Source organism: Phocoena sinus, chromosome 1 (genome assembly GCF_008692025.1).
Source record: "Phocoena sinus isolate mPhoSin1 chromosome 1, mPhoSin1.pri, whole genome shotgun sequence".
NCBI lineage: Eukaryota > Metazoa > Chordata > Mammalia > Artiodactyla > Phocoenidae > Phocoena > Phocoena sinus.
This window is the reverse complement of record NC_045763.1, coordinates 19,889,012-19,950,117: the sequence shown is the minus strand read 5'-3', so window position 1 is coordinate 19,950,117 and position 61,106 is coordinate 19,889,012. Positions and strand designations below refer to the sequence as shown.

Sequence of the window (61,106 nt, the reverse complement as noted above, 5' to 3'; positions counted from 1 at the left end):
GAACAGAAACAGTTTAGAAATAGCCCAGCTATCCCACAAAGGGAGCTGGTCAAACAAATGATCACACATCCTTACTGTGGAAATCAGTGTGCCATGGAGAATGATGACACATAGCACTTACTATGTGCAGGCACTCCTCTAAGTCTCATATGCATTTTGATCTAATCCTCACAACAGTCCTGTGACAAAGAGATTACTACTGGTGCCATATTACAGATGAGAAAACTGTGACACACACAACTACTGAGCCTGAGCTCTAGAGCCCGCAAGCCACAACTACTGAGCCCACGTGCCACAGCTACTGAAGTCTGTGCGCCTAGAGCCCGTGCTCCGCAACAAGAGAAGCCACGACATTGAGGAGCCCACACACCGCAATGAGGAGTGGCCCCCGCTCACCGCAACTAGAGAAAGCCCACGCACAGCAACGAAGACCCAACACAGCCAAAAATAAATAAATATATTTTTAAAAAAAAAGAAAAGAAAACTATGGCACAGAGAAGTTAAGTCATTTGCCTAAGGTCACACAGTAAGTGATAGAGCTAGGATTCAAACCTAGGCAGTCTGGTGTCAGAGCCTGGGCTCTTATCCACCATGATAGTGTTATAGAAAGATTTTTTCCTGGCTTGGAAACTGCTTGTGATATTCTGTTCATGAAAGAAGCAAGTTACTAAACATTTGCTATATAATCCCTTTTTTGTAGGGGAAGAAAAAAGGCATAAATTCACATGAATAGAAAAAAATCTGAAAGGATATATACACAAAGAAGTAGAGCTGGTTTGGGGAGATGATGAAATCATGGGTGCTTTATGTAAGCTTTATGCACCTTTGCATTTTTGAACTTTCCTATGGTAAACATGCCAAGCTTGTGCCATAATAATAATGCTAACATTTATGGAGTGTTTTCTACACATGTGACACTTTATGTGCATTACCTCATTTAATCTTCACAGCCACCCTGTGAGATCGATCCTGATTTTCTCCACTTTACAGGTAAAGAAACAGACTCAGAGATATTGGTACTCTTATCGAAGGTCACACAGCTAATAATTTGCAGAGTTGGGATTTGAACCCATGTTGCCTGACTCCAAAGCTCATGTTTGTTAAATGAATGAATTATTGACTTAGCCACACTTTAACCAGGCATGCCCAGAGCAGGATCAAACCCTTGGTGTGGACAAGCTTCCAGAGAGGAGATGGAGGGCCTACCTACCTCCTTGGTCACTGCTCATGACTGAGTTTTACAATACTTGGCTCAGGTGAGGAGGGCCTGGTGAGTATTCTCATAGAGTCCTGTTTCTTACAGAAAACGCGAGATTACACGTGAAAGCTGCAGTCTCTCTGACTTGATTCATCACACGCGGAGGAAGCCTGGTCACTCAGAACAGGAGGCCACAGTCATGGCACCACTTGCTCACCTTCATTTCCGAAACACAGGTTGCCGAGCATGCTTACATAGTCTCACATTTATAATAACTCTGTGAGGAAAGCAAAGTAGCTCATCTTATTTGACTCACAAGGAAATTGAGACTGTGAGTTGTTTAGTTAATGGAAGGCAGAATTGCAAAGAAGTTAACAGCACAAGGCATGACGTCAGATAGATGTGGGTTGGGTTCCGACTCTGCTGTTTATTAGCTTTGTGACTTTGGGCGTTCACATCACCTCTCTGAGCCGTAGTTTTCTCATCTGTAAAATGGGAGTGGTGATGCCTGTACTCACAGGCGTTAGGGGAAAAGTAGATGAAATAATGTAAGCAAAATGCTGGGTCCAGTGCTTGGCATTCCAGAAATGGCAGTTGTTAGTCAGTCAACAGATATTTATTGAGCACCTACTATGGACTAAGCATCAGGTGCTGAGGATACAACAGTCAAAAGTCCCTGGTCTCCTGTTGCTTGGATCTGGGTAAGCGAGGGCAGGAACATGCAGACACCTGGGTGGAGGGGTGCTTTTGGCATAGGGAGTGGCAGGTGCACACAGAACCTTTTCTCCCCAACATTTTGTTATGAAAAATTTCAAACATATATCAAAAAAGTTGAAAGAAATGTTCAGTGAAAAGCCATTCACCTCCCACCTAGAGTCAACAATTAACATTTGATTTGCTTTATGACGTTTCTGGCCTAGATCGCCTGTGCTTTTCTGTACTAGGGGCCCTGCCTTGAAGATTTAGAGTCACACTAGCTGGAACTGTCATCAGAAAACAGGGGTCTTTTGCAAGAGTTAGAGAGGAAGACAGAAAACTCCCCTTTTGACCAGTCTTCTGGGAGAGGCCACCTGTGGGGGTCCCCTCCCTTTAATAAAAAAAGCCTTTCTGTTCACTGAGGAGCTTGGCCCTCTTGTCAAGCGGTCCATCCCTCACTGAGGCAGGATCAGGACACACAGTGGGTTAGGATGCCTCTGTGAGAACCAGCTGCCGTCATCACTGAGTTTGCTAGCTGATAAACGCAACCATCAGGGGCTCCAGGCGCAGGGGCTGGCAGCGACTGGAAACCTTTGGTGTTCATCTGCCTGACATTTGGTTTCCCTGGGCTGCCTGGTTTACAACCTGCTGGTACAGGACCCATGCCAACAGGGGTCACATTCACTTATCGCTCCTCACAGGGGAGTCCCTCTTTAAGGAAACCCAGCTCATCAGAAGTGCTGATGGCTAGAAAAGGACCAGAAATCAGAACCAGGGCTGACCAATCTCCAGAGACCAGGGCACCTACTCCCTTATTTACTGTTGAGATAGCAGAAGCCTTAGAATCCTACATTCCTAGACTTTTAGAAGTGGAAGAAGACTTAGAAGTTATCTGGGCTAAAGTTAAGTGGTTCAACACCCAGGTGCACAAGTCAGACTGCCCGGGTTGAAATCCCAGCTCTATTACTTACTAGCCCCATGAACTTGGGCGAGTCACCTAACCTTTCTGTGCCTCAGCTTCCTCTGTTGTAGTAAAGGCTAATAGTCCCATCTCACAGGCGAGTTAACTAAGTTCATACATGTAAAGTGCCTAGGACAGTGCCTAGCATGCTAAGTGCTTAGTAAATTTTAGCTCCCGAAAATACCTAAAGCAAAAGTAACCAGGTAGTGGTTTGCAGCCATTTTTTTTCCTATGCATGTCTTAGCATACTGTATCATTATTATTTTACAAAAGTGGGATCGTACTTACACACTGTTCTGTAATTTCCTTTTTCACCAAATAATATATCCTCTGTGCCATTTTTGAGAAACCTTAAAAGCATTTTCCTCTGGATTTTCCCCCATGTTCAGAACCATCATATGGGTGGCAGATCGTGTGTCCTGTAGTTTACTTAACCAGTCTTCTACTATTGGACATTTAGGTTATTCTCAATTTTTTCCCTTCTGTAAATAAAGCTGTGCTGAGCAAGAAGTGACTGATGCCCATGACTGTATGACCTTGGGTGTGACCTTCTGTGTCTCGGTTTCTTCATCTAAAAACAAAAAGACAAGATTCTACCAGGTGATTAGAATCTCCCTTGATCCAGATATGAATCGCATGCCAGACATCTCTGACAAGTAACCATCAGTTTCTGCTTGCATTCCCCTAGTGACAGGGTGCTCACTACCCCGTGAATGGTCAATAAAGTATCCACTCATGTTGGATCAATATCTGCCTCCCTGCTACTCCTAGCCAACTTTTAGTCTCTGGGCTCCCATAAGTTCAGTCTATACTCAGTGGCCAGTAGCTGGCCAGGGCAGAAGGTAAAAAACTTTGATTCCTCCCTCCCTCCCTTTTTCCATGCTTACTATGTATTAGGTCTTCTGCTGAGCAAATGGATGTGACCACAGGAAAAGTTAGCTGCAGGGTCAGAACTAGATCTCAGGTGCCCTAAATCCTATTCCAGGGGACTGTCCTCCATTGTGGGTTGGGCGTGCTAAGGCCGGTGTCCATCCTCAAATGCATTGCAGTGTTCATGCCCCAGGCAGAGTCCTGGGATGCTCTGTGAGCAAGTGACCAGAATGGGGGACAATTTTAGCCTCACCAGGGTTTTACTAGAGCTGGACCCAAGCCTCTTTTCTTTTCTCCCACCTGTCCTTAAGAGATTTAGAAACAGGTCAATTTAAATACAGTTTCAAATAAAAATAATTTCAACTGTGTAGCTTCGAGGACTTAGTTCTCTGTGGGTCCTGTGTCCTCCCCAGGGCTTAGCATTGCTCTTTGCTTTCATTCATTCATTCATTCAATATATCCCTTTTAAGAGCCCACTTGGTGCCCTCTCTCACATGTGGTAAGGTTTTAAAGAGAAATTTTGCCAATCCAAAGCCCCATCTGAGCTTTAGTTTCTCCATTTGTAAAATAGAGGTGTTGAGTTGATCTATTCTTTGCCATTCTTGCAAGATATAGTGAAGGTAAACGAAGTAAGGGGTAGAGAAGGATTCTTATGTTTGGGGATCAAGTGAATGAATGCCCTCTTTTCAACTGAGCACAGTGCCTGTAGTAGGAATGTAGCAACTCCTTGTTGAATGAATAAGTCAATGAATGATTGAATGAATCAGTTAATGTTGGAATAAATGCATTTTTTTCCTCCTCCCTGTCATTGCCCCTCTGCTCCTGTGTTAACTCCATAGACAGGCCAGCAGGGCCAGCCTTGAAGCCTGAGATAAGGCCTTTGGTGGGTGTCTCCCCTATCCCTACCCCGAGTGGGTGTGGAGCCGAGGTGTAATGCCCGGTGCTGGTGGAACTGACGCACACAGACGGACACAGGATGGGCTCTAAGTACCAAAAGTCTGTGCGGGGCCCGCTGACCCTGTGGGCCTTTATGCTGGAGGTGACTCTCATTCTCATCTTCTTCTTTTTCACCTCCTATGAAACTTCTGTAAAGGAACAGAAGAAGCTCATGAGGACCTATCGAGGTGAGTGTCCAGAGGGGAGGTGGTCACAGAGGCACATAGAAGGGGCAGGGGAAGAGGAGGTCTGTGGTCCTCCAAGGGCCTAGGGGCTCCTTTCCACAAAGTCTCCGAGGAAAGGGTTTCCCTCATCCTCTTCCATTCATTGCACAAAGACCCAGCCAACAATACAGTCTCTTCTTTAGGACCGGTGTCGCCATCACCTCTTCCATGAAGCCTCCCTTGATTTGTCAGGGCAGAGGGAGGGGCCTCCTTTTCTGTGTTCCTAGAATTCCCTTTGCCAAATGGTCTTCACAATTCTCTGCTTCTCTGCTCCCCCACCCCCGCTTCTCTCTCCTTAAAAGCAATGAATTTCATGTTGTTGTTGGGTTTGGGGGATTTCGTTTCCTTTTTTTGTCTCTTTTTCTCATTTCTGTGCCACCCTCCTTTTGGAAGCTTTCCTCTCACTTAGGGGCTGGGAAGTCTGCTTTCTGCCTGCAAATCCAGAGCCATAAGCTCTGGCTGAAGGGGAATGTAGGATGGTTGTTATTTTATATGCAGCTAAAAATATTCATAGACTGTGATGAGAACAACTCTAAACAAGACAGACATCCACAGTGGTGTGGCTTCTGCTTTTTTTAAAAGTTGAGATGAGTTTTCAAGTATATCTGTGGGTCAATATGTTGTTTATGATAACGGAAGGGCCTCCTTGAGTGAAGTCCCTGGGACAAAGCTGAAACTTGAGCCTAGTTGAGTGCTTGCTTGTTTCTAATTGATATTAGCTAGCTAACTGGAAGCAAAGGGAAGGCATCCCTGAGCCCTCAGCAGTGGAAAGAAGGACAAGGAGATGACTTGGGAAAGGAAGTCCCTATACTGCTTAATGGGCTAGCCCAGAGAGGGCTCTCAGTGCTGGACAAGTGAGACCTGGGCACAATTTTAATTCATTTCAACTTACTTTAATTCTTTTTAATCCGGTACAATGTAATTCAATCCATTCACTCATTCATTCCCTCAACCCTGTATTACAAACCATGTGAGATCCAAACGCATGCTAATCAGGGATGATATTTATTGATTACTTACTAGGTACCAGGCACTATTCTAAATGCTTTACCATAACTCTACAAGACAGGTACTATTATGATCTCCTTTGTTCTTGTGAGGAAACTAGGCACTTAGACATGGAATGATTTGCCCAAGGTTGTTCAGCTAACAATAGCACAGCAGATTTAAACTTAGCCTTATATTTTAAATAGGTAACCAACAAGGACCTACTGTACAGCACAGGGAACTCTGCTCACTATTCTATAATAACCTAAATGGGAAAAGAATTTTAAAAAGAATAGATCCATGTATATGTATAACTGAATCACTTTGCTGTGTACCTGAAACTAACACATTGTTAATCAACTATACTACAGTATAGAAGTTAAAAAATTAAAAAAAAATTAAATAGATTAAATAAATAAAACTAAATTAAGGGGAAAAAATAAACTTAGGCAGCCTGGTTTGAGTTTCCATGCCCTTAACCATGATGCTTCACGACCCCATTTTACAGTAAGGTTGAGTCTCTTGTCATATAATCAGTAGGCGTAGGAGCCAACATTGAAACTTTGTCGTTTGGGTACAGGGTCCCTCTTCTTTACCCCTAGGCTGTGCTGCTAACATATAATAGATATAAGTGTCCTCAGGTGCTCACTTGGTATGGAAGCACAGAGGAGGGCCCACAGTCCATGCAGGGAGATGGTTTTGTCAGGAAAGGCCTCTGGAGGGAAGTGACTGCCCAGCCAGGACTTGGAGGCTCGGTAGGAGTTACCGTGTGAAAATGGAGGGTCAAGAGCTCAGCAGGAACCATTGTGTGTACACTCATTGGACTGCACCAATCTGGGGTTTAACAGTGCAGTGCTGTTGGAGCATAAATAGGGAAGCAGGGTGTGGTGGACCCATTGCATTGAGTGAGAAATTTGCCCTTCATTCTTTTGATCTAATAGGAAGCAGGAGTGTGATCAGTTTGGGTTTGGGTTATGGAGAAAGCCATTCCAGGGCTGGCGTGGGGATGGGGAAGAGAGCGTGACTTGAGGTAGAAGGCCAGCGTGGAGGCTGTAGTGTAGTACGGACCCGGGGGCTTCAAATACTTCTGATCACGCACACCATTATTCAAGCACGCACCATATTTATACGTACCGCTACATGAATACATTCCGTACATTATTATACATGTACACAACTTAGAAAATTTGAAAGAAATCAAAAGTAAATATAAAACATTTTCAAATTACTGATCATAATGGTGTCAGTCACTCTTAAGGCAAGGTCCATTGTTACTGTTAATGATAGTGGGTGGGGACTTCCCTGGTGGCGCAGTGGTTAAGAATCCACCTGCCAATGCAGGGAACATGGGTTCGATCCCTGGTCCAGGAAGATCCCACATGCCGCGGAGCAACTAAGCCCGTGCTCCACAACTGAGCCCGTGTGCCACAACTACTGAAGCCTGCACGCCTGGAGCTGGTGCTCTGCAACAAGAGAAGCAACTGCAGTAAGAAACCCACGCACCGCAATGAAGAGTAGCCCCCGCTCGCCGCAACTAGTGAAAGCCTGCGTGCAGCAACAGAGACCCAATGCAGCCAAATAAATAAATAAATAAATAAATGATAGTGGATGGCAATCCATTCCTCGGGGTCTTCTTAACAATTTCAAATTATCTTGCTTGACTTCTTGTCAGATATGGTTAGATTGACATTTTTTTTTAAACTCTGAATGTGGCTGACGGAGAGTCTGCACGAGGAGAAGTATCACTGCCCTTTTGTTTCTGTATGTTTGGCTGCCATTATTGATCTGCCTTCAATCTGTGTTTTTTGGCAGGAGTTGTTTGAGCCATTAGTCCATTTTGTGAAGGTTAGTTGAGTTAAAACTAGGAAGCAATCTGTCAATCCACTTAATCTAACCCAGTCCCTGTAAACGATAAGTTATTTAAACCAGCCAGTTCTTTTTTTAAAACATCTTTATTGGAGTATAATTGCTTTACAATGGTGTGTTACTTTCTGCTTTAGAACAAAGTGAATCAGTTATACATATACATATATCCCCATATCTCCTCCCTCTTGTGTCTCCCTCCCACCCTCCCTATCACACCCTTCTAAGTGGTCACAAAGCACCGAGCTGATCTCCCTGTGCTATGCGGCTGCTTCCCACTAGCTATCTATTTTACATTTGGTAGTGTATATATGTCCATGCCACTCTCTCACTGCGTCCCAGCTTACCCTTCCCCCTCCCCGTGTCCTCAAGTCCATTCTCTACGTCTGTGTCTTTATTCCTGTCCTGTCCCTAGGTTCTTCAGAACAAATTTTTTTTTTAGATTCCATATATATGTGTTAGCATATGGTATTTGTTTTTCTCTTTCTGACTTACTTCACTCTGTATGACAGACTCTAGGTCCATCCATCTCACTACAAGTAACTCAATTTCGTTTCTTTTCATGGCTGAGTAATATTCCATTGTATATATGTGCCACATCTTCTTTATCCAGTCATCTGTTGATGGATACTTAGGTTGCTTCCATGTCCTGGCTATTGTAAATAGAGCTACAATGAACATTGTGGTACATGACTCTTTTTGAATTATGGTTTTCTCAGGGTGTATGCCCAGTAGTGGGATTGCTGGGTTGTACGTAAACCAGCCAATTCTTAAAAAAGACATTTTTAAGACAATCTGGAAACTGGAATAAAACATGAATATTATATAATATACAGAAATTATTGTTAGTTTTGTTAGGTGTGATAATAGCATAGTGGGTGGTTTTTAACTTATTTAGAAACAGGTTTAACAATTTAACAAATAGTGAGCCCTATTTGTTAGAGAAGCATATTGAAATGGAATGATGTCTAGGGTCTGCTTCACGCCAAAAAAAAAAAAAAAGAAGAAGAAAGGAAACAAGGATAATAAAAACAAGATTGACCCCATGTGACAATCATCAAAGCTGGGAATGGGTACCTGAGGTTCATCATGCTACCCACTCTGTTTTTGTGTATGCTTAAAATTTTCCATAATATAGAGGTGAATTAAAAAAAAAAAAATCCCTGTCGTTAGTTGCAACATGACGAATATAGAGAAACACATGTCACCCCCCTGCTCAGTGGCCCAATATTCCCTTAGAATACCTTCCGAAGCTAGGAGACTAAGCTGTCTGACATCCTGAGCAAGTGAGAGGAGGCTCCTGGGTTCATCTCAACATTAAATGCTTGCAGAGTTGCAAACTTCACCAAGTGCCTCTAGGGGTAGAAGAGCCTAGATTAGTGGTTCTCACAATGTGGTCCCCAGACTAGCCACCTCAGCATCCCCTGGGAACTTGTTAGAAATACCCGGGCCCCCATCCATACTTACTGATCTGAAACTCTAGGGTGGGGCCCAGCAATCTGTGTTCTCCCAAGCGCTCTAAGTGACTCTAATGCTCATGGAAGTTTGAGGACTACTGGAGCTAGACTGATTCACATCTTGCCTCTGCCTTTTCTTAGCTGTGAGACCTTGGGCAAATCACTCAACCTCTCTCTGCCTCTGTTTTAACCTCTGTCACATGATGACAGTGCTTATTTAGCTGTCAAAAGGATTAGAAGAATGAACACATACCAAGACTGATAAAGAGTATTATCTTTTATCATGAATAAACTTTAATTTCTTAATTTTGTTAGTAAAAATGAATAGAACTAGAGTGCTAATATCTCTTCTTCCAGCAGCCCCTATGGATTGTCTGGAGTGTCTTCTGAGGGGTGTGATCCCTACTCTGATGACCACTGGCCTGGATGACCTGTGATGAGGCCAAACGGGCAGGGACAATAGAGGAGAAGTGAAGAGTCAGATTCAAGAGCTACTTAGGAGATAAAATCAGCTGTTCTTGGTAAAAACGAGGGAGGAGTCAAGGATGGCTTCATATGTGAGATTTGGCAGATGAAGGAGCCCATTCCTGAGATGAGAGACACAAGGGGAGGGTCAGATTGTGGGATAAAGGAACAATGATATGTTCATTCTGGGCTTGGGATTCAGGCGCCTGTGAGATGCTTGGGGGAAGCAAGTGCATCCATTATCTATTGCTGCATAACAAACCACCCCCAACCTTAGTGGCTCAAAACAGAAATCATCTAACTTGTTCCTGATTGTGATTCCATGGTTCAGCAATTTTGGCTGTATTTGGGGATGCAGTTCTTCTGTCAGTTTCACCTAGGGTCACTATGCATCTCTAGCCTGGAGGTGGCTGAATGGCCTCAGATAACCTCATTTGCATGTTCGTCAGTTAGTGCTGGCTGGCAGCTAGCCCATGTGGTTCCAGCAGACTAGCCCAGACTTTTCACATGGCAGCAAATGTGTTACCACAGTAAGAGAGGGCAAGCCCCAATGAGCAGGTGCTTTTCAAGCCTCTGCTTGTATGGTGTTTGCTAATGTCCCATTAACCAAAGCCAATCACAAGGCTCAACTCAGGTGGGAGGGGTCTACACTGGAAACCATGATTCACTGGGGGCCATTACTCTGACAACCTATCACACAGAGCCTGCTTGCAAGCTGCCACATTGGGGGACCATCCTGGGCCCTGCACTGTGGCTACCACCCAATTGCCCCCATACGCCTTAGAAGCAGTAAGCAGAGCTACTAAAAGACAAGAGCGGCTTTGCCAGTGACATATAAATACCCCCAAATCCTGGTACCTTCTATATCTCAGCCTTGACTGCCCCTTTGATTGGGCAATCTCTTTTTCTTTTCCCAGGCTGCTGCAGAGGTGAGGGTGGGGTGAGAGGATGCGGGGAGGGGGAAGGCAGCATGGGGCTCCGTGGATGGTCCCTGACAGGGGCTGCAGTCAGGTCCTCCCAGTCAGTGGTGGGGAGCACGGTGTGGAGGCCGAGCCCAGGGCCTGAGGGACAGAAGTCTGGCCTGGCTTCAGAGCTGACGATGCTGACGTGTCTGCAGGCCAGAGGGAGGGGCTAGGGTGGGTGGGGACACAGAGTGAGACTCCCAGGGGCAGCCAGGCCGAAGGAAGGGGGAACAGTCTTGCCTGAAGTGACAGCTAACAAGTGGCAGGTGTGGAATAACAGTTACTAACACTTACCGTGCACCCAGCGCTAAGCTAAGCAATTCGAAGGAGCTGGCGAGCTCAGTACTCACAGCAAACCTCTGAGCAGGTGGTCTTGTTTCAGACCATTTTACAGACTAGCAAGCGGGTACACAGAGGTAGAGCCAGACTCTGGACTCTGACAGCCTGACTCAGAGGCCCACACTCTTCGTTTGACACTGTGGAGAGCGGAGAATGTATGGAGAGGCAGGATGGTATAGTGGTTAAGCCCAGAGAGTCAGGATTCAGCTCTGCCACCAACATTTGCTAGCTGTGTGACCTGGGCTAATTACAGCACCTCTCTGTGCCTCCCTGTCCCCATCTGTAAAATGGGGATAATAAATAGTACCTCCTACGTGGGCTTGTTGAAGGTTAAGGCTGGCAGGCACTTGGAAGAGTGCCTGGTATGTGGCGGGCACCATGTATGTGCCCGCTGTTACAGTGATGGTAATTATTGTCCTGCAGGACTCCCAGGTTAGACTTTCATAAACTTCTGAAGGCCTGCCTTAGACAGTATGTAAAACTCCCCTCTGGGGTCCGGTTGTTGGGGCCCCTGCCGCTATCCTCTCTTTATCGCCCCTGGACACCTTAGCGTCGTTAGCTTGTCAGACCAGCAGCTGATGAGGGGCTCAGCGCAGGGTCTGAGAGGCAGAGGCTGACACCAGTGGGGATGCCCTGAGCTGGGACCCAGCGCTGAAGCTGGGGTCCAGGTCGTGAGACATGGGAGGAGCAGGGGTGGGCCAGAGCCCTGAGAGGCTGGGAGAGGAAATGGGAGGATGCATGGGGTGAAAGTAAAGGGACCCTGAAATCAAATGTGATTTACTGACCAGCTTGGGGTGAATGTGCTCTGTCAACAGCTCCCAGAAACTGCCACCCTAATTTCATCCCCCTGGCCGAAGCACAACCCCACCCTCAAGGACACTGCGGGGTCTTGGGAGGAGGGTCCTGAGTGCCTATACCAGGCAGCAGGCGTGGCAGCTGTGCCTGATACTGATAAAGCTCCCCAACCAAGAGGCGCTGACTTTCTATCTTTAGAGCCCCACGTCTGCCGTAATCCTGGTGCCCTTCCCCTCCCCACCCACTGCCCCCCTCCTCTGAACACACCAGAGCGGTGAGGTCCTTGCAGAGTATCAAGTCTGACTCCCATGTGTTACAGATAGGGAAACGGAGGCCCAAAGAGGGCAAGGGACTTGCCCAAGGTCCTTTAGTGCATTGCGGGCAAACAAGAGCAAGAGACAGCCTAGCCTGATGGGAGGGCACTGCACCAGGAGTCCAGAGCTTGGCTCTGCTACTGACATGCTGTGTGCCCTTAAGTAAGTCACAGGCTGTCTCTGGTCCCCTTCTGTAGAATGAGAGGAAAATGCAAGATCCCCCTACTCATGGAAACTTTGATAAATCTGGACCCTTTGCATATAGCATTGCTGCAAGATGGTGGATGTGTTTGTTTGTTTGTTAATTTGTTTTTTAACAGCAGTGTTTAAGAAAAGATTGAATTTGAATATCTAAAGTGGGGTTCACAGTCTCCAGTTGGCCATAGCCCTCACCACTCCCTAACACACATTGTACCCTTTGTATACATAGTTTCCTGTTCGGCTCCTGAAGGAATTTGAGGGATCCCAAGAGGAGCCCCTATACAAAATGTGCCCTGCCCACCCCCATTCCACCCCCATTCCTAAGGGGATGCAAGCAGGAGATGGAAACATTGCCTCCCCCTCCCTTATGTCAGAGAAAAAAGGTGAAAGAAGTTGAATCCTCCTGCTTGCCCACTTCTCACCCACTCCAAGTCCCCAGATCCTGTGGAGATGCCCGGGTCTCCTATAACCCAGTGTTTGTCAGACTGACCTGGGATCGTCAACACCCACCCAAGTCCTATGTACAAGATTCTAGGTATGTGTATTTTTCAATGAAAGTGAATTTAAATGTAAATTGAAGAGGCTTTGGAGAGATCTGGAAATGAGAGCTTCCTTGTTATCAGAGCCAAGGGTGGAGACCAGGTGAGTTCTTATTGCTGTGATGGTGATGATGGTGCTGGTGGTGAATAACCACCATTTACTGAGCTTTCTCCATGTGCCAGGCATGGTGCCAAGCTCTTGAACAAAACATTACTTCCTCTGGCTCTCCCAGCACCCTCCGAGGGGGGGATAATTGCCCATATTTAGCTGATGAGGAAAGTAAGCAACCCACAAGGCCGTGCAGCTAAGAGGTTGAAACATAAAAGCTGCCATTTTTGTAGGTCAAAATGGTCAAATGTTGGCAATTTAATATGGTTTAACCTAATAGGGAACGATAGAGGTGGAGTCAGACAGAACTGTCTGACCTCAAAGCCCATGCTTTTTCCTTTAAAAAAAAATTACTTACTGTCCACGTGCTGGTTGTAGAAATTTTTAACACTGAAAATTTTTTAAAATATAAAACTCTCCTAAACCCAGAGATAATCTCCATGGGGCAAAAAATTCCTTCAAGATCTCTCTCCAGGCATTTGTACACGTATGAACATAGTTGGTGTTTGTTGATGAAATAGTCTTTACTATTCTGAGCAATTATGTGCCTCATACTGTTTGATTCTGGCCACCTGATGAGAGAGGTATGATTATTTTTCCTATTTAATAGATGAGAAAAGCAGGAGGGCAGATAGTGTGGTAGCTCAAGGCACAGTCTCCAGAGCAGACCGTCTAGGTTGAAATCCCAACTCTACCAGCTGGAGCAAGTTACTTAACCCCTCTGTGCCTCGGTTTTCTTGTCTGTAAAATGGTGATAGTAACAGTACCCGGGACCTCCCTGGTGGCGCAGCGGTTAAGACTCCGCACTCCCAATGCAGGGGGCCCAGTTTCGTTCCCTGGTCAGGGAACTAGATCCCACATGCCTGCTGCAACTATAAATTTGCATACCACAGCTAAGGAGTCCGCCGGCCACAACTAAGACCCGGGGCAAACAAATAAATAAATAATATTAAAAAAAAAAAAAAAACCAGCACCCACCTTGAAGGATGCTTGTGAGAACTAAATGAGATAGTTTACATGAAGTGGTTAAAACAGTGTTGGCATTTGATAAACACTTAATAAATGTCGGCTGTTATTAAAACTCAGAGACATTAAATAACTAGATTAAGCCACACAGCTGGAAAGTGCCGGAGCCCTGATATGACCCCAAGCTTATCTGGTTCCAGAGCCCAAACTGTTATCCATTTTGCAAACCTGGAATTAATTCAAAGTATCCGCCTGTTTCCTTTTGCTGGTCCCCTCCGGAACATTAGCTAAGTCCCTTGCGCTCATCTGTCACAGCAGCCCCTTGTGCAGGGTCCGAGGCTGGAAAAGGGGAGGGTCACCCATGTGGCTCTGGTGCTTTCTGCTGGCCCACCAGGTCCCTTTCAGCAGGGGTCAAAGGGAGAGAGCCGTTTTCTGCGAAGATAATTTTGGTTCTTGCCTATGAACCTCTAGACCCGCTTCTGCCCCCTCTTCTGCATGACCTGAGCTAAGTCACCAGCTTCTGTGGCCTTATTTTCTCTCACACATGATCAGGAGGTTGAACCGGATCCTCAAAAGCAGGAGTCAGTACCTTTACTGATTGTAAGCTATGTGCAAGGACTTGTCCTGATGCTCTACACGTGTTCATATCATTGTGTTTAATAATAACGATAATTGCTGCATTTACTGAGCACTCAGTATGGGCCAGGCCCTGCATTAGCTCAGTTAAACCTTCCCTCAAACCTGCATGGTATGTCTGTGTTATCCCCATTATTCAGATGTGAAAACTGAGGCTCAAAGAGGGGAAATAACTTGACTAAGCACTCTTCAATGATCTTCAATGTCCCTTCCAGCTGCCGTTCTGTAAAACTCCAATTTCACACAACCCTCCACCTTTTCTGCTTCTCCTCCTCCTTCTCGACATCTCTTCCCTGAGCAGAATTCCAGGATGTTATCATCATGGCAGTCCTTGGCTTGGGTTTCCTCAACACATCTTTGCGGAGACACTGCTGGAGCAGCGTGGCCTTCAGTCTCTTCGTGCTGGCCCTCGGGGTGCAGCTGACAGTCCTGCTGGATGGCTTCCTGAACCAACTCTCCCTTAGGAAGATGGTCCTCAATCTTTCCAGGTAACTGGACGGCCACTGGATCACTTTTGGGTCCTTAGGAGTCTGGGGCCCAAGAGGGCAGATTCTAGAAGAGCTGGCTTGTCCCCTTCTCTTTCTAGCACCGGCACCATGCAATATTCAGGACTTATTTATACTCACAAATTACTCACTGTTTGTCTAAAATTCAAATTTAACTGGCATCCTCTATTTTATCTGACAACCCTCCTCTGTGACATCACAAGGGGCCCAGATCTACAGCCCACCCTGTATCCTTTCATTTTTGTTGATTTTGATTTCATAAACTTATACAATAAATATTAGTTCAAAGAAAAAATTAATAGAGATTAGACAAAAAGAAATAGAAATCTCACACTCAGAGAGAGAGTCTCTTGAAAAGAAGGAAGTACTCTCAGTCCTCAAATGCTGGTGGACAAGAAATAGCCTTGTCTTTAGTTTCTTTAAATTAACTTTGATTTATTTAGATGCCTTTATAAGAGCTAGCAAAATTAACCTGCGTTGCTAGAAGTCAGAATAATGGTTACCTGAGGAAGGTGGTGTTTGTTGATTAGGAAGGGGCACAAAAGAAGTTTACGTGGTGCAGGAAACATTCTCTATGTTATCCTGCGTGATGGTTACACAAGAGTATATATGTACACACACACACACATACATTAAGTTGTACATACCTGCAAAAAAAGTCATTCGCACTTAATAGGAGGAACCAGGTAAAATTTTTCTATAAAAATTGGTTTTTGGTTTTATCCAATTCTGAAACTTTGTCTTGCCCAGATGATGGATAAATCCCACCTTAGGTATCTTGGGGACCCCTTCAAGGCCATTCTACCCTCCCCTCTGAGACCCTACTAAACCTCTGGGCACTCTGCTGGTAAACATCTCTCCATGAACCAGGCTCTGTGCTGGGCACTTCACAAACATTGTTTGTTTAGCCCTTCCAAGTAGGGGTCTGATGTGGCGCACAGGCAAGGAACTAGACGCTCAGAGCTCGTAAGACACTTGCCTAGGGTCACATAGCTAACTGGTGGAAGTGACTTCAGTTTTAACTCTGTAACCTTTCCCACACGCTGCAGAGTGGTCCTGACAAGAAACACAGTGTAGCCAGCTCCCCACGGGCCCGAAGAAAACTCTTCACCTTTTTTCTTTTAAACCATTTTAGAGCTGATCCCCATGGGGATTCAATAACCCTCCCCCCCACCCCCCCAGGAACCACCTGGGAAGTGACAAAGGGCATTCTGGGGGAACTCCAATAGGGTGGTCCTGGTCTGGTGTTTCTGCTGCCCTGGCTTAAGGTCACACAAGCCTTTGGCTTCCTGAGCCTGAGTCTCCAGGCATCTCCAGGCTGCCCCCGTCTTCTGACGTCCTGCCTGCAGGAATCTGTCAATCCGGAAAGACAAGAAGAGGCCATTTACAGCCCGAGTGAACGCCCCTGCCCTGCCCTGACCACTTGGGCCCTCCCAGCTGTGACCCCCAATGGGGCTGGCTTCACAAATTTGAACAATGGGCTCCTTCCTGACCTTTCCTGCTCTGGCTGGGCTGGTGGGCGGTGTCCAGGCCTGCCTCTCAGATGGCCCTCTCCCTCTCCTGCCGCCTCACCAGCTCGAGGCCTGACTTGGCACTGAATCGGTTCTGCCTTGAGTCACCGATGACCAGAACCTTCAGGGCGGGGGCCTGTCTTATTCAATTTTGTCCTCCTTTGTTGTCCTCACATAGTAAGGACTTAGTAAATGGTTATTGGAACAAATATGAAAATAAAAAGAACCCTGAAAGTGGTGATATTTTTAATGCTGTATGTTAAAAGGTCTTGGAGGGCCTATCATAGCAATAACCAACCCCCTTACTTTGCTTGACTCACTTTGCCCTCCCAACAGCTCCGTAGGCCTTGCCTCTCTTATAGATGAGGACATGGAAACACCGAGTGGTTAAGTCATTTGCCCAAGGCCACACAGCCAGTAAGTGGCTGAGTCAGGATTCCAACCATGGCAGCCTGAACAAGACTGTCCTAAGTACCGTACTTCACTGCCTCAATACCTCCCTGGTCCCAACTGGCCCCTGAGGTCTGAAATCCTCCCACTGAATTAGGCTTTTGCCAGTTAAATGAGTGCTCACCCAAAAGATAACATGGCCAGCCACAGTGAAGCACTGAGTGACCCTTCATTTCAAATAATTCCTGGCCCCTGTGAGGCTCCTTCCCCATACCTTTGGCCTCCTCTGGCTTTTCCTCTGAAGTCCTTGAGCCTTAAGTAGGACACTACATTGGCAGCAAACAGTGGGAAGTCTGTGTCCAGACTTCAGAACACAGGCTTTGGATACAGGCCAAATGGGTGGGTTTGAACCTTACATTTGTCATTAACTAGCTGTGTGGCCATTACCAAAACAGTCACCTCTTCCAGTCTCAATGTCCTCACCTGTAAAATGGAGGTACTGAATGGTACCCTAGCACCATTTACAGAGGGCTACGTGGAGGATTAAAATTTAAATGAGGTGATGTACTTGCAAGCCTGTTATACATAATGCTTAATAGAGTATTATTATTACTATCACTATTATGGTGGTGGTGGTGGTTGAAGCATCAACATCATCAGCTCCCAGGGGGAGGGGTGGTCTCAGCAAAGTGCCAGAGGAGGGTGGGTTGGTTGAACCACAATGGATTGTCCAGCTCAGTGCCACCTCCTCCAGGAAGCCCTCCCTGATGAGTCCAGTTCACATTGCTCTCTCCCTCCAGTGAACCCCTCTGGCCTCATGATATTGCAGATGGTTTTAATTGACAGGGTCATGATGTCGCTCTGTCTCCCCAGCCTAATCCTAAGTGTCTTGAAAACAAAAATTGTTTTCTCCTTCTGAATCCCTGCACTAAGCTTGCTCACTTGTCAAGGGAAAGAAGGAATCAGTAATAGCACTGAGTTAGTTCTTTGTGCCAGTCATGGTGTGCGAGACACACATGCACGACTATTCCTTCTAATCCCCGTAACACTCCCATGAGATAAGTATTATCATCCTCCTTATTTTACAGATGAAGAAACAGGCTCAGTGAGATTAAATAGCTGTTCAAGTGGAAAAGCTGGAACTGGAAGCCAGGCTTGTCCTACTTCCAAATCCAGTCTCTTTCCACTACAGCGAGAGGGAGAGAGGAGGGTGGTGGTGCCTGAAGGATGGGCGGGCAGGTGAAGAGCGCCCTCTATTGAGCATCTGTGAGTGATGACAGTAGAAGAGAAGCCCAGGGCAGAATCCTGGTAGTCAGATCCCAGAAGCGGTCCCGTGGGAACAATCAGACATTCCTCTGAGAACTTCGGAGCATCCTCAGTACAGATGAGTGCATGCAGATCAAACAGAGTGTGGCTGCCATCCTGAGGGTGGGGAAGGGGATGAAGGAGACCCCAGACTTGGCAGCCTCCATCCCCATGAGAGTGGAAATCTTGTCTATTTGCTCTCCTACTCCATCCCCAGTTTCTTGAAAAGTTTCAGGCAGAGAGTAGGTCCTCAACAAGTGTTTGCTGAATGCGTGGATGAATGAACGGGAGGCATCCTTCCTTCTCAATCATCCCTGTCTTGCCCCCTCTCCCCAGTATTCAGATATCCACCATGAGCGCTACATCTGTGCTGATCTCAGTGGGTGTCATCCTGGGGAAGGTCAACCTGCTGCAGCTGCTGTTGATGACATTGATAGAGGTGACAGCCTTTAGTGCCACGAGGATGGTCGGCAAGGAAGTCTTCAATGTGAGTCATGGTACTGTGAGGAGGGACCTCGGGGATGAGGGCTGAGCAGGTGAAAGGGGAGGGCTCTGTCTCCATTTGATAAAGCTTCTGGGATTAAAAAAATTAAAGACAGGCCAAAATGGGGTTGCAAAAGTGTGGTCTATGCTAAACATTTAAATATAGCAAGCAAATGCTATGAAGGCGGTTCCCACGGTAAAAACTGTCAAGGAGGACTTCCCTGGTGGCGCAGTGGTTGAGAGTCCGCCTGCCGATGCAGGGGACACGGGTTCGTGCCCCGGTCCGGGAAGATCCCACATGCCGCGGAGCGGCTGGGCCCGTGAGCCATGGCCACTGAGCCTGCGCGTCCGGGGCCTGTGCTCCGCGATGGGAGAGGCCATAACAGTGAGAGGCCCACGTACCGCAAAAAAAAAAAACAAACAAAAAAAACTGTCAAGGAAAGAGGTCAGTTCCCAGAGATGGAAAGCCCACTGTGGGCAATGCATTATAAGCCTTTTCCTGCTTTGTTATGGTTTTCATAGTGGTTGTTTTAAAAAGCTGCATTAATTCAAAGCCATCTCCTCTCTTCTCTGCAGCTTCAATGTTTTAGTTTAGCTGGTCCGGGGGAGGGTTTGGCACTGATTTTGAGAGTTCACTGCTTCTCCTCAAAAACTTCAATTCAGCCTGGGTTTGTTGCATGGAAGGGCTCAGGGGAAACTAGAGCCAGAAACCAGAGCTGTTCCCAGTAGAGGCAACCCAAGAAATGAGTACTCCAAGCTGACGATTCCTGGGGGACCACAAAGAGATTAAAAATGCAAGACTTCTTCAGGTCTTACAAGGGAATTCCACAGACTTTCATTTTTATGTGTGACTGAGGGTTCCTTACCATTCATTCATTCCTTTCACAGATATTTATTCTGAGCCTATTGTGTACCAGGCACTCTTCTAGGCAGTGGGAAAATGCAGCTGTCGTGGAACTTCTATTCCAGAGGGAAAGACTGCCAATAAACAATAAAATAGGCAACAGATACAGTGTGTTAGATAGTGATAAGTACTATGGAGAAAAAAATAAAATGAGGAAAGCAGACAGGAATAGCTGTGAGGGAGGATAAAGTGTTAGAGAGGTTGGCCAAGGAAGGCTTCCCTGGGCAAATAATTTTTGAGTAAAGAGCTGAAGGCAGCAGGTTTGCAAGTCACGTGGGTATCTGAGGACGGTGGCAGATGGAAGGCAGGGCCGTGGGAGCGGTCTGCCTCGTTCAGGAGGAAGATTGTGTCAGTGACACTGTTTAGAATTGTTGGCACATGATGGTAATAAAAAGCAGATGGGCTTTTAGTTGCTTTAATTGTTTTAAATTCTCTACAGACAATGCATCCCCTTATTGCCTGTACCCAGGGAGGACCACTCCCTCCACTGTGCACTCCAGGCAGTGGAACAGACGGTGCAAAGCGGTACTGATGTGGGAGCATGAGTGTGGGTTTGAGGAACAGCAAGGACAGTGTGTGTGGAATGAGTAGGAGGTGGAGTCACAGAGGTTGTGGGAGGGCAGATCATGCAGGGTCCTGTAGGTCGTAGGAAGAACGCTGACTTTGACATTGAGGGAGACGTTGAGGAATTCCCACCCCCCTCACTGGGGGATTCTGAGCAGAAATATGCCATGAGCTAAGATTTTAACAGGGTCTCTCTGGCTGCTACATGGAGAAGAGTCAGTTGGGGGACGAGGGTGGAAATGGGGAGACCAGTTAGAAGATTACTGCAAAAATTTGCGAAAGTGTCGATGGTGGCTTAAACCAAGATGGGGGTCAGTGGAGCATGGTGGTGAAAATTCTGCCAAACCTGGATATTTGTTGAAGACACAGCTGACAGGGCTTACCAGTAGCCCACGAAGTGAGTTATGAAGGGTTACTAAATTCGATATTCGTAAAGCAAAATTAACATATAGCTGGAATTTTCTGAACACTTTAGTTCGGTATTATAAAAATTCTGGCTGCTTCATGGTGCGAAGATCATATCACTCATACTCTACGCAAAATTTGAAATTCTGCCAAAATGTAGGAAGCAGTGGGGTGCATGTCCGTGTGGCTCTTCCCCCACCTAAGTGGACTTCAGCCAAAAGTGTTTAAAGCCAACCAGAGGGGAGTCCCCTGGCGGTCCAGTGGTTAGGACTCGGCGCTTTCACTGCTGTGGCCTGGATTCAATTCCTGGTCCTGGAGCTAAGATCCTGCAAGCCGCAAGACGTGGCCAACTAAATAAATAAAGCCCCAACTAAATAAATAAAGCCAACCAGAAACCTGTCGGGAATAAATACACAGCAACTCACGGGACTCCTCTGAAAGGCGGGCTGCTGGGCTGGGTCAGTCTCCTGACTTCAAGTCACGCCTCCTACATGAAGCCAGAACTTTCTCCAAGGAACACGGGAGGTTCCCTCCCTGTGGGCAGAAGATGCTGACACTCACTTCCCGCTGGGTTTTGTTGCAGATGGACAACCACATAAGCATGATGTACATCCACGTGTTTGCGGCCTGTTTCGGGCTGACTGTGGCCTGCTGCCTCCCGAAGCCTCTGCCTAATGAAGCGGAGGACAAACAACAGACGGCCACGAGCCCCAGTTTGTTCGCCATGCTGGGTGAGGACAAGGTGGTGTGGGTAGGCTCGGATCTGGGGTGGGCAAGAGGCTCCAAAAGGGCTCTGCAGGAAAATCTCTCTCCTTTTCCAACCTTCTCTGGGTGTCTGAAAGCCCCTCGGTAATGATCCATTTCTTCAAGTGGTATCTGATGAATTCACATCTTTGAATTCCCCTCTAGGGAACTTCTCTTCATTAATATCCAAAGGAGAGGAGAGGCTCATTACATCTCAGTTTAAATAAGGTTATCCAATCCTTTTGTCCTCAACTTAAAGCAGAGAATTGGACACATGAAGAAAGCCGGGCCTAGGAGTGGAGGAAAGAATGGGAGTGGGAAGAGAGGAGTAATAATGGTGTATCAATAGTTTGAAGAGCTCCAGTAAAAGTGATGAACTTAGAGGCTGGGACTTAGAGGCTGGGAGAGAAAAGGAAGGAAGAAGGAAATCAGGCAGTGAGATGTCAGCAGGCAACTGAATACCAGGCCATTGGGCCAAATGAAAGCATCCCATTAATTTTTTAAAATAAGCATTAAGCCATCACAGGCCAGGGTCAGGAGGCCTGGGGTTTGGTGATTTCAACTCTCTGGACCTTAGTTTCCTTGCCTGTAAAGTACGTTAGCTGGGCCCTACCAGCTTAAGAATTCAGAGAGGAGACATGATTTGCCCAAAGTCACAGAGCAAGAAAGTGACAGAGATGAGACTTGCCAGGTCCAGGATTCTCCTGTCTGAAGTCCCCCTGGCTCAGGCCACTGACCCTCTCTGGCCCCCAGGCACCCTCTTCTTGTGGATGTTCTGGCCGAGTTTCAACTCCGCTCTGCTGGACATTCCAGACGAAAAGAAGAAGGCCTTGTTCAACACCTACTACGCCCTTGCTGTCAGCATGGTGACAGCCATCTCAGTGTCAGCCTTGGCGCACCCTCAAGGGAAGATCAACATGGTGAGGAGGGGGTGCTGTCCCTTGGGCAGCACTTGGGTCTTCTAGGCCTGACACACATATTCACACCCAACTCGCCGGCCTCAGTGCCAGCCCCACAGGTCGGGAAAGAGCATATCGGGTGATGGGGTCTTGTCTGCAGCATCGTGGGGCATCAGCCCATCAGCACTGCCTTGTCAAAATGGGCCTGGAACATAGGACACTGTCAAATGAGCAAAGGCCCTCTGGGGGCCTTTGACATCAAACAAACCCAAGTCTGAACTCCATTTCTGGTGGTTACTAAAGCCAGCTCCCATAAGCAAGAGTCAGCAGAGAAAAACCGGGGTAGAATGAGTCATCCTCTCCCCTTCCCCGAAGAAATTTCAAGAATGGAATAAACAGAATCAGAAGTAAAGAACTTTGTTTCCCTAGCCATCTGAACTTGGCCAAGCCACTTAAACTGTTTGAGTCTCAACTGCCTCATATGTAAAGTGGGAATTGAGAGATGATGCACGTAAAGGGCTTCATGCCCAGAGCTAATAAGTACTGGGCAAATATTAGCTGCTATTATCAACGTAGCTGCGAGTCTGTGTGTGAGTTTTCGGGGGAGAGATGGGTGAGATGGTAGACTAAAGACAAAACAAGGTCCCATGATGATCAGGGCATGAGGTCAGCCAGCCAGACATGATGGGAAAGTCTAGACAGATGGGGCAGGGGGTGGGGTAGGGGGTGGGGGTGAAGGGGAGAGAAGATGGCCAAGGATGACAGGTTAACAGCACTAAGGGGAGGTGAGGGTCCCCACAGGTGAGCTCCATGGTCACAGGGAGTCTAGGATCAGACAAGGTAGCAACATCCAGGGAGGCAGGTGTAGGCATCAGGTCGGGGAAGCCCAGAAGCTGGTCCCAGGGCCCAGAGCTCCAAGATCTGGGTAGAATTGAGAGGGGCAGAGAGCAGTAGGATAAGAGCAAGGCAGGGCCCCAGTTCTAGAGGAGGTAAAGGTCACAGCAGAGACATGACCCAGGAACAAGGGCCAGCTTCTTGGGATGGGGTCCAATAATACAGGGTGATATCGGCACCAAGTAGCCAATAATAATAATAGTAAAAAACAATAATAATGGCTTATATTTGGGGGCATTTACTCATGTTCTATGCCAGGCATTGGGCTCAGAGTTTTATATATGGTAACTCAATTTTCACAATAACCATATCAGTAGATACAGCCAAAACCCCATTTTTCTGGTGACAAAGTTAAAGCACTGAGTGGTTAAGCGCCCGAGGACACATCACAACTAAGTGTGAGCATGGCTAGGATCCTGAGTAACTGCACTTTCAGGCTAAATGACTCCCAGTCAGGGTGACTGCTCCCTGAGCCTGAGAAGTGGGGTGAGATAAGACCGTTGGTGAACTCTCAGCAGAGGGGAGGGGCTGGTTTCAGGATCAGAGAAGCAGGGAAGATGTTACACTGCTGTCTTGCTACCGGCTTACCAAGTAATTTAGAGAGATGCTGTCCTCTCTATGTCATTTCATTCACCCACAAGCTATTCCTCTGCAGACTCACATCCACAATGCGGTGCTGGCAGGAGGTGTGGCTGTGGGCGCCCCCTGTTACCTGATCCCTTCTCCTTGGCTTGCCATGGTGCTGGGTCTCCTGGCTGGGCTGATCTCCATCTGGGGAGCCATGTACCTGCAGGTAAGGAGCTGGGCAATGAACACCTGCTGCTTTGGCTTCCACCAGGGTCCAGGCCCCTAGAACATGGCGGGCCATCTTGTAGTGCCAAGGGCTGCATTAGGCAGCCGTTGGCACCGTCTCAGTTTAGCTTCAGAGCTTGGGTGAGGGATCCACTCAAGTTGGATGGTGCATTTGTTAAGATCTGGGGAGCAAGTATCAGAACCTATTCAAGCTTGCTCAGGAATAAGGGGGATTTGTTAGAAGGCTACTGGGGTATCACCGACCCCAAGGACAGGAATGCTGCTGGGAGCCCAGGAATGGCTGGCACCAGGGATGCGAGTCTTGTGGGGAACCCAAGAAGTCCCCGCTCTTCTTTTTTTGCTTTTCCTGAACATCTGCTTTATTCTCACTCTGTAGACTTCCTTCTTCTTCTCCTGCTCCACATGGTGGAGTGTCATCTTTCTCTTCAGGAAAGCAGCCAGGTGAAATCTCTTGGCCCCAGTTGCAAATTCTTTGGAGAAGGGGCTCCTTGGTCTAACTTGGATAATGTGCCCATCTTTGTCTGGGTGGGAGGTAGGGCACATCATACATGCAAGTCTGCTGTTCATGAACCATGTGAATGGGGGTGGGAAGGGCAGCACTCAAAAGAGGGATGGATGCTGGGCTGATAATCCAGGTCACGTCCACTTCTGATTATTTAGTTCTTCTAAGTGGATGGATTTTTTCTTCCTTCAATATTCAACATATACTGATAACATCAGAATGCGCCATTATAGCCGATTTGCTATCACACACTTCTAAGAGAAATATTTAGGAGCAACAGATCTTCATAGGTTTGAAGACCTGATGGAGGAAAAAGGAATAGACTTTTGGGTGACACAAGAAGATGAATTTGGATGAACCGTGGATATTCAGGGAGGCAGTTTCAATCCCAAATAAGGAAGAACTTACCAACAGTTCGATCTGACCAAAAGATGGGGTAGTCTGCTTTTCATCTTTGGAGTGGAAGTGCATGTCTTTTATCTCCTCTGGCTTTGAGATCCTCTGATGAAAGTAGGACATATTCAGCAAAACGTGTATCACAGGAATTCCCTGGCGGTCCAGCGGTTAGGACTCCAAGCTTTCACTGCCGAGGGCCCGGGTTCAATCCCTGGTTGGGGAACTAAGATCCCACAAGCCACGCGGCGTAGCCAAAAAACGTGTATCACAAGTATCAGGAGGCTCAGTGTCTGTCACTTTCTCTGTGCCTCAGGTTCCTTGAGTCTATCGCTGCGGGAAGGATTCAAAGACTTTTTCATTCATTCATTCACTCATTCATTCACTCATTCAACACATTTGTTTTAACAGTCATCCTGCTTCCCAAGCTATAGTGTGGTGAAGGAAATGGACAAATAAACGCAACACGGTGTGTTAACTGCTACTGGAGCACATCTAAGCTGGCCTGAGATGGGTCAGGAAATGCTTCCCAGAGCAGAGAAGGTCTCACCCGAGCATTGACAAAGAACTTACATTAGCCAGGGAAAGAAGTGGGAAATGTACTCCAGGCAGAAGGAACAGTGTGTTCAAAGGCTCAGTGGCGAGAAGAGCGCGTGGCCCAACCAGGAAGCGGAAAGATGTCCTTTGGGCTGAAGCACAAAGTTCCTCAGGGAGTGCGCCTCTCACCATCGCCTTGGGAGATGGCAGGTGCTCAGGAGTACCTTCTGGGCGAGTTCAAGAGTCTGAATATTTATTCCCAAGACAATGAGGATTCTAAGGGGGGAACTAGCCTGATGACATTTGCATTGGTATCCACATCTGTTGGCTCCCAGCCATCTGGGAGGCCAAGTGATGAAATGGAAGGAGTACTGACTGGGCGTCTAGAGGTGCGGTCAGATTCTTTCCTTTTAATCAGCCATGTAGTCTCTTGGATGGCAGTTAGGTTTGGTCTAGACCAGTGGGTCTCAATCAGCCCCTGGGGACATTTGACAATATCTGAAGACGGTTTTGGTTGACACACCTGGAAGAGGGGTGCTCCTGGCATCTAGAGGGTACAGGCCGGGGGCGCTGCTAAACCTCCTACAGTGCACTGGAGGGCCCCTGGCATAACACAGAATTATCAGCCCCAAATGTGAGTAGTGTGGACAGCGGACCAGCATTGGTGTCACCTGGGACTTTGCTAGAAATGCAGAATCTCAGGCCCCAGACCCACTAAATCCAAGTCTGCATTTTAATGAGCTCCCCAGGTTCTGTGTGTGCACATTCAAACCTGAGAAGCACTTACTTAGTTGCGTCCTAATGCCCATCCCCCTGGATGCCCTGGACGCCGAGGGTCTGTGAAAGGGCGGGTAAGGAGTATCAGTCCCACATGCAGATCTGCTGAGAATGGTGTTTGTTCCCAGGTGTGTCTTCAACGAACGCTGGACCTCCATGACACCTATGGCGTGCAATATACCTTCGGCTTGCCGGGTCTGCTCGGAGGGATCACCAACATTGTGCTGATGGCGCTTCAGGTCAAGTGGACCAAGATTTCCACGTAGGTCACTTGGCTCAGCCCCTTATCACCCCATCCAGCTCAGGAAGGAGTGCGCCCAGAGCCCTTGGCCGGGGAGGGGGGGTGGTGCCCAGGGCCGGGCAGTCAGAGGCTTCAGTGAATATTTGTTGGCCAATTTATTCTGAAATTCTGCCCAGCCCCTACTGTGTACGGACTTATCACCTGTCCAGGCCCCTTCTTTCTAAAGCAGGCAGCGTAGGTGCAGGGCAAGGGCAGACGGTCCCGAGTCCTCCCCAAATGCGGGCAGAGCAGGCAATCAGGCTCAAGCCAACTGAGCCTGTCTTTCAGTCCCTGGTGGTTTAGGTTGTGGTGAAGTGTGCCGTGGGGTCTTGACCTCTTACTAGCTGGGCCACGCTACCTAACCTCTCTGAGCCTCTGTCACCCGATGGTAAATGAAGATAATGATAACTCCTCCCCTCCTAGGGGTGTTGGGTGCTACTTGAGGCCAGGTACTGTGTGGTTAAGAGGATTTGATATGTTAATGTAGGAAAATGCTGAGTACAGCCCATCCCTGAGACCCAGAGAGGGAAGGAGCTTGGCTAAGGTCACACAGTGAGGTGGGACCGTGGGTCTCTGGACCAGAGTCAGGTCCTGTGCCCCCCAGACAATGGACAGCAATGATCAGAACCCTGGCCATCACCTTCTGGAAGTCATCTTCTTGTTTCTTTCCTTTTTTTTTTTTTTTTTGCGGTGGGGGGCAGTTGTTTATCTTCTGGATGTGACTCACATATAATGGAAGAGTGACTTGGGCACAGGGATAGATTTTTCCAGATGAACTGAGGTAGTGATAACAATAATAGTATTACTGATGACAGTACTGTTTGACTGCTTTCTAAATGCTGGGCATTATGCTAAAATCATTATGTCATCTCATTCAATCCTCACAACCACCTGGTGAGGTATTATTAGCTTTCTCTAAGAAATGATACTTCGGGGGAGTTAGCTGTCCAAGGTCATGTGGCTGAAACCTGGCTGTAAAGGTTATGAGCACCTGCAGTGGGTGATGAGAGCTCATTGTTGTGGAGGTATCTCAAAGAAATCATGGAGGTCTGCATGCCTCAGTTCTAACAACAGAGACGACCATAGCCCCAAATTATAGGAATCTTCTGTGAGCAGGTGAGATATACCTCCATGAGCTGCTTGGGGGTGAAGAGGATCCCATTTGGGGGTGGGGAGGGGATGGTCTGTGTGAAGCAGTGCATCTCTGTAATGGACTCCAATGATGTGCCTGTCACTGCTTCAATAGCTGTGTGACTCTCAGCAAAGCTTTTTCCTCTCTCTGGGCTCCTGAGTTCCCCTCTGTAAAATGAGGGGTTGATCTAGCAGGGTCCTACACTCAGATACCTGTAGGGACCAGGCAGGTAAGGTTAAAACTGAGACCAGTGAGGGGAGGAAACTGTGGGCATTTGCTCTTCAGTGCCAGGCAGCTAATACCATGCAGGGTCCCAGGATAAGTGTTGCCAGATCTAATGACTTTTCAAAAGTCAGAAATCCAGAGTTTTGCATGTACTTCCCAAGCATTGGCAAAAGATTCAAAATCATTGGAAACATTGTGTGGGCCAAATTCCGCTCGTGGGCTGCCGACCTGGAACTTCTGCATCACCTACCCTTCTATCCCCCAAATTCTGTGATTCTGTGGCTCTCCTAGAACAGTGGCTCTCAACAGCATCAGCATCATCTGGGAACTTGTTTGAAATGCAAATCATACCCCACCCCAGACCCACACGATTAGAAATCTGGAGGCAGGCCCAGCAGTCTGTTTTAAGGAGTCCTCTGTGTGATTCTCATACAAGCTCAAGTTTGAGAACTATTGGCCTATAGCAAAAAAAAAGAAAAAAAAAAAAAAGAAAAGTTGTCAACCAGCAGTGTGCTGCTAAAGGACTAACAACTGGCTCTCCAAGGAAACAAAGCCCTGACTTAGAGCATTTGCCGATTTCTCCCTGTGGCCAATTTCAAGCCATCAAGGTAACACCCCTGAATGTGGAGTTGAGGAGAGCTGAGAACCATCGGCCTGTGTGTCTGTGTGAGCTGGCTCCAGCACCCCTCTGCAAGCCAATTCTCATCAGGATGAGACAGCCGAGGACCAAGAAGTAGTCCTCTCTCCTCTGCGGGAACCTGGCAAAGGGAAGGGCACAGTGACAGCGATGACGCCTCTCAGGGTGGCCTCTGGTCTGCTGGAAGCAAAGGGCTTCAGGGACAAACAGACCAAGGTCACATTTACCAGTTGTGTGACCTTAGGCATGGTATTCAAACTCTCTTTAAGTCTCAGTTTTCTATCTGTAAAATAGGATAATAAGATCCATGTCCCAGGGCTGCTGTGAAGATTCAGTAACATATAATAGTTAAAGGGCTCAGGACAGCGCTTGGCATGGAGTAAACACCCAACGCATGGCCCCTTTCTTTATGATGGTTACTGATGCTGCTGCCTCCGTAGGAGGGGCATCTGGATGTAGTGGAAAGATGGGGAAAGGACTGAGCTGGCAGTTAGAGCGCTTTCTGGGAAGTGTGGATCAGCTGCTTTATTAGCTCTATGTCATTGGATGAGTCAGTTGACTTTACATTCATTCCACAAACAATATTTGTCAATTTCCTATTTGGGTGAGCTAATGTAGATCAGTCAGATGCTGTGCTTGGAGGCTGGATGGAGCATTTTTCACAAATTGTGGGATTTTTAAAAAATAAATTTATTTATTTAATTTATTTATTTTTGGCTGCATTGGGTCTTCGTTACTGCGTGCGGGCTTTCTCTAGTTGTGGCGAGCTGGGGCCACTCCTCGTTGCGGTGTGCAGGCTTCTCATTTCGGTGGCTTCTCTTGTTGCAGAGCATGGCCTCTAGGCACATGGGGTTCAGTAGTTGTGGCACGTGGGCTCAGTAGTTGTGGCTCACGGGCTGTAGAGCGCAGGCTCAGTATTTGTGGCTCACGGGCTTAGTTGCTCTGCGGCATGTGGGATCTTCTCGGACCAGGGCTCGAACCCGTGTCCCCTGTATTGGCAGGTGTACTCTTATCCACTGTGCCACCAGGGAAGTTCCTTGATTTTTTTACTTTCTTAATGGTATCTTTTGATGAACAATAGTTTTAATTTTATCATAGTCCAATTTATCATTGTTCCCTCTATGTTTAGCTCCTGTGTGCCATGTTTAAGAACTTTTTGCCTACTGCAAGGTCACACAGGTGTCCTCCAAGGGCCGCTTAATAGTTTAGAGTGAAGCCCTGGGGTTGCTTTGAAGGAGAGAGGACAGGCACATATGTCCAAGGGGGTAGGCAGGAGAGATGGGTCTGATGGCCAAGCTGTACTCCATCTCACCCTGATAGAAATAAAACCTTCATCTTTAATTGCCTAATGAGAAAACTCAGGACTGTGAGAGTTTAAGTGCCTAGGGTCGTGCAGCTAGTAACAGAACTGGGACCTGAACTTGGGTTTTCTGACTTCTACTCTAGTTCATCGTTCATGAGGTCTGAGAACTAAAGTAAGCAGAAGAGGATCTTGAAATCCCTTCTTCCCCTTCTACATGTCTGCATAGCTTTGTGGGAGAATGACAGGAATGTACTGCCTAGGGAGGGGACATTTGTTCTCCTGGTGGCCCTTCCTGACAGCATCACTACTGATGCAATCTTTTCTGTACCCAGTGACCTCTGCGGCCTGATGCCCAAATGTGACCACCTCTGCTTTGTCATTTCTAGGCTTGGCTACCAGATACTCACTGACTCCGGGGCATTCAGCTTCACCGTCATTATGGGTGTGGGATCTGGTCTTCTGACAGGTCAGTGTGAGACCACCCTTCTTCCACCATTGTCCAGGGCACAGGGCCTGGGCCTAGACTGCACCTGCCCCATCCCTGGATGTGTATGTGCCCGTGCCCTTCCCCCTGAACCCACCCCCTCAGCTCCAGCCAAAGGAGGCAAAGAGCCCAGACCTTGATTAAAAAATAAAGGAACACAGAATTACAAACTTTCATAATTGGAAAGGTCCTCAGAAGTCACCTGGACACTGCAGCCTCTTGAGCCCAGGACTGGTGATTTCATCAAATTTTGCACAGAAGACCAAGGAGACCCTTATGCTACAGAGCTTACCTTTTACTCCCTGAGAACACCTAAATACTATTTTGTTCAGCAAATATTTGTTCAATATCTGCTATGAGCCAGGCACTATTCTTAGGTACTCAGGATACAGCAGTGAACCAAATTCCCTGGCCTCATCGAGTTGACCTTCTAGATGGGGAGGGGGCTTTTACCATAAACAGAAAATAATAAAATAAAATAAAATAAAAAATATATATATGTGCTATGTCAGATAGTAATAAGCACTATGAAGGGAAATAAATCAGGGTAGGGGGAACGTAGAGTTATTGTGAAGGTGGGCTGCTCTTTTAGAAGGGTGGTAAGGAAGGCCTATCTAAGAAGCTGACTTTTAAGCAAGGACTTGAATGCAAAAAACGAGGGAGATACCATGTGTTTATTTGGGAGAAGAACATTCCATGAAAAGGGACAGCAAGTGCAAAGGCACTGAGGCAGGAGCATGCATTGCATGTTTGGGGAACAGCAAGGATGTCAGTGTAGCTGATGTGGATGAAGTGACAGGGAGAGTGGCAGGGGTTGAGGATAGAGTGGTAGCAAGGAGCCAGATCATTCTGAGACATGGGAAGGCATTAGAGATCTGTAAACAGAGGACTGACGTTTTTTTGCTTCTGCAATATGACAGACCTGCAAAGAATCTTGGGGAGACACCAATTTGCCAGTCTTACATGCTAGGTGAAAACATGCATTCTGTACAGAAGTGCTCACTCTTATTCTACAAGCAAACAGCTTTTATTGGTTAGACTTTCATATAGTGTATCTCTAAGCATGGAGTGAATGCCAAATAAGAGACAAAATAGCATAAGTAGACACTAAGGAGTTGTGTGATCTTGGGCGTGTCACTTTGGGCATTGGCTGGCTTCTCTGTAAAATGAAATGATTATAGTAACTAATCCTATGGCGTCCTTTCAGCTCTAAAACGTATGAAAGTACTGTTTGGAGTTTTAGAGAGTGAGATTGGCTAGAATTGCTTTAACGTAACAATTGGCCTCAGCTTTCGACAGAGTCTGAGGTGATTAATTAAATACAGATAAGAAAAATGTCTCCAGCCATCACTTTACATTCTATTCATGGTGGCAGTCCAACCCTGAATAGGGTTGCCAGATTTAGCAAGTGAAAACACAAGGCACCCAATTTGGAATTCAAAAGTAACTGAGCATCTTGTATTTTATCTGGCAGCCCTACACCTGGCCTCTCACACCATTTACCACTCTCCCCAGCGTGTGGAGGCTTCCTGTGCTTCCCTGAAGCCAAGAAAGAGAATAGAGGAAAGACACTCCTATCATTCCTTTAAGAGTTAAGACCAACCCGCTTTCCTCTTCACATGTTGCTTTCCACATGAGGGAGCCAGTGATAAAAAAGGACTTGGACAATGGAAGCGGAAAGAGGCCTCTAAGAGGCCAAGATGGCAACAAATTGACCCCCTTAAGCCAAGCATTTTACATGCGAAGAGACCCCGTTCCGTGGAGCCCGTCTATAATATATGCACTTATTTAAGAAACCATCTTATCAAGCATAGTTATGGGGTTTCCCAGGTCAGGCAGATTAGAAATAGCAGATTAGACGTGGATAGGTTTCTAGAGGCAAGGCACCCTCAAAGAAGTTGGAAGTGAAAGCAGAGAGCCTAGCAGGAGAAGAGAATTTCCTAAAACCAGTCACAAGAACATGAGAAGCTTGGGCTGCTGGAGAACAGGCCAGTAACCTTCAGCAGCTGTAGCCCTTCTCCACGTTACACAGCACATTTCATAAAAGGACGTTCCTAGGAACAGTTCTGATTTTTTTTTAAAGTCTAAATGTGTTCAGTGTTGTCTCATAAGACAAGAAAATATAATAATTTTAGAGGATTTGCATCAGATGAGTAAGCCTCAGCTATCTGGAAAATATATGTAGGCGACAGGGATCATTTCTGAGTAATTCTAGCTAAATGAGGTGTGCTGACTGCACTCTACATGCCAATATCAGTTAGAGGCACACACTATAAGATGAAAATACCTACTCTTGTAGCACACACCTACTCTTGTTAATCTTACTATTTAATACATTGGGACTGATCATCATTAAAAATACACAGATAAACCTATCAATGGCATTTCCCTGCTTCACATGAAAGGTAAACACTACTTTATGTACTGGAAATTTGGCAGACTTTGAGCGACTGGGGAAGGCATAGGGCCCGAGCTCTCTGGGCGGAGGAGGGATGGGTGAAAAGAACAGGCACAGAAGCAAGTTGTTATAAACTACTTTCCTAACAAGTGGAATCTTGAGCTGAGGTCACTGGGACTTTATTGGAACCAGTGAGGATGGACCTGCAGGGGTGGCTATCTGAGTCACTCTCCAAGGTAGCTTTTGCATTTTAAATGGACCAGCTCTTAAGAGGGGCACCGTCTAACAGGGTCCTTCTATTCCATCTCGGGAAGTGTATTAATCCATGACTATCATATACCTCCCTGCATAACCGAAATCCTTTGGATGTAATTGTTCTTGCCAGTTCCTTTTGAAAGATGTCTATAGAATTAATTAAGCTGGTCCAGGAAGGACAGTGCTTCAATTTGTCTATTTCCTGGTTGTGGAAGAAAAAAGGATTTCTGCTGAGATACCATAGTTGACTTATAATATTTTGATTAATTTTGAGATAACAAATGCAATCATCTAAGCGTGTAACATTTAATTATGAATTTAAACAGGTATGCTCTTAAACCTCAAAATATGGAAGTCACCTCACGTGGTTAACTATTTTAATGACCAAACTTTCTGGAAGGTAAGAGTTTTAACCTATTAATGTCTAAGGTTTTGAGTGAATGAACTTAAAGAGATACCTGGGTATATATGTTAACTTGGTGTTTATGAGAGTAAAGTAACAAACAAACAAATCCAAGATGTGTGTGTGAGCGTGTGTGCATGCCTGCGTGAGCACGTGTGCGTGTGTGTGTGTGTGTGTTGGTGGGGGGGTGAGGAGGTAGTAAATGTTCCCATTTCCCTGATGCCTCAAAATCACTGAAGGTCAGGGATGTGAGAACTGTCACTGGCCACATGTCTCCTCCCCACCTGGAGTCACCAAAGTGGGCGGGCAAACAGTTTGACGTGAAGGAATCCTGCAGTGCAAGAGCCAGAAGGACCACAGGGACCAGAGAGTCCAATCCCCTCACTTGATAGACCTCCAAGTGAAGCCATGAGTATATAAGTTCTCACAGGGAGTGAGTGGCACAGCTGAAGAAATGAGAGCTAGTGGACATGAGAAAACTTGCAGCATAGGTGTCTGGGGTTATTCAGTCAGGGGACATAAAGTTCAAACAACTCAGCTGCTGCTGAGGGTCTGTGTGACATTGTAGTGTTTGTTGTCATGACTGGGCTAGAAAGGAGGTCAGGGCTCATTCCCTGAAACCCCACTGCCCTCCTCCCTTTAACCTACACTCACAGTTCACAAAGCATTCTGATGTGTGTCACATTAGGTAATCTTCCAATTGATGCTGAGGTTGGCTGGGCAAGCAGGGACCCATATTGCCGAGTTATAAATGGGAAGTGGGGGCCAACAGAGGGCAGGCTAATGCCCAGCATCATGTCTTTGTGAGTGGAAACAGTCCTCTGTGTCCCAGGCCAACCCTTTCTCCACCCAGCAGGCCAAGATACTGACCACTAAAGGGACAGAGAACCAGCCTTACTATAGGCCTTGGCATTCGTGTCTGTAGGGGCAAAACAGAGAGAACCTACGGAGAAAACCCACCTCGTCTCCCTTTCCTTCATCTCCGCACTCTCTTTCCTCCTCTTCCTCTTGAAACAACTTTCTAGAGGTATACTTGACAATGAACTGCACATATTTAAAGCATACATTTTGATACATTAAACATGTTTATACACCTATGAAACCATGACCGCAATAAAGGTAAGAACATATCCATCACCACCAAACATTTCCTCCTGACTCTTTGAAACTGCTCCCTCCTGACTCCACCCTGTTCCATCCCCAGGCCACCACTGAACTGCTTTCTGTCCTATAGATTAGCTTACATTTTCTATAATTTTATATAAATGGAAGCACACGGCATGCACTCTTCTTCGTCTGGCTTCTTTTGCTCAGTGTAATTATTCTGGGAGTCATCCACGTTGTTGTGTGTAACCTGCCTCATCTTGCACCAGCTTCTCTCTATATGGCTTCTCCCAACAGCTAGTCTCTCCCAGTCCCCTGCAAGTATTCTTGCCCCTTTAGCAGAAACAGGGTGATCTAGTGAAAGGATTCAGAAAATTGGCTTCATCCATCCATTCATTCCACAAGTGCTTATTGAGCAACTATTATATACCAAGCACTCTGCTCATTAATGAGATACCACAAATAGGACAAATATCCAGCTGAATTATTTGAGTTGCAATAAATACTTGCTGAACAAATGAAGGAAATCTGAGGAACCCCCGCCCCCAACACTAGCCCCTTGCAGCAGCAGGTGAAATGGAGATTGTGTCCCTGGAACAAGAAGACCTGGATTCTAGTCACCATTCTGCAAGGTCTGATGTAGGCAAGACCCTTGACCTCTCTCACTGGTAAAATAAGAACAGTAACCTTCGTTGTACCTCACTGGGTTGTTTTGAAGACCAAGTGGGGTCATAACATATGTGACCACATTATGTAAAATGCAAACTGCCATGTGAATGCGAAAGTTTATTACTAGGGGTTTAGACAACCACAAAGGAATATGTAAGCCTAACGGCTATCATTTATTGCAAGCCTATGGCTTCCGATTCCGTGCTGGATGCTTTTCAACATTATCTGATTTTATCCTCGCAAAAACCCTGCGTAAGAATAAGTCTCCCCGTCTGCAGATGAGGAGTAACTTGTCCAACATGACAGAGCTAGTAAATGGAACAGGAGGAATTTGAATCGGTGTCTGTTTGGCTCCAAAGACACAGCATGTATGTGCTGTGGGCAGCTACTGGAGAATGGTTATGTCTCCCCTCATCTTCTGATGTGTATTTTTTTACAGCTGAGTAGAACTATTTATTCAGCAGTGTAACACTTACAGCTTGCATTTAAAAAGCAAGAATACAAACTTCCAAAGCTGATAAATCCAGAGGTGATTTTTTTCTTTTTTTTGGTAAACCATCCAAAAAGTCATTTTAAACATTATGGAATGCCCTTTATTGTGTGTCATAGAAGCAGACTACTGGGGGTTGGAAGGGACATTCCTTCACTGGTTGCCCAGACCATGCTCAGCACTTCCTGGGACGGGGCACTCACCATCCCCCAAGAACACCCATCCCATCCTTGGATGATTTTATGAAGATGTACTCATTCATTCACTCATTATTAATTTCATAAATATATTAGCTAATATGTGATCAATATTGTATGAAGAGCTGGGGAGACACATCTAAATAAAATTTAGTTCTAGGTCTTAAGGAGCTGCATGTACTAACCCTTTGTCTTCTTGGAAATTACAGTGATCCTCACCCAGATACTGATTTACAAAAATCCAATTTATAACTTTTCGTATGTCTTCTGCCTTCACTAAGAGGATAAATTCTTTCAACTTTTAATTTCAATTTCATAAACCATGGATTTTATTTCATGCTTTCCAAGGCACGAGGACCCACTGACATCCATTTATTAAAATGAAGAAAGGAACTTTGTTTTGCGAGTCTCCCATGGACAAGCCCCCGTTCTGATTATTGTGTGGATGCAAACAGAGAAAATAGGGGTCTAAGCACTTAGAAGAACTGATCTTTACCTGTGCACAGCTCTATCTATTAGGTACTAAATAAGTAACCCTGTAGCTGCTAGTTGAACCAGCGGAGGCAGAGGTCACAAGCTTGGGGAGGTCAGGATTTGCTGGACGTGGCTAAGCGACAGAAACTGGAAGACATTCCAAGAAAGGGGAGGATTGAGAGCAAACACAGAAGCATGAAGCAACTGGCTCAGGGGCGAGTTGGTGAAGAGGAGGATGAATGGTGGGCAGAGTCACTTGAATCATCCTTCAGGCGATGGGAAGCTCCCAAGGTTTACGTGGGGAAATGGTGCCATAAAATGAATGTTTCAGGGGTGAGCAGTATGACGGGATTAAGCATGCAGGATGGATTCTGAAATGACTGCAGTATACTCAAGGTCATCCGTTGCTTTCTGAACACGTATTTGTAGTTTATCTTTTACAGGATTGTATTGCCAAAAAATTTAAACACCACCACTGTTTTGGCACAAAAACACGACAAAATGTGTTGAGTTCCTCTTGCTGTTTTATGCAAAACAGCATAGCCTTGTCACACTGGTGTCACCCCTGCTTCTGATTTAAAACAGATGTTCTAGACACACAGTAAGGGTCCAAAAAATGCTCGTTCTGCCAAAATGAGGAGAGCTGGTTTTTAAAGCAAAGTAGGAAAACAGATCAGGAGCCTGCTGATTCCTCCCCTTTGGGAGAGGCCCAGTGGAAACAGCCTTATCTGGGCGGCAGATCTGAATTGAGTCCTAGCTCACCCACCACAGGCTGGTGCCCTTGGGCAAGTCACTTTACTTCTGTGGGGTGGAGGGGAGGTTCAGTTCCTTCATTTGTGAAATGAGATCAAATTCGACGTTCTGGAGTCAGACAGATCTGGGTTCTACCACCTCTAGCTCTGTGATCTCTGAAATGGAGATATCTCACTAGGTCGTTGGAAGGATTTAAGGGAGGTAACATGTGAGAAATGTTAGCACACTGATCCATAGAAAACACCGCATAAACTTTAGCTACTCTGATTTCTGGTTCTAGAATTCTGTGATCCAAGGCTACTCAACATGCAGTGATATTGTATGGCAGGGTACCCTATGGCACAACCAAAGAACTGAGGATTGATTTATTTAGCTTGCAGGAGAGAAGACCCAAGGGAGACCTAAAAACAATCTTCAAACACTTGAGAGACTGTCATGTAGAAGAGGGAAAAGATTTTTTTCTATGCTTCTCCAAAGAATTTAACTAGTCCCAGTGGGCGATGCAGTATAAATTGCTAACAATTTGAACTGTCTGCAAAACGGAATAAACTACTTCATGTGGTAGTGAGTCTCCTGTCACTGGAGGTGTTCAAACAAAAGCCAGGTGACCACTAATGATCCATGTAAAGAGCTATATGAAATGAGATCTACCTATCTAAGAGATCTTCCAATTCAGATTTTATGAAAGAACTTCTAAGACCTTTGTGATGAAACAACATTTCGGGCAACATAAGTTTCAAAAGATCAAGCCAGAATCAATATGTGTACAATATTAAGCATATAATAAGGGTTCATCTGTAATAAAAAATGTTTGCTTTCCTTTTACAGTTTCCACATTTGGCTGTTGGATATTAAGCGAAAGCAACCAAGAAAAACAAGGGCTGTTTGAAAACAACCTCTTTTCACTGTTGCCCATTTTTTTGTGTGTGCGACACTCATTACAGCAAAGTCTCATGTCCAATGAAACAGGTGAGAGATAGACTTGATATTAAAAATAAAAGACTAAAAACATAAGGGATAATTTTATATTATAATAATTTTAAATAATTATGTTTGGTTTCATGAAAGATAATGGTATCATTATTTTCTTGGATGCAGACACACAGTTCACAAAATTAAGGTTTTGGTTCAATTTTATTGACAATTTAGATCCTTTCTTGCGCTTAGTAAAGTATTAAGCTATCAGTTAACTCATCTACATCAGCAAAGCAGATGATATAAAACAGGGGAAAACTAAGAACTCACTTAGATTTAGCCCTTGCAGACACTGTGCTTTTATTCCAGTGGTTTTACAAGGAGTTCCTACTCCCTGAGCATATCCTGAATTTAACTGTGGGGAAGAAATTCGTGGTCAAAGGTGGAGATACACTGCCTCAAGATTTAAAAACTAGTTCTATGACCTTGAGGAAATCATTTAAATTGCCATGGTCCGGGTTCCCTTATCTGTAAGAAGAGAAGGTGAACTTCAACCCCTAAGATCGCCTCCACTTCTCACATCCTGTGGATCTAAAACCTCACCAGGAGTGATTTGCTGTGAGATGAGAACAACACAGCCGTTTCTTTGAATAGTCGATGACCAGGCAACATTCAAATTGTACACACTGGGAGAAAAAGATGGCTGACATAGAAAGGGGACCACTGGGACTTCCCTGGTGGTCCAGTGGTAAAGAATCTGCCTTCCAACGCGGGGGATGAGGGTTCAATCCCTGGTCGGGGAAGATCCCACATGCCACGGGGTAACTAAGCCCGTGCACCACAACTACTGAGCTCACGTGCCTCAACTAGAGAGCTCGCGCACTGCAATGAAGATCCCGCGTGCCGCAACGAAGATGCAGCTAAATAAATAATAAATAAATAATAAACTAAATTAAATAAATAATAAATTTAAAATAATAAATTAAAAATATAAATAATAAATAAATAAATAAATACTAAAAAAAAGGACCACAATTTAAATCTAAGTGATATTTGGCATTTAATGAATGGCTAATTGTAGCAAGTTTTATGAAAGAAAACATTTCAAGCTTTAGTTCTGAAGAACATGTATCCCACAGTTAGTTTATTAAAGAATAAAAAAAAATTCCCATTTTGCCAAAGTGGGGAGCCTGGGGGATAACAGAATTCCAAAGAGGAACAGACTAAGAATTCCCAGTAGTTAACATTTGTCATTGTAATTGACCTGCTGGTCTATCTTGAGCTTAGTGGTTCAGTACAGAGATACAATGAAATGGAATCTAATTTATTATCAAACCGACAACAGAATTAGTCATGTGAGTAAAGACCAGTGTCAAGTCCCTATCCTCTTGCTCTTTCCTTCCATGGTAGCTGTGGAGTGATTGTCAGCGTCCCACCAGGACCAGGTATCACAGCTGAGTTATTACTCACCCCCTTCCCCCACCAATCACTACCACTGAAGGGACACTTTTGAGGAGACTGGAGGCAGGATTGTGGGGCTACTCTCTTTCAACATGTTCACTCATCCCTTGGGAGATGCTCAATGGTTACTTACACTGAAATATTTACAGAATTTTTGGCAAAACCATATAAACCAAACACAAAGTATACTGAGAAATAATTCTGACCACTGAATAGTTTTTTAAAAACAACAATATATTTATATCTCATTTAACATTTGACACAGAAGAGGCCACATTTAAATAAACACATTAAATCTTCAGAGAACTTTAACTGCAGTTTTGCACCTTGGATATGACAGATACTCATATAAGATGCTTCCATAATTTCTTTTGTCATTTATTTTTATTTTTACAAATTATACCATGATAAAACATAATAAAAATTTCTCATATGAAATATTTTTAACATTTTACAAGTCAATCAAATGCATACCACAATAGATTTTGCTGTTGTTGGTGTTGTTTAAATAGGGAGTTCTCATGATTTTAGTATTATACAAATTTAAGTTGAGACTACACTCAGAAAGAAGTTTAGAAAATGGCATTACAAAAGACTGGGAGTGAGCAGTGAAAATAAAAACCAAACCCATGCAGGACTTCTCTGCAGTAATAAATCAGATGTTTTCACTGCCACAAGTCTTCAGTGCGGCCAAACTTAAAAATGAGTCCTCTGTGAATAAAATAAGAAACATCATATGACTAGCTGAGTTTGGTAAAAGAAAGACTGTGTGAGATTTAGAATCGTGGGAAACTAACAATAAAGAATAATTGATGAGTTGTATGGGAAAAACCCATGGGATGTATCAGAACAGAAACTGATCATTCTAAGGTAGTAAATTCTTTCACTGTGCTCAGCTGTGCTATTTACCACTAGCTCCCCTGCATCCTTAACTTCTAAGTTTGGAGACATATGTCCCTCCTAAAAAGTTAACCAATGTTTAGCATGTAACCATTATATGTCTGATTTTATCTAGTTCATTCAACAAGCCTTTTTTTCTTTTAACATCTTTATTGGAGTATAATTGCTTTACAATGGTGTGTTAGTTTCTGCTTTATAACAAAGTGAATCAGCTATACATATACATATATCCCCATATCTCCTCCCTCTTGTGTGTCCCTCCCACCCTCCCTATCCCACCCCTCTAGGTCATCACAAAGCACCGAGCTGATCTCCCTGTGCTATGTGGTTGCTTCCCACTAGCTAGCTACTTCACATTTGGTAGTGTATATATGTCCATGCCACTCTCTCACTTTGTCCCAGCTTACCCTTCCCCCTCTCCGGATCCTCAAGTCCATTCTCTACATCTGAGTCTTTATTCCTGTCCTGCCCCTAGGTTCTTCAGAACCATTTTTTTTTTTTTTAGATTCCATATATATATGTGTGTTAGCATACGGTATTTGTCTTTCTCTTTCTGACTTACTTCACTTTGTATGACAGTCTCTAGGTCCATCCACCTCACTACAAATAACTCAATTTCGTTTCATTTTATGGCTGAGTAATATTCCATTGTAATATGTGCCACATCTTCTTTATCCATTCATCTGTTGATGGACACTTAGGTTGCTTCCATGTCCCGGCTATTGCAAATAGTTCTGCAATGAACATTACTGTACATGTATCTTTTTGAATTAGGGTTTCTCAGGGTATATGCCCAGTAGTGGGATTGCTGGGTCATATGGTAGTTCTATTTTTAGTTTTTTAAGGAACCTCCATACTGTTCTCCATAGTGGCTGTATCAATTTACATTCCCACCAACAGTGCAAGAGGGTTCCCTTTTCTCCACACCCTCTCCAGCATTTATTGTTTCTAGAGTTTTTGATGATGGCCATTCTGACTGGTGTGAGGCGATACCGCATTGTAGTTTTGATTTGCATTTCTCTATTAGTCATGTTCAGCATCCTTTCATGTGTTTATTGACAGTCTGTATATCTTCTATGGAGAAATATTTTTTTGAGAATTTTTGCATCTATGTTCATCAATGATATTGGCCTGTAGTTTTCTTTCTTTGTGACATCTTTGTCTGGTTTTGGTATCAGGGTGATAGTGGCCTCATAAAATGAGTTTGGGAGTGTTCCTCCCTCTGCTATATTTTGGAAGAGTTTGAGAAGGATGGATAGGTGTTAGCTTTTCTCTAAATGTTTGATAGAATTCGCCTGTGAAGCCATTTGGTCCTGGGCTTTTGTTTGTTGGAAGATTTTAAATCACAATTTCAATTTTAGCATTTGTGATTGGTCTGTTTATATTTTCTATTTCTTCCTGGTTCAGTATCGGAAGGTTGTGCTTTTCTAAGAATTTGTCCATTTCTTCCAGGTTGTCCATTTTATTGGCATGGAGTTGCTTGTAGTAATCGCTCATGATCCTGTGTATTTCTGCAGTGTCAGTTGTTACTTCTCCTTTTTCATTTCTAATTCTATTGATTTGTCTTCTCCCTTTTCTTCTTGATGAGTCTGGCTAATGGTTTATCAATTTTGTGTATCTTCTCAAAGAACCAGCTTTTAGTTCCATTGATCTTTGCTATTGTTTCCTTCATTTCTTTTTCATTTATTTCTGATCTGATCTTTATGATTTCTTTCATTCTGCTAACTTTGGGGGTTTTTTGTTCTTCTTTCTCTAATTGCTTTAGGTGTAAGGTTAGGTTGTTTAATTGAGATGTTTCTTGTTTCTTGAGGTAGGGTTGTGTTGCTATAAACTTCCCTCTTAGAACTGCCTTTGCTGCATCCCATAGGTTTTGGGTTGTCATGTTTTTCTGTTTGTTTGTTTTTTTGCGGTACGTGGGCCTCTCACTGTTGTGGCCTCTCCTGCTGCGGAGCACAGGCTCCGGACGCGCAGGCTCAGCGGCCATGACTCACGGGCCCAGCCGCTCCACGGCATGTGGGATCTTCCCAGACCGGGGCACGAACCCATGTCCCCTGCATCCGCAGGTGGACTCTCAACCACTGTGCCACCAGGGAAGCCCGGGTTGTCATGTTTTCACTGTCATTTGTCTCTAAGTATTTTTTGATTTCCTCTTTGATTTCTTCAGTGATCTTTTGGTTATTTAGTAGTGTACTGCTTACACTCCATGTGTTTGTATTTTTTATAGATTTTTTTCCTGTAATTGATATCTAGTCTCATGGCGTTGTGGTCAGAAAAGATACTTGATACAATTTCAATCTTCTTAAATTTACCAAGGCTTGATTTGTGACCCAAGATATGGTCTATCCTGGAGAATGTTCCATGAGCACTTGAGAAAAGTGTATTCTGTTGTTCTTGGATGTAATGTCCTATAAATATCAATTAAATCCATCTTGTTTAAAGTATCATTTAAATCTTGTGTTTCCTTATTTATTTTCATTTTGGATGATCTGTCCATTGGTGAAAGTGGGGTGTTAAAGTCCCCTAGGTAATGAACGTGTTACCGTCGATTAGGTAATGAATGTGTTACCATCGATTTCCCCTTTTATGGCTGTTAGCATTTGCCTTATGTATTGACGTGCTCCTATGTCGGGTGCATAAATATTTACAATCGTTACATCTTCTTCTTGGATTGATCCCTTGGTCATTATGTAGTGTCCTTCTTTGTCTTTTGTAATTGTCTTTAAAGTCTATTTTGTCTGGTATGAGAATTGCTACTCCAGCTTTCTTTTGATTTCCATTTGTATGGAGTATCTTTTTCCATCCCCTCACTTTCAATCTGTATGTGTCCCTAGGTCTTATGTCTGAAGTGGGTCTCTTGTAGACAGCATATATAAGGGTCTTGTTTTTGTTATCCATTCAGCCAGTCTATGTCTTTTGGCTGGAGCTTTTAATCCATTTACATTTAAGGTAGTTATCGATATGTATGTTCCTATTACCATTTTCTTAATTGATTTGGGTTTGTCATTGCAGGTCTTTTCCTTCTCTTGTGTTTCCTGCCTAGCGAAGATCCTTTAGCATTTGCTGTAAAGCTGGTTTGGTGGTGCTGAATTCTCTTAGCTTTTGCTTGTCTGTAAAGGTTTTAATTTCTCCGTCGAATCTGAATGAGATCCTTGCTGGGTAGAGTAATCTTGGTTGTAGTTTTCTCCCTTTCATCACTTTAAATATGTCCTGCCACTCCCTTCTGGCCTGCGGAGTTTCTGCTGAAAGATCAGCTGTTAACCTTATGGGGATTCCCTTGTATGTTATTTGTTGTTTTTCTCTTGCTGCTTTTAGTATTTTTTCTTTGTATTTAATTTTTGATATTTGATTACTATGTGTCAGCGTGTTTCTCCCTGGATTTATCCTGTATGGGACTCTCTGTGCTTCCTGGACTTAACTATTTCCTTTCCCATACTAGGGAAGTTTTCAACTATAATCTCTTCAAATATTTTCTCAGTCCCTTTCTTTTTCTCTTCTTCTGGGACCTCCGTAATTTGCATGTTGGTGTGTTTAATGTTGTCCCAGAGGTCTCTGAGACTGTCTTCAATTCTTTTCATTCTTTTTTCTTTATTCTGCTCTGTGGTAGTTATTTCCACTATTTTATCTTCCAGGTCACTTAACCATTCTTCTGCCTCAGTTATTCTATTGATTCCTTCTAGAGAATTTTAAATTTCATTTCTTGTGTTGTTCATCACTGTTTGTTTGCTCTTTAGTTCTTCTAGGTCCTTGTTAAACATTTCTTGTATTTTCTCCATTGTATTTCCAAGATTTTGGATCATCTTTACTATCATTGCTCTGAATACTTTTTCAGGTAGACTAACTATTTCCTCTTCATTTGTTTGGTCTGGTGGGTTTTTACCTTGCTCCTTCATCTGCTGTGTGTTTCTCTGTCTTCTCATTTTGCTTATCTTACTGTGTTTGGGGTCTCCTTTTTGCAGGCTTCAGGTTTGTAGTTCCTGTTGTTTTTGGTCTCTGCCCCCAGTGGCTAAGGTTGGTTCAGTGGGTTGTGTAGGCTTCCTGGTGGAGGGGACTGGTGCCTGTGTTCTGGTGGATGAGGCTAGATCTTGTCTTTCTGGTGGGCAGGACCACGTCCAGCAGTGTGTTTTGGGGTGTCTGTGACCTTATTATGATTTTAGGCAGCCTCTCTGCTAATGGGTGGGTTTGTGTTCCTGTCTTGCTAGTTGTTTGCCATGGAATGTCCAGCACTGTAGCTTGCTGGTCCTTGAGTGGAGCTGGGTCTCAGCGTTGAGATGGAGATCTCTGGGAGAGCTCTCGCCGTTTGATATTATGTGGAGCTGGGAGGTCTCTGGTGGACCAATGTCCTGAACTCGGCTCTCCCACCTCAGAGGCAAAGGCCTGACACCCGGCCGGAGCACCAAGACCCTGTCAGCCACACGGCTGCTGCCATTTTCCCCCGGCCAACAAGCCTTTTTTAAGTCGAGGTGCTAGGTGCTAGAAGCTAGGGCTAAAGAAGTAAAGATACAGTCCTTGCTTTCAAGTTGCTCATGTTCTTGATGACACAATGTGGTAGTATAGGGGGTGGGGGTGGGGAGACACATATATATCACATGTTAAGGGAGCAGAGAACATATGGGAATTTATTTTGCCTGAATGTGTTAGAAAAGGATTTACAGAGGAGGTAATATTAGATAAGTTTTGAAGGATAAGCAGGAGTTTGAATGGGAGGTTGGGAGGAACAGGAGCTAGTGGGATGATGAAGGAAGATGTTTCAGGGAGAGGAAAAGGAAAAGTAGGTCACAGGGCAGAGGAATAAAAGACCATGGGGCCTCAGGACAAGCCCAGGAGATGGATGTGTCAGGACATGCCCTCACAGAGCTTACACTCTAGGTTTTAGTTTGGGAAGTATCTATAGTTGTCTTCAAGGCTTCAGTTTAAGAGGGCAGAGTGGAATTATATGCATATGTATACACACACACATATATATATCTCAATATAAATATCTGTGGTGTAGTAAAGCAGCGGAGAGTCCAATATGGCGAGTATAGTTCAAGAATCAAGGAGGATGAGGAACGGCAGTGGCCGGATTTGGTAAGCCAACTGACCAGGGTGGCAAATTGCCCACAGGGGCCTTCGGTGCCTTAGATGAGTCAAGGGGGCAGGCACCAGCCTGTGATCTACTAAAGGGGCAGCTGGTACTCGGGCCCAGGCAATGCATGAGATGGGACTATGCAGAGATGCATCCCCCATTAAAAGAAACAACTTTAGCTCCAGCGGATTGTTGCTGAGCAGGGCCCAGGGTTGTCAGATCCTCTAGTTTTTCAAGAAAGGCCCCAAATTCCGATTTTTGATGAAATCTCTTGATATTTAAATGTCAGCTCAAAAAAAAAAAATACTGTATAGGCTAAATAAAACAGAATTGTGGGCAGAATTTGGTTGGACGGTCATTAGTGGTGACCTCTTCTGTAGACAGCTCCGAGTTTTGAAAAATTTTAAAACAGGAAATGACAGGCTTAGAGCTTTGTTTTAGAAGGAAACCTGACAGAGGAAAACTGGATCCAACAGAGGTATCAGTCAAGGATGTGAAGTGCTCAGGAAGGGATGAGGACGACCAAACATAACAATGGAAATAGACAAAAAGAGAACAGGTTTAAGACAATTCAGAAGCAGACTCATCATCAGGGCTTGGACGTGGGCAGTTAAGTGCAAGGGAGAAATGAAGAGAGGAGTGGATGCTTCAATGACATCTGCTGGTTTTCATATCTGTTTTCCAATCTCCAGTGTATACTCAAGGTTAAACCCTCCATCAAAATGGTTGATTTAAAACAGGTTTCATAGGGAATTCCCTGGCGCTCCAGTGGTTAGGACTCTGTGCTACCACTGCAGGGGGCCCAGGTTCGATCCCTGATGGGGGAACTAAGATCCCGCAAGCCTAGCAGCACGGCCAAAAATTTTAAAAAAACAGGTTTCATAGGCCTTTATGAAGGTAAACACCTGAGTGTTTTTTGATGAAAACAAAAATGCAACCAGGAAAAAAAAAAAAAAAAGTGCAACCAGAAAGTCATCTATACCCTCTCTCGGAAGTATATGAATTTCTCTTTATAAAGGATTTCATAAACCTCCAAAAAGTGATTTGATCTCTGCTCTTCCAGGTAATATCAAACCTACTGCTACAAAAAAAGAAAAACCAAAGTTGGGTATTAGGGACCCTACTCTCCAGAGAACTTAAAAGAGATGTGGTAACTTCAGCACACTAGTCACCAGATGTAAACTATAATCTCAATAGTTTCTTGGGCAAGAGCCAGTCCCTCCTACATTGTCAGATGGTCACCTTTGATACTGACATCTGTTTCTGAAACAGTAATTTCTAAGTGTTGCTGAGAACTGTTCTGTTATAAATCAAAATGGTAGGCAATCTGCTACAACTATTCTAACAATGGTGTCTATTAGTTGAATTTAATTTCGATTTGCTTACAGTATTTTCACAAAACCAAGTTAGTTTTTAGACTTAATAGATAGAATAGTAATAAATGGGAAATTAACCAAACTCATTGCATAGAAAAGTAATTTATTATAACTAATTTGAGACAATGACAAGTCATTGATCGGTTTCCAAGGTTTTGTGAAATGTGCTAACTACCATATGAACTTAACGTGTTTTTTCCCTCATTGGAAAAGATAAAAGTTTCCCACAAATCTTCTCTCAATCCTCTGGTTCCTCCCTGCTGTGACAGAGTAACTTCTCTGCCAAAAACAGCATCTCAAAGTGGAACTTACTTTATCCTCTACCTCTGCCAGAGAAAATAATGATTAAAATAAAGAAGGCTGTTGTTTGCCCTTCCTTGGCTGGTTCTCATAAATCCCCTCCCTACCACGCCATCCTGAAGCTTTTCTAACCCCTGCCTCTGACCCTGTTACACTGCCTTCCTTTGGCTGAAGTTGTGGGGCACTGAATTCCCCCGAGCACCTCTAACCCTGTGGAGATACTGGAGTAGTGAGCTCAGGGTGCCTGGTCCTTCTTTAAAGATGCCCAAGCCTCAGCATTGCAGCTTGAAAGGAAAAGAAATCATAAATATCAACACTGTCCCTCTCATAAACACATGCTACATTACCCTATAAAATAACAAACTTACCTATATTTACCAAATTTGCATAACCTGCGGAGTGAGGTTTGTTCACTTTGTATTTTTCAAGTACAGTGTTATACTAAGCAACTGGTTGAAGATTCAGCAAAAGGAGAAAATGTCAATTAAATTCATTCCAAATTTCAAATTTCACCCTCATAGTACCTGGAGACTGAACTTTGAAGTCAGATAGCCTGAATTCTAGCCACATGATCTCAAACATGAGCTCTGTGCCTGTTTCTCACATATAAAATGGTGATAATAATGGAGCCACCTTCCAAGTTGTGTTGGGAATTAACTGAGAGCACACATGTAACACTAAGACGGTGCCTTGCCCATAAAAAGTGCTCAATAAACTTTGGTCATTATTATTTTCTGCACAAAAATCAATGGGCTTTTTTTTTTTTTTTTTTTTTGCGGTACGTGAGCCTCTCACTGTCGCAGCCTCTCCCGTTGCGGAGCACAGGCTCCGGACGCGCAGGCTCAGTGGCCATGGCTCACGGGCCCAGCCGCTCCGCGGCATGCGGGATATTCCCGGACTGGGGCACGAAGCCGTGTCCCTTGCATCGGCAGGCAGACTCCCAACCACTGCGCCACCAGGGAAGCCCTGGCCTAACATTTTTAAAAAACCCTTTGGGTTTTTTCCACTAGCTTCAAGATGCAAGGTATGACCCAAAGTGGCTGTGGATCTTGCCACATGTAAGTTCACATTTTTCTTATTTCTAAACTGATTTTATAAAATTGCAAAAATGCTTTGTGGTAGAACGGGAAAAGTGTGAATACCAACTGCGGACTATTATTAAAGGGCAACTGCTAGCATTTCATGAGTGGTTCAAGTAGATATGGGGCATCTATTTCCTTTTAGGAGGTGGGTGGGAAGGGACAGGGAAGGAGAAGTCCTAGAATAGACTGTCCTAGAATATACAGCATATAAAGAAGATACAGAATATAAAGATTTTTTTTAAAACCTTTTTTGTATTAAGGACATCTTTGAAAATCTGATGAAAGCCACAGACTCTCTTCCCAGAAACAAGCAGAAAAACCAATGTCTTGCATACCTGGTGGTTTCCAATCTTTAGAAGCCTACCCATGGAAAGGAAGTTAAGAACTCCTGATACACAGGATAAAGAGAAGTTTTTGTTGTTGTTGTTGTTTTGTGGGGGAGGGGTTGAGTGGGAGGCCAGGGATAGGGGAAAGAGCAGGCCCTAAGTGTCCAGGAAAGAATGAACATTAGAAAAGATTAGTGATAAAAGTATTAAGGTCTTAGCAATCTTTTAATTTGCCATTGCATCAGAAGGATAAAAAAATGTCAGGGCTTTTCCTCTACCCCTCAACTGTCACAAATTCTCATGACACCAAGGATAGTAAGAACCATAAAATGCATTCAGAAACAAAATTTTAAGAAGAAATGATTTTAAGCAGGCTTTCATTAAAAGCAACTGTTAGAGATACAGATTTTAAATGAACAGCACCAGTGTTATGTAACTAAATCTACACAAATCACAGTTCTTCGTTAAAGGGGAGGTGGTGGCAATTTTAAAAATCGATGTATGTTCCCAAGGTGGGCAGCAAGCCAACCCATGTAGTAAAAATATCTTTCTCAGTCTCATTCTTCGTATTTTATGACACTAACATGGGGAAGGGGCATTAGACGGGGAAATTAAGCAACTAAATATAGTAAATGACATAAAATAAACCATAATTTAAAAAAAAGATAGGATGAAGAATGCAAAACAAACTTACCCAAAAAAGATGAAGGCGTTTTGGAAAAATACAGCAATTCCAGGGTATACTATGGCTTTTTCTGTAAAAGTAATTGTAATATTTAGAGGTTTATGATCTCAACACATTGTTTCTGATAAACTGGTGAATATGTTTTCCTGCCTAACATAATTGATTTTTCTGGTAACTATGGTTGGTGTGGGCATTAAATGACATAATACATACAACAGAGTGTAGCGCTGGTAGCCTCCTGCATTTATTTCACAAATACTGAGTACATATTACGTGCCAGCACTGTTCAACGTGCTTGAGGATACTGCAGTACATAAAACAGGCAAAGTGTTTGCCTTCACGGAGCTAGAGAATACCAAGAATAAATAAGGAGAAAAAGCAGGAAAGGTATAGGAAATGTAGTGAATGATGATATTTTCTACAGGTGGCCAGAAAAACCACATGAGAAGGTGACACTGGCATAAGGACACGAAGAAGGAAGTGGGGGCAGGAGCCATGCAGAAGCAGCAGAACAACAAGTGCAAACGCCCTGGGGTGGGAGTGGTCTGGTACATCAGAGGAATGGTCACGTGGGCCAACGAGAGAAAAGCAGGAGACAGATCAGAGAAGTACGAGGGGCAGGCTGGGAGGTGCAGATCCTCTAGAGCCTTGCAGTAATGGTGAGGACTTCGATTTTCACTCTGGGTGAGAGGAAAAGCCATTGGAGGGTTTTGAGCAGAAAAGTGACCTGAGCTGACACATTTCAATAGGATCCTGCTGGTTGCTGTGCTGACAGCAGACTAAAGGGAGGAAGGGGAGAAACAGAAACCAGTGAGGCATCTATTTTAAGAAATCAGGCCACAGACTATAATGGATTGAACCAGGGTGGGAGCCATGGAGAAGGTAAAAAGTGGTCAGATGCAAGACCACTTTTTTTAATAGCAGAATCAACAGGATTTGCTGATGGACTGGGGTGTGTGGGATGTGAGAGAAAGAGGTGTCATCCTTGACAGGCCTTAACCACCCAGGTTTTGGGCTTAAACACCTGGATGGAGAAAGCAGCCCCTAACTAAGATGGGCAAGACTGCCAGAGGACCATTTTTCCCCATTTTATCCTCGACTGATTGAAATTCTCATAAATTTCTACTATTGGAACTGTTAATCATCACTGCCTAATTGACAAACTGAGGCATGATGAATAGGTGAATAGCAACTTTTTCTCATAATAGTTTTAAATTAATCTGATTACCATAGCCACTGGTTTGTACAGGCCTTCTCTACTAGAAGGCCACGTTAAACAGCTATTGACACTAGAATGACTCATAAAGATCCTATATAAAGGCAACTTTATAAAATTCCAGATCTGCTGCTAATAATTCTCAAAGCATAACCTGGCTTCAGAAGCCTTTAGGAAAATAACTTAAAAGTCTATGAGATGAACACATTCCTACAAAAAGGGGCTCTGTATTAATAGCTGTATCTAGGAAAGAAGAATTATCAGTAATTTTAGTTTCCTCTTTGAGCTCTTTTTTTTTTTTTTTTTTTTTGGTGGTACGCGGGCCTCTCACCGCTGCGGCCTCTCCCGCTGCGGAACACAGGCCCCAGACGCACAGGCTCAGCGGCCACGGCCCACAGGCCCAGCCGCTCCGTGGCATGTGGGATCCTCCCAGACCGGGGCACGAACCTGCGTCCCCTGCATCGGCAGGCGGACTCTCAACCACTGCGCCACCAGGGAAGCCCTGAGCTCTTTTATATTCTCAATTTTCTACAATGAGAAAGAATTATGCACTTCACATGATAAAAAAGTAACATTTTTGTTTCTAAAATATGATGGTGATAGATTTTATAGCAGCAAGAAAACTACTTATGATATCATGTTAAATGCAAAAGGCTAGGTTCAAAATTATATTTATACTGTGATTATAACTACTTAAAAAACGCAAGATACCAAAGGAAATATACCAAAATATTTAAAAGTAGAAAGATTATTATAGTTTTTCTCTTTCTTTTCTACATTTTTAGTAACATGGTTTTATAATAAATTATATAAATAAAAAAAACATAAATATTTAAAATTGCCTATCATTCCTATCTATAAGATTAAAACAATTTTAATAAAAAATCAGGAAACCAATGATTTCAATCCAAGAATTACATTTTATTCAAAGAAATAAAATGTTAAAATATGAGCTAGCTTAGATCTCTGCTGGTCTAGTTTGGCAAATCATTAATATTATATTTTTACTATGATAAGCATCGTCAATTTTACCCAGAACATTAAATGGATTTCATGTTTTTCTGGGGTCCCTCAAGGCAAAATTTCAGCCAGGGACCCAAAAGCAGGTCTTTTCCTAGCTTGCCTTAAACTGGCCTTATATAGCAGATACGCCTTAAATGTTAATTTGCTTTTCTGTCTAAAAGAAGATGCTATCATATTATCAGGGAGCTTTAGCTCAATAAATTTCAATTCTAGGATGTTAGAGCTTTGCCTGGATATTACTCAGCAAGTCAAAACTTGCCAAATAGCTGGACAACATATGTGTTCTGCTTTTGAGGTTTCTGGAAGCCAAAGAGAAACAAGGTATAGAGCTGTGTCCCATTCCTTCCAGGCTCTAGATTAGAAAATACAGAAGAAAGGCACACTAAAAACATAGCAAACAAACAAAACAAATACAGATAGGGGGAGGAAAGTTCCCAGGCACAAATGCCTTGTTAGTATGAAAAAAGCTTTATTCTAAAAAAAACCAACTTTAACACAAAATTTCAGTATTCCATTGAAGTAAAATAAAAACTGCGTTTTGTCTTACCTTTAGCAACATACCCTCCAAAAAGAATCCACATAGATGCGATCAGAGAGCCAAAGGCCAACATGAAACCAATGAACAGCCAAATGCGAGCACCTTAAGGAAAATAATATTTTACCAGAATTGTTTCTCAAATGGCAGCAGTCAGTTCAATTAACTTTTCAAAGAGAAGACAAAAACCCAAAGGAAAAAAATGTGTAGTTGCCATTAAAGTCTAAAGCAAGAACAGTGAAAAATGTGCTGAGTATCATCAGTGTGGACGTTGGCTCTTTTCCTGTTGGTTGGTTGGTCTGTATATTCTAAGTGCCTGTGCTTACTTTCCCCAACTATGACACTGAGAAAAACTTTACTCTCCCTCCCTATATAAATCTCATGAAATATGTTTCACCATATTTAGAAGCTCATTCTCCAAGTATTTTTAGAAATTGTGCTCCAAAGTTTAAAGCCCTCTAAGAGAACTTTCAAACAATAACATAGGTATACTTAACAAAAAATTCATATACAGTGATATGTGAACCTAAACACTACCGTATTTCCCTTTTAGGCAAGTCAGGCAGCAAAGCAAATTCAAATTTAGTGTGGCTGGCACTTAGGACTAAGCTGCATTAAAATTATGTTAACAGAGAAAGACAACCAACTTATAAATCACATTATACAATATTTCTGAAGATTTGATATGAAATAAATGGAGTCATTGGATGGCCTAAAATGAATTCTGAGATGAGTTTGTTTAATTAGCACAAATACATTTTAATAAAAACACTGCCCTGCTCAATAAAGCACAGCAAATAGAATGTTATAAATTTCTGATTTCATACCCAAAACATAAAATAGTTCTGAAATAATAAGCTGTTACTCATAGATGAGATACTAAAACAAATACAACTAGCTCTGGACCCCCCAAAGCTGTGCTAGCTAACAAATTTTATTTATGGACGTGATTGCCATACTCTATCTAGTCTTAGCTCAAGCTATTATTGGCTTATTATTACCAACACTAACTGCTAACGTCCATCTCTTTGTTTAGAGTTTACAAGGTTGCGGTACGCTGGTATTTCTGTATCTTTTCTACTTAAGTTGATCTACAAAGAGAGTGAACCAAAGGAGAGTCTGAAAGCATAGACCAGAGCTGACTACTGCAGTTTCTCCTGTTTCATTAGGGAAAGAAAAAAAAGTCACCTGAAATTTGCCTAGATCCAGGTTCATTTTTGTATGGATATAATATTTTACCATTTAAACTGCTCAATAAATATCTGTCCCCTCAAATCTCTGACTAAATTGTACCCTATAGGAAGCTGTGCTACACGTATCCTGTATTCTGCCTACCTTGGGTACATGGCCATGGGGTTCAGGGGATATGAATTCCTTAGTTGAGCAGGGCAGGCCTGGGTGAATCTAAGCACTAAAATTCTATTATTCTATTCAGTTTTGCAAGATTAAAAGAGTTGCACAACAAAAATGAATGCACCTACTACTGAACTGTATACTTAAAAATAGTTAAGATGGTAAATTTTATGTTGTGTATTTTAAAACACACCAAAAAACTATGACTCTAAGCTATTTCAAAATGCTAATTCAATCAAGTAAGGTTGGCAAAAAAGGGAAGAAAATAATTTATACGGTATAGCTTCTTAAAACATAATAATAATAATTAATTAATTTGGCTGCGCTGGGTCTTAGTTGCGGCACGCGGAATCTGCATTGCTGTGTGTGGGATCTTTGTTGCAACGTGCGGGATCTTTAGTTGCGGCATGTGGGCTCTAGTTCCCTGACCAGGGATCCAACCCAGGCCCCCTGCATTGGGAGCGCCAAGTCTTAACCACTAGACCATCAGGGAAGTCCCGGTACAGCCTCAAGTAGCAGAAATTCTATTTTGCCCATGTATTCTTTATTATACACTGTTCTTTACTGTACTCTGTATACGTTTATATCCACATATTATTGCACAGGGTTATATATTCAAAACTGTGCGTATATTTAAAAATACTATTCGGCAATCTTTGATCAAATGCGACTTTTACCTTAGGCCTTGGAACCTATGACCTCTCCTTGGAACCTATAACCTATCTCTGATCTGAAGGAGGCAGACAAGTGGCCCTCCCATGCATAATTCTCATTTTAAGGGTGTATAGTAAGATGTTGTTTGCACCTATTTACCTGTTTGACCCAGGCAACCTTCACTGTAACTATCACCTCGCACTTGTCCATTCGATACTGCATTAATCCTGTGTGAATACAATAAAACCAAGAGATCAGGGTCTCTGACTCTTAACAGGAAATTATCCATGACATCAAATTACCAGGTACAATAAGCTAGAGTTCTGCAAATTTAAGGTAAGTCTTCATAAGTCTTGAGTAATGGGTTTATACACCTTAGGCAAATCCCCTCAACCAGGTATCCTGTAAAGCAGTGGCCATAGTCCCCAGACCAGCAGAATCAGCATCACCTGGGAATTCTTTGGAAAGAAAATTCCCCGGCTCCACCCCAAATTTACTGAAGCAGAAACTCTGGGTATGGGCCCCAGCAATCTGAATTTTAACAAATCCTTCAGGTGATTCTGATGCTTGTTAAAATTTGAGAGTGAAATTCTCAAAATTATATCTTGCTAAGATTGGAAGGATCTTTAGCTTGGTCCTATCTAGTTTTCCATTTGTACACATCAGACATACTCAACATGAAGAGGTGCAAGTGGTAAAATCTTGTTTTCTCAATCCCTGTTACACGTTCCAGACATAAGAAGTCTTTTGCTGACTTTCACAGAATACTAAATTGAGATAGCCTTGCTTTCTTTAGAAGTATCCTCTGAAAATTTTAAAATATCATGGGAAACTGTTCACAAGACATCAAGTTAAGAAGTTAGAAAACTATATATGTGTGTATGTGTGTGTATATCTCCATTTAACTGTGTATGTATGAGTGTCTAATGCTAGAAAGACACAGGGGCTGTGTCTATCTTATTTCTCACTGTTAGTCTCAGTGCCTAGCACAGGGATTGGCACATAGTAGGTGCTGAATACGTGAACCCTAATTTTTTCACAACAACACAAAGTCTTAATTTATTCATTCAAATCTAAGTTTTAAAAAGAATGATCAAAATACTCTTAATTATTTTCAGTGATCTCTCGTAAGTTATTTGGTACATAAAACAAATACATTTTAAAACAAGTTTCATATTTTTAAACAACGCAGATGTTCTTGGGCTAGTGGCTATTGGCTCTGCTTTTTCCTTGCTGAGCCACGTGAATACACTTCACAGCTCTCTGTGGGACAGTCATGACCCTGCCTCGTCAGTCTTCACCACTAGGCACATCCTCGAATGAACCACCTCTTTTTGTTCTCTGGTATTACCGGTTTTATACCTATCTCAAACTTATAGAAAAGTCCCAAGTATAGTTCAAATAAATCTGTTTTCCTGAAACATTTGAAACTTGCCAACACGGTGACCCATAACCCCAGAAATCTGTATGTATTTCCTATAAATGAGACAGTTCTACCGAACAATACAACCAGCAAGATCGGGAAATTAACAATGATCCATTCCCATTAGCTAACCATCACACCTCATCCAAGTTCCCCGGTTGTCCCAATAATGCTCTAAATAGTAAAAGGATCCGGTCCAGAACCATGAGGGACATTTTGTTCTCCTGTCTCTTTAGTCTCCTCAGTCTGGACAGTTCCGCAGTCTTCTCTGGCTTTTATGACCTTGACCCTTTACTCCAGCCATGCTGGTCCCCTTGCCATACAGCCTTTGTGCTTGCTCTTCCGTCTGTCTGGAATGATGCTCTCCTATGTATCTCCATGATCGGGTCCTTCACTTCTTCAAATCTGTACTTAAAAATCACCTTCCAATAAGGCCTTCCTTGACTCTATTTAAAATTTCTGCACCCTCTGCTGACATCTCATATCCCCACCTCTGCTTTTTCTCTCTAGCACTTATCATTATCTTACATGCTATATATTTAATTTATTTCTCTTTAGTTACAATCTGCCTCACTCATTAAGGTATAAATTCCATAAAGACATGGATTTTCCTGTTTTATATACTGTATTTACTGTACCTAGAGCAGAGCCTGGGAATATAAAAGCTTAATAAATATTTGTTGGAGGAATGACTAAACAAACTCTTAGACAAAGTATATGGTTTCTGACGTGAAAGTAAAGTTATAAACACTGACAGCCTAGAAATAAAAGGATAGCTGAGAGACGCTGGGAGACAGAAGTGGGAGAGGAGAGGTGGAAGGAAGAAAAGAAGCCTCCTGCTTTTCTTCAACAGTCCTTCTCTATGATTTGACTTTTGTTGTTGTTGTTGTTGCGGTACGTGGGCCTCTCACTGTTGTGGCCTCTCCCGTTGCGGAGCACAGGCTCCAGACACGCAGGCTCAGCGGCCATGGCTCACGGGCCCAGCCACTCCGCGGCATGTGGGATCTTCCCGGACCGGGGCACGAACCCGTGTCCCCTGCATCAGCAGGCGGACTCTCAACCACTGCGCCACCAGGGAAGCCCTATGATTTGACTTTTAAACCATGTCCCATATGTTAATTTGGTTAGCACTTAAAAAATTTAACTCTACTCAACTGTATGTAAAACATTTTTCTTTTGTGACAATCTGTAAGTCATGTCACTAACAATGACACTTACATTAGGAAGGCTATGGTTGCTATAACACCACAGGCATGGTAGGAGTGGTTGAACTCATCCATAGTGGGATAAATGACAGCTGCATCTATGATAATCCACCAGCCTGTAAAAAACTAAAACAAACAAACCACAAAAAGGAGAAATTACAGTTATTTCATATCTTACTGGATAAAAAGCAAGGAATCTTGCTTTCCAGCAAAGAAAGCAAGAAATCAAGCAAAGAATCTAAGTGAACAGATCCTTTCTAATAAAGTCCAAAATTTTCTTAAATGTTCCAGCAGTTTCTTGCATATAATTAGTATATGGCTTAATATCTGACGAAAGATTAGATACCCTAAAGTCCCACAGCAATTATTATTAACACTTCTTTTCTAAGTCTACTTTAGTCATTATTTTATGTTGTCATATTAAAGTCTGTAATCTAATTTTGTGAACTAGAAGTTACAATATTTCATGGCAGGAGAAAGGAAAAAAGTGATTCAGACTCCAGCTGACAGGAGGAGTGGCCTGTTGCCGATATATTATAAGCCTCCAGGAAGATATTATTGAAAATGAAAAAAAAGTATTCAAAATAATATAGGGAATAATTATCGTTGATAGAATTTTAGCTAGCCTCTTGGTGTTGTGAAATAAACAATGGCTATGCAGTACTGCTTTCCCTTTTGATGAACTATAGTGCAGTCTACAGATGGTTTCAGAGATTATGCTAAATTCAATTTAAATACCAAATTATAATTTATTTTAATTGCATTTGGTTCTGAACACTATCAAGGGCAAACATATAATGAAAAAACATTAAAACTGCACAAATATTTTTTAATCACCTGAGCAGAAACTTACAATAAGATGATATTAAGCAAATACTGACAAGTAGCTTAGAAGGTTTGGAAAGTAACCCCCTTCTCTATCCCCACTTGCAATCCTGACCTAGTTCGCTCTCAGAATTGCCATCTTCAGGGAATCATTTTAAAATAACTATTTTAGGCTAATCAAATTATTTTTATCAGGTTACAGACAGATCCATACTCCATTAATGACTTTTTTACTAGCTAGTGCAAGTACTCTTTCACTGTTTTTTTTCACCCTTAGCTCAATGTATTCAAGATATTTTCTTCATAGATTAAAATTCAAAGCTTTTTTTTTAAGAGCAGAATTTCTATAGTAGTTTTATATTTTGACATTACTTTGGAAAAATAAAGGATAATTATTTTTCATAGATTATAACTGTCAGAGACTAGGCAAAGAGGACATATTTAGAGTTTTGTTTGTTTAAAATTCACTGTTTAGAGCATATGACAACATTAGAGGACAAAACAAATATCAGATACCTTGAAGGATCTGTAATGTAAATAAGAATTTTATACTCTAAATTACTTCTAAGCAATATATTTTTATGAGTTCTTTCTTTCTATTTTCTAATGAGATTGAGAAGTAAGTTAATGCTGATCATGGAGAAATGCAATCATATCTCTTGAATGGTTTTGACCTGATTGTTTCTTAAACACTTCTTAGTAACTTAATGTACTCATTAAGAGGAAGCATAATCCATGCTATGAGTAAGTGTATAAAATATACTGTCTTACTATACAATTTTTTCATGCAGTTAAAGTAAAATAATCTAATCAAATTTCAAGCCATAATATCAACTCTAGATGGAATAACTAAACCCTCTCATGAATAAAACAAAATATCAACATTTTAAAAAATTCAGTAGCAAAGATAAAATAAATAGCACTTACTTAAAGACATCACACAGAGCTTTAAATACATAAAAACAAACACACCAAAATAATGAAGGCCCAAATTATCAAGGACACTTACTAGGATACCAGCAGCAATGGAAGCAATAGTATTGCGCTTTTCCCCCCAATCAATGCATTCTGAGCATCTCAAGCCTTCTAGAAATCCAGACATTTTTTTCAGGTCACTTGAAAAAACAAACAAACAAAACCAACTAAAGTACTTCAATTGACTTGCTTCTAAGCTGACTTATGTTTCTAGAAAATAATTAACAGTTTAGGAATAATTTAATAAAAGTGAAGCTACAAATACTTTATCTGGCTACATATACTTCAGAATATTTAATTTAGCTTTTGATGAATTTCCACACAACTCTGGAAAACAAAATGTGGACTCATTTAAGTTTCTTTTTTTTTTAACTTAAAAGATGGTTTTGGTATATTTTAAGCAATGTAAACAAAAGCGGGCATCCCAACATTGAAAAAATTTTACACTGATTATTAATTTTAATTCCAAACTAAGTTATTATGTGACTTAGATATTTACAGTCCAGCAGCACTAGCATAGCAGAGACAAGTGATAAAACTTTGGTTCTGAGTTAAAGCATGGACTCAGATGAAAAATATTTCTCTTAACAATTTACACATTTTGTCATAGAACATGTTTCTTCACACTCAGATTAAGAAATTAAACACTGCACCCGCCTCACGTCCGTCCCTTCACTTCATTGTTTTTTCCTTCTCCATGTCTGCCTGTTGGCGTCATTTCTATGTAAAGAACACCCACTTCATTTTAGTAAGCTCTATCTCTGACACTAACATGTTTTCCAGCCAAGAGGAAGCACAAAATTGAAGTCAATATTAATTCAGACCATAAAGAAAGAAGAAAGAAAGAAAAAGAAAGGAAGGAAGAAATTAAAGAAAGAAGGAAGGAAGAAAGGAAAGAAAGAAAGAAAATGCACTGCTATATTACCATGGATAAGTTACCATAGACGACAGTTACATAAAACATTCCTTAGAGCTGGGCCAAACAAACCTGGTCTGATACACATCCATAGGATCTCTATTTCAGAATATGAAAAAGCCTGCATTAAGTGTAAATTGCTAATAATCAAGCAAACATCCAAACTCCTACAGTGAATCTTAACCTGTCCATGAAGCTACTCTGTAGCCAGCAACCATGGTTGTTCAAAAACATATCCTAAAAAAGAGCAATGAATCCAGTTGGAAACTCCCTTATAAAAATTAAATTTAAAACCGTGATTATACCCAGTGCTAATATGCCTTTAGGACAAGTCCAATTTTGAAAATTCACTCGTTTTATTCTTCCCTGGGAGGAACGGCAAGCCAGTATGTTGTTTTCGGTTCACCCCAATGACGCCGCCCCGAATCTGTTTTTCTTTGGTTTATTACCCGCACAACTCGTGCCCAAACTCCGCCCTCCAGATTCTGGGAATCTGAGGTGTAGAGAGTGGCCTGCGACTGGGAAGATGTGGAAACTAGTTCTAGCTCTTGTGGCTCGGCCATCTCCCTCGCCCAGGGAACCAGCCGGCTTACACTCCTTCCGGGGTGTCAGTTTCTGCAGCTCTAAAGTAGTGGGGCATGCTGAGTTTCAGGGATCCTGTGACGTGTCGGGGAAGGCGCTGTCCGGACTGCGGAGGCGGTCGTCCTCTCCCGCCGCCGGCCGGACACGAGTCAGCAGGAAGTGGCCAGGAAGTGTCCAGCAAGACACAGCCTGAGCCTGCAGCTTCCCAGAGGGTGGACCCAACGACTCAGGCAGCATCAGCCGGGCAGACACTCCTAGGTCCCGGCCTCATCCGGCCTGCGGCAGTTCCTCCCCTTCCCCCACTCCTGCCTGGCACTTACGTCCAGCCCCGCGCGTGCAGTCGGTCCAGAGCCCGGTGTCGCGCCGCGCCGGGCCGCCTCACTTTCCCAGTTCCAGCCAAGAAAACAAAACAGCCACAGGCCGCCGGATACCCGGATTGAGCAGCACCGCCCCAGGAGCTCGGTTGCGCAAGCGGAGAAGGGGCGGAAGGAGCGGTGCGGAGAGACTAGGACTCGCTGAGGGAGGGCCAGAGAGAGCCACGCCCACCACGCCGACGTCTCTGCGCATGCTCCGGGCGCCAGCTGTGGGGACTTTCTGTAGCGCTCAGTTCACATGTGTACGTCGGAAGTGATACGTGGGTCCGGCGTTGCAGGGTAGGTGTGGGAAGTTGCTTTCTCCTAAGCTTTCGAAAGAAGGCGTTTGTTGGGGCTCTGTATCCGTCTTCAGTGAGGTGGTAAAGTTTCTATTGCTGGGGTCGCTCACACAGTTACCTCAGGCATGGGTCCTGTGTGGTGCAAAAGGTAGGTCCGGGTTCGCGGCCGGCCCCACAGCACTAATAGAGGTTTTAAAGTCCCGTTTATTTTCTCAGAGCCTGGCCCCGTCCTCGCCGTAGCTTCGCCTGCGTGAGTGGCGGGGTCATTCCCGGGAGGCGGGGACCTCCCGGTTCTGGAAGCGGGCTACTTGGGCGACCCAGAGGGTCCCGGCGCGGTGACCCTCTTCTGAGACTTGACCTTTTTTTCCCGTTTGCATTAAGGTAGGGTTTCTCAGCCTAAGCACTACTGACATTTTGGGCCAGATAATTCTATTTTTTTGGGGGGGAGCAGTCCTGTGCGCTGTAGGGTGTTTATCTGCATCCCCTTCTTTCCCCCAGTTGTGACAACCAAAAATGTCTCCAGATTACCAGACATCCCCTCCCGGGGAAAATCGTCGGGAGATAGGATTAGGTTTAGGAGATACTCTGGGTTTTGGGGAAGTGACCCTTTTCAGAGCCGGCATCAACGATGTCTTAGCTACGTGAAGGAACTTGTGGCCGGGCTCGCCCGCTCTTCCAGACGCTCTCG

The 61,106-nt window shown here is 43.8% G+C and overlaps 2 protein-coding genes across 7 annotated transcripts; one reads left to right on the top strand and one right to left on the bottom strand.

Moving 5' to 3' along the window:
* Positions 1–4,677: 4,677 nt before the first annotated feature.
* On the top strand, positions 4,678–38,640 carry RHCE (Rh blood group CcEe antigens). Of its 4 annotated transcripts, none has more exons than XM_032609362.1 (10): positions 4,678–4,849; positions 14,820–15,006; positions 18,567–18,717; positions 21,170–21,317; positions 22,084–22,250; positions 23,779–23,916; positions 26,274–26,407; positions 30,109–30,188; positions 33,186–33,259; positions 37,778–38,640. In XM_032609362.1, exons 1-10 carry the CDS (start codon positions 4,702–4,704, stop codon positions 37,802–37,804), a joined length of 1,254 nt encoding a protein of 417 aa, XP_032465253.1. In that variant the 5' UTR covers positions 4,678–4,701; the 3' UTR covers positions 37,805–38,640. The 4 variants fall into 4 exon arrangements, with proteins under 4 accessions (XP_032465253.1, XP_032465247.1, XP_032465260.1 ...); XM_032609356.1 differs by lacking the exon at positions 37,778–38,640 and adding an exon at positions 37,323–37,447; XM_032609369.1 differs by lacking the exon at positions 30,109–30,188.
* Positions 38,641–38,907: 267 nt separating this feature from the next.
* On the bottom strand, positions 38,908–60,310 carry TMEM50A (transmembrane protein 50A). 3 transcript variants are annotated; one of them, XM_032640285.1, is made up of 7 exons: positions 59,778–59,912; positions 58,303–58,408; positions 56,482–56,594; positions 54,000–54,067; positions 51,846–51,938; positions 49,069–49,129; positions 38,908–40,036 (listed from the first exon to the last, which is right to left on the bottom strand). In XM_032640285.1, the coding sequence occupies exons 1-7, from the start codon at positions 59,822–59,824 to the stop codon at positions 39,991–39,993; spliced, it is 534 nt and encodes a 177-aa protein (XP_032496176.1). In that variant the 5' UTR covers positions 59,825–59,912; the 3' UTR covers positions 38,908–39,990. The 3 variants fall into 3 exon arrangements, with proteins under 3 accessions (XP_032496176.1, XP_032496193.1, XP_032496184.1); XM_032640302.1 differs by lacking the exon at positions 59,778–59,912 and adding an exon at positions 59,490–59,608; XM_032640293.1 differs by lacking the exon at positions 59,778–59,912 and adding an exon at positions 60,087–60,310 and having other exon boundaries at positions 39,539–40,036.
* Between the last annotated feature and the right edge of the window lie 796 nt (positions 60,311–61,106).

Bases quoted from the DNA above. Each gene is read 5' to 3' on its own strand.
- RHCE (XM_032609356.1), top strand. From the start codon at position 4,702: ATGGGCTCTAAGTACCAAAAGTCTGTGCGGGGCCCGCTGACCCTGTGG. The intron at 4,850-14,819 runs GTGAGTGTCCAG...TTCCCTGAGCAG, and splicing joins GCTCATGAGGACCTATCGAG to AATTCCAGGATGTTATCATC. The intron at 15,007-18,566 runs GTAACTGGACGG...CCCTCTCCCCAG, and splicing joins ATGGTCCTCAATCTTTCCAG to TATTCAGATATCCACCATGA.
- TMEM50A (XM_032640285.1), bottom strand. From the start codon at position 59,824: ATGCCCCACTACTTTAGAGCTGCAGAAACTGACACCCCGGAAGGAGT. The intron at 56,595-58,302 runs GTAAGTGTCCTT...TGTTTGTTTTAG, and splicing joins CCATTGCTGCTGGTATCCTA to TTTTTTACAGGCTGGTGGAT. The intron at 40,037-49,068 runs GTAAGTTTGTTT...TTTTATTCACAG, and splicing joins AACGCCTTCATCTTTTTTGG to AGGACTCATTTTTAAGTTTG.